Here is a 72,089-nt window from a genome sequence, read left to right as displayed (position 1 = left end):
TTATAGATTATCTGCAAAATCATTTCAAGTAAAAAGCAATACTTTTGTCAAACATTTAATTAATAATGCGCAGTATAATTCATATCGACATCTATTATCAATGAAACTGTGCTCGGAACCACTTTGTTTAATCAGTTATTTATAGACCGAGGTCGTAATCTATAACGAAGTGGTCGCTGGAATTCCGTTTCCATTTAAACGACATAAACATTATCTTAGTGTTTCATTCGATGTGTTGTATATTTTGTTAAATACGTTTTACATTTCGCATGATTTATCAGCTTTATCTCTGCGTATTACACAGTATGTGTCAATGAGTTTTACATTTCCAAAGACGAAAAAGTTCCATTCATACGGACATTTCATTCATAGGGGGCGAATTAATTTACCTTCATTATGTAATATATTTATGTTATTTAAAAAAAATAACAGAGAGATGCATGACATAATCATTTACAGAATCAATCAAATTGGATGAAAAAAAAAATGCTTTTATTAAACAGATGAGTTTAACAACCTTTTAACAAATCCGTGATAAAACTGATATACATGACGGAACTATTTGAATTGCGCAAGAAATGATTTATGTTTCAGTCTCAAAACCCGGTTGATCTTTGTGACTTTCGATTTGTGGTAATAATAGTCTGGCGAACGAATCCGCCAGCCTAATAAACCACACATCTACAGGTCACTGCCACATCATACAAACTGGCTGTTACTAGGTAATATTCGTACTTAAATATCAAAACTGGTAAAAGTTTGTTATTAAGAAATACAGGAAAGTTTTTAATAATAACTTTAACTGTAGGTTCCACCCTGTTGTTCAACAGCTTTCTATTTAATGTATCATGGAAGATTCCTGAAATTTCATGTTACACTAAGAATTAAAAAAACATTCTGGAAAAACCAAGAACAATCCAGACTTAAAGAATGATTGTTACAACTTGTTTATCAGTAATGTGGTAGAACATTTTTGAACACCATAGAATATAAAAGAATTTATTTACATGACGTCTCAAAACTAGGTTAATAAACACTGACTCGTCAATAAAATAGAGAAAAGTGGAAACTTCACAGGTCGCTCAACACGACAAAAACGAAAATGTTGCAAGCTCGGTTTGATTGAGCCTGTTCGTGGACGGTAGTGGAAATGCATGCTACCATCCACGCCCTCTAGCCCCGGGTTGAGCAGAACTCAACGTTTACACATGCTAAAAGTACAAAAAGCAATTTAGAGACATCTGCAGATGTAATCAAACGGCGATGAACATGGAACCTTCAATGATACACGTGTTGAGGCGTGTAATTCCATGAAGAGCGGCGTTTGGTCCCCAGATAAAGTAAAGGGTTTGCCCCAAACGAGAAAACAATGGGCAGAACTAAACCAACTGGACTTTAGGAAGGGGATCTGAGGTTATGGAGCCTGCGTATCACAGGAACTGTCAAAAGACAAAATTAAAAAGCAGGCACCATATCCAGTGGGATGATTAAACAATACCCAAGGCTACGAAAGCGGGAGTATCGGAACCACCCAGGCCGAAATGGTCATATTGAGAAACTAAACAGTACCAATAACACGACATAAAAGTCGTGCTGAACGATCTGAGAAGATCGAAATATAACAGCCCTGAAAGTAATATGGATCGATCGGCTACAGTGCTTCAACGAATCGTTTTGCTCGTATATTATAAATTTTTCAGTGAGTGTGTAATTCATAAATTTAAGCGAATGTGCGAAGAATTCATATGCCTTGAAGTGTATAATTCGTATATAACATACTCCCGCGTTTTGGCAAGTCGAATTCAACGAAGTGTATAATTAATAATGTTCGTATATTTCAAAAGATCCCCCAATTCAGCGAAGATTCAACGCGCTCATAACATTTTGAAGATTCAAAGGAACTAAAGTAATTCTTCTGGTTCGTTTACGTTCCCAATGTAAAGCATTGAAACAAGGGAAGTGTTGTTAGAAACACAATCCAGGAGCCAGAAAAAAAAGGCACTAATACCTTCGAGAGGTATTTTCCTATATTAGGCTTAAGACCACAGTTATTATTACTATATGATCTACATATTAAGCACTGTACAATATTGTCATTTAGCTGGCATTCCAAACCAAAAAATTACCTGTATTGAACAGAACAATTCGAGATGAGATAAAACAAAAGCTGTCTGTAAGACAGCACGCTCAACTTTTCTCAGTGCTTGACTCTGAATTAGAGCTTCGCCAGTAAAAGGGGCTTAACTCAATCAAATTCATATTTGACTTTATAAAACGTTTTAACAAATGCTATCCTGATGAGGGTTATGGTAAATAACCAAAACCGGTATAGTAAAATTACATAAACTTGACTCGTTGTTTGACGTGTTGTTCCTCACTTTTATTATTTCCAATTTTCAAAAAAAATCTAATTTAGAAAGAGGTATAACTCTGCTGTAAAATTCAAACAGAATTAGGGGGATTGTTTCTACTGGTGTTGATTTTGATAGTAAATAACTTTTCAGTTTCAAGTGAATAGCTTTGTAGTAGTAAACTAGTAACAGAGATATTTGACAGTATCAAAAAACTTTAACAAAAGAGCTAAAAATTCAAGCCACATCACATACATGGGGTTAACAGGCTCTTGTTTTCCGTCATCTTGAACCGAATCACACGTGTATGAAGAGAACGGAATCACATGCGTATGAAGAACAGCCTTTAAATTGCCTCAAACAGACAAACCTTGCCCAATCAAAAAGTCATGTTATACATATTTTAACATTCTCATTTTGTCAAATTGTGCATCTTTCCGCGTAACCACTTCCTTATAGCGGCCAACCTAGGGCAACTGCATGTGGTCTGCCTTCTTCAGGGTTCAAAATAAACATAACAAAGGAAGTGACGTCAACGTCAAACGACGTCGATGACGACAACGTCACAATTAAACAAAGAGTTTGGCGTAAAAATCATAAACAGGATCATAGTATGATACATAAATACTGGTGAAAAATTGCAGTATAAGTGCAATGATTAAGGAATGGCACCAGTAAAAACTGATTATGGAATACATACAAGTAATAAAATATACGTATATAACAAGTATTTCAGAAAGGCATTAATACAGAATTTTTGAATTCATTCCTTGTGAAGACACAGTGCCCAAACGATACATCCAGGAAGTCTCTTTTGAAAGCCTTTTCCAAGGATTAGTTACTTTATCAATGGGCATAAAAGAGAAATCCTGGATAGTATGTCCTTGAGAATTAAAATGTTCAAAATCATTAGTAGTAGTTTCTGGAAAATGATTGATATCAAATCTATGACTATTCATTCTTTGTGAACATTGCTGGTGCGTTTGTCCAACATACTGTTTAAGACATATATGTAAGACTGTTGCTATATATAACGCAATTTAAGTAATTTCAACAGCTTTCTTCAATTCAGAAATTTGATGACGGACCATGTAGTTTCACTTTGAAAATATTCATGAAAAATGGTTAAATATGTATATGAGAAGATCATAAGCCATTTATATTTCTGTGTGATATATATGTACTGACTTAAAATATAATGGCTCCTATAAACTCTGACATTTCTGGCTGCAAAATCATATCAAGATTTTGAAGTTCGCTAAAGTTCTGACTGTAAGTGTGATGGAGCTAGTCGCGTATCAGTTGTTAGCTACCTTTCGAAAAATAAAAAAATAATGGGGGTTGTGTTTGAAAGCATCTTAACCCTTACCCTGCTGAATTTCTATAATGAAATTGTTTATCTTTCAATTTGAACAGTACCACCAAAATGATACTGACTGAATGGCCAACAGTCCAGATCCTGATCGGACTGCACGGATGTGCATGCTGATTATGATCTACACTGGTCGCAAAGGCAGAATAAATCGTGTCCAGGATGTTACTTGTTCAGGAAAGTTATAATTATTGTCGAAAATCACAAGATATATGATATGTATGCAGTGTCAGTCAAGAATGGAAGAATATTATGGACCACTTAACTTGCAAACTAAGGAACAGCTATAAGATACAAATAAATTGTACATCTGTTAATTTCACCAACAATTTGAATTTGTTCTTCGTGCTACACATTTATCAGTTTATCATTTTCACAACAGGCGCCTTTAAGTTTCATGGTCTTCATTTCATGATTTTGTTAGGCCAAAACTTGGTCCTGGTTAACACAACAGGGAATATACGTTTCCTCCAATTTCTTTTAAACCCCCCACATTTTTCCACCTGGGATATACTGATATGTCTTGTAGAAGTGTATCACATGTTTGTACTGAAATGAAAATAAAGATTAATTATTGTCCAGAATATGTATTTGCTTAAAAAATTTGTTTGAAATAATTATAGTTTGTTACTGCGTTTTATCTTTTGAAAATTACAAACTGTTCTAGGAAAACAGTTCCTCTTGTCCTTAAAGTGCTGCAAAACATCACTCTCTGACGTCTCTGGCTCCAACGGGAGGTCCTGAATTTAAACAAGTGAAAACAAAAGTGAATATACAACAGGGATAGCTACGTCCAAAAAACTTTGGACAAGTAGTTATGAACAAATGATTTTTAATAAATAAGATGAATATACAACAGTGATAGCTACAGTTATGCACAATATGTGCAAATAAATAGGCCAACAAACAAAAGAGAGAATGAACCAAAGTTAATAAAACCCAAGAAAAAAAGACAAGTATATTGTTACAATATACTACAACATACTACATATTACTTTTCTATAAAAAAAATGGTTCTTCAAACTTCCTGTATAAAATACCATGACTGTTAAGTATGTAAGTAAACATGACAGATATATACATACATACTTGGGTAGAAAAAAGTTACCGTCCCTAGTTTTTTTAGCAGAAATAAGTATTTTCTGTTGTGCCTAAAGTATACTCTGGCACACATAAAAATGTTGTAAAACACAGATGATATTGTTAAGTGAAGCTTGATGCACTGAAGGTATTCAAATTTCAGTGCCTCAGCTGTATATATTCCTACATATGTTGTAAGGCACAGCGAAGAGAACATGTAAGAATTATTTCTATTTTCATCCTTCTTACTTTCTATTACGAAGTAAAATTTACCGATGTGCGTTTTTTCAATGTATACACTAGTTTTTTCATTCATTCTACACATTACACAGGCAAACTACAAAATGTAGAGCGGAGATTTTGGAGTGACCCTGGAGGAAAAACTGGAGTGAGATTTTGGCGTCAAAGTCAAATGTTTTGTAGGCTTTTTTCATATCGTATATATTGGTTACACGATGAAGGTAATAAAGAAGGCAAATGGTGGAATGAGAATGTTGTTGGAGATGTCTCTGCTGCTGTTTATGATGATGATCATATGTTGACAGATAATTCTTGCTGCATTATTTTATGATGATCCTAGGCCCAAGCTTTCTCCAGTTATCATCCGGAAACTGATTTGTCTACAGACCGACCAACATCCATCATCAAACATTAATATTTAAAACATACCCCTCCTCCTTCGAATGAGGGCAATTAAATTTCAAATAAAAAGATGCCCATGTCTCCCTAGTACCCCAATGCATAATCGTAATAGGCAAGAAGTCAATAGAGGATAGGAGCGTAAGACAAAGAGACACTAATGTTTGGCTGCAATAGAGATCATCTACTTGGCATGTCCAGTCACCCTATGAAGTTAAAAAATTCTGGGTCAAATGGTTCTCAAGTAAACCGTGTTCCATGTTCAGGTCCCTGTGACCTTGATCTTTGATCGAGTAAGTCCACAATCAACAGGGGTCATCTACTCTGCATGTTTCAACATTCTGGGTCAAGTGATTCTCAAGTTATTGATCCAGAAAGAGTTTTTCCATCTTCATGCCTCTGTGACCTTTCCCTTAAGTCAAGTAACCCCAGAACATTAAGGGTCGTCGACTTTGTAATTTCTATCATCGTGATTGAAGGTCCTTGGTCAAATGATTCTAAAGTTATTGGTTGGAAACTGTTTTCAAAGTTTTGGTTCCTGTGACCTTAACTTTTGATCAATTGATTCAAAAATCAATAGGGGTCATCTACTCAACATGTCCAGTCATCCTATGAAGTTTCAACATTCTGGGTCAAGTGGTCCTCATGTTATTGATCAGAAACGGGTTTCCATGTTCAGGCCCCTGTGACATTGACGGTTGATTTTTTATTTTTTATTTTTTTCAAATGAGATCTCATCTTGGTAATAGCAGGCTATGAATATATTATACATAAATTACACAGATAAAACACACTTCAGAATAGTTCTTAAACTAAAAGCAACCATAAAAGAATATTTACAATGAAATTAAGTGTTTCATTCAATTTTAAAACAACCAAAACAACTACTACTCTCTCCAATATCAGCACACATCATGATCTTCGGGTTGCATTCAGTCATTTTTCAGCTGTAGATTAATATAATATGCCTCATAATCATGACAATATGCATCTTTTAGTGCTGTTAAATTTCTGGTTCTTTGGGATCATTCAACATATGTGTAATAGAGTTCTGCTTAAGCCGGCGCTAGGGGGCACATTTCATTACCTCTCATGAACAGACTCGATCAAACAGAGTCTGCTATTATTCTTCTTGGCTGCATTCTATGCTTCCAAAGGATCTTTTCACGAATATTATTGTTCAAATTAAAATATTGAAAACTGAAATTTTTCTAACTGAGTTTGAATGATCTCAAACGATTTCATTGCAGTATTCCGAATCCCACTATTGTATAATTATCCGAGAAGAAATCGTACGCCGGAACGTAAATATTTGGGGACGAAAACACCGCATATCTACCGGCGATTAAAAGGCGAATTGAATTTGTTAAAAATAATGTTTCTTTCGGATTAATTATACCCTTTAATGATATGTCAATCACAAACACCAGCTGGAACGTAATATTAAATCAAATTGAAGTGCATACGTTCGTATTTTCGGGAAACAGGTACGAATAATTTTTCGCCCCCTCCGTTACGGCTGCAATTATTTTCCTAAGTCGTGCAAAAAAAAAATATTTACGTAAATATTATGAAAGGATCGTATCTTTCTCTATGAAAATTAAATAGGATAACACTTCTTCTGTTGATTTCATGTAATATATCTTTCCATAAACCTATTTCTATGCTACAAAGTTCAACGGATACACGGGCGCAATTTTATCCGAAAATAGGATGCACGCCGTGCTAGTTAGATGTTTTCTGATCATGTGACCAAAACAAGCTCTTTGGTGTTGTTATAATAATAAGATTTCGATTAACTTTTCTAGCAGGAACTTAGTTTTAATTTAAAACGTTTACAAAAGACGCAACTTGGTTTTAATACCGATTATAGATCTACGCGGATAGTGCTGAAGTACTATACTATTTTTGTAGATTATTTATAGTTTATTTTGGTCACGTGATAAACAATTGTTTTGGTCATGTGATCAAAGCAAGCATGCTCAATTTCATATGCGTTGTTTTTTGTTATAAATTATAGATTACGACAAATTTGTATTAAAGCAGTGCATTTTTGATAAAGTTGAATCTCAGAAGTTGTCGGAAAGTTAAACAGCCTTGAATTACGTAAAATTTATGGAGGACATGGAACTACTTGTTCTTCGGTTTCGGATAAGAATTTTGACCGTAAATTTGTGGTATGGTAAATCTGTGGTCACGCTTCGCTGCCCACAAAAATCATCTTGGTCTTTTAGTAAGCTTATTATAAGAACTTTTTTATTTTTTTTAGATTGTTTTAATTAAGAAATAATTTATAGCAAAAGAGTGCTTTAACACTATTTATGCACGATGGGCGGTTATTCGTCGGGCGTATTAATTGCACGAGGGCGCAGCCCGAGTGAAATTATTTGAACGACGTATTACCACCAGATTATATAAATAGTGTTAAAACACTCTTTTGCTATAAACTATTTCGATTCTAATGTCCTTAATCTAAAACAGTAGATAAAATATAGAAGCGTTCTTTCTTGGTCGTAGCAAAAACTTGACGTCACCGCACGTTAACGTGACGTCATTCTAGCGTAAGTTTGTTTTAACAGAGACAAGCATATTAGAACATCCAATGTGAAATTCTCAACAAAAACTTATGAGCCATATATGCAAACCTGCAGTTTTTAATTACAGTAGACTCATAAAACATTGGCTGTGTTTACATTATGCATCAAAAACATTGGGCTTATCCGTGCAAGTCCTGACATCATTCCACTGCATCATACTGGGGGACTCCTTTATCACCAATCTAATTACCTTGTCTTATGATCAGTAAAACTTCTTAAAAGTAATTGCCAAATACCCATGTTTGTTCAGTTTTACAACTTTTCTTCTAGGCAGCCATAAGGGTTTATTGGTTACTACTTAATTGAATGCTCTTCTTTTGATAAAATCAACCACTCTTGAGAGTTAATTTTATTTATCTAGGTACAATAGCTTCGTAAGATAGAAAGAACAATATTAAGAGGCAATACAAAACATATGTTTCTGAAATTAAAAACAAAGTAAATGTGTTCTGTTTAAAAGGTCGTTTTGGCTTTTGTCTGGATATTTGAGAACATTATGATAAACATATATCCATGTTTGATAAGTTTTACAAATTTTGTTATAGTCAGCAGGGTATATTGATAATTGTATAATTGACAGGTTTAATTCCAGAGGTCATGCACATACATTCAAATAATTACCCGATAAATTTCCTCTAACTTAAACTAAAAAACTGAAACTAAAACTGATTAATTTGATTAAACGACTATTTTCTATACAATGATATATTCAATGGCGTTGTACATTTAATTTAACAAACTTTAAAAATATAAATGATGAAATGTAAAAACTCACAAAAAATAAAAACTAACAATTGCTGTTACCTCATATAAAACAATTGTATCAAGTGATTTACTTTTGCGTAGTTCTAACGGTAGTCCATTCCAAACTTTTGGACCAATAGTCAGAAACTTCTTACATTAAATGTTTTGCACTTGTTGTATGGAACAACATAAAGACATTCAAAATTTTCTGACGATCTCAAACCTTTTTTGCACACATGTTTTGAATACGTTGCATCTTACGCACTCACCGTTAGCTACACCATACAGTATGACGATGTGAAATAGCTAGAGACAAAACTAAAATATCAGTAGCGGCTTTTTTTAAAAATATTTTCGGATGTTGTTAATTCAACATGGCTGTACGACATTTGCGATCTACATTTTTTTAAAGTTCAAGGTGTCGTCAAGACATGCACCAAGATGGCGGTCTGATGAATATGCATTGTTAATATTAGCCTTACATGTACGAGACCTTAAGTAGTCTACCAATTGAGGAGCTGTTTCACAGACATCATACTTTTCTTTGAGGACATCTAGTAGAATGTCGAGATCAACAGTGTCAATTGCCGCACTAAAGTCAATTGCAATAAGGGCCGTGACTTTCTAATTCCCCATACCACTTAGAAGATCATTAACCAACTGAAGTAGCGCATATTCACAGGCGTGATATTTCCTATAAGCAGACTGGTTCTTAGGCAAAATACTGTTTTGATTTACATGTTTGTTTAATCTGTAAAAACAGCTTTCTTAATAAGTTTTGACAGAAATTATAAATTACTCACAGGACGAAAGTTGGAAAGCTCTAGTTTAGCAAAGGTCTAACAACTGCTTGTTTGTATTTCACAGGAAAAAACCCTTGATGTAATAAGAGATTCACCAGTTTAGTGACAGTAGGGAGAAGTCCATATACATGTGATTTTAGAATACGTGTAAGCAAAATATCTAGCTCTGAAGACGTAGTATTCAATTCAATTCACTGATGAGTTTTTCACTTCATCTTGAGTCAATTCAGTAATATTTGTCTAATTTTTTTACATCCCTTACTTGAGGTTCAAAGTTGTGCAAAAGTCAGCAAAATTTTCGGCTAATGAATTATTAGACTCTCTTTGAGGCAATAGGTTTTCAGATACTAATACATCAGACTCTTGGAATCAACTTTAGCGTTTTCTATGTTTCCACTGAGTGTGTTTTTACTTTGACCTTTGATTTCAAAATTGTATTCGTTTCTTACTGCTTTATACGACTCAAACTGATCTGTTTTACTGTAACGCCCATGTACGCTCAGACTTACTAATTTATTGTTTTAGATGTTGCAAATTTTCATTGAACCAAACGCGTTTAAATCCCCAGTTTCCTTTATTTAGGTTACTAACCGTTCCAAGGCGGTGCCCCTATTTTCAACAGGTTGTTTTGTCTGTCTTGTATTGTGTGTTACATATGTTTTCTTGTTTGTTGTAAGCGTTTTTCCTCCGCTCCACTCCTCCTTTTGCCCTCTCATTTCCCTTGCATTTACGCTACTTTCTGCATCCCCTCTCCCTTTACTCTTAGTAAGTTTTCGTGGCTCCTCTTTGTTTTGGCAGCCGAATCCCAAGACGGTTCTTGATTGTTTTTTTTCCTACTTGTGTGGGTGCGTTTGTAAGCTTGTGAGTCTATAACGGTGCCCTGCTGTTTTCTTATGTGTTGCTTGTTATTTACATGAGTGTCTGTGCTATTGTGGTTTATGTTGTAGTGCGACTTTTTTTAAAGAACATGGCATTCCCTTGTATATTCGTCCTTGTTCAACTTTCCCCTTCGGATTCCTTCATCTACCCCGACCCCATTTCGTCCCTTACCAATTCCTTCCCCTTTATCAATATTTAGCTTATATTAATATGTAATTGTTGGATGTTTGAAGCAACCCATCTGAAATATTTTTCCATCATAGCTTCTTTTTGTTGTGGGCCTACTATGTAAATACGTGGCTCTGGGGCTGTGTTTTTGGTGTTCTGTGCTTCCGAGAAATCTACCCTTACCTATTATCTTTTGGGTGCTCTCTGAATTATAGTTTTCTCTTTTACAGGAGCGTGCTTATTCAGGACATGCTATATTTCCGATTCAAATTCACAATCTTGTTGTATCTGTGAATCAACGTTTATTGCACTTACTTCACTGGAAAATTCTGATTTGTTCAAATTTTTGAAGTTTTCAAATGATACGCTCCTGTTAGTAATAGTATCTTTTTAACTTCTAAGAAAACCTTAACAACACAGTGATCAGATTAAAATGGTCCAGGCTCACATTTCCCTACATGAACACAATAAAGTGACTCAGTTATAACTAGAAACAAGCTATGTCCTCCTGTATGAGTACTGAAATCAACATGTTGTCCCAGGCCCATTGCTACCAGGGAGTCCTTAAGTTAGTAGTATTACTCGTGTAAGTGCTGATATTCAAATTGAAATCGCCCATTATTAGTAAATTTTCATAATGTGGTATGTGGTAAAATGTTTTCGGTGAAGTCAAAGAATTCAACAACGAACTGGTTACCAGGCAGTAGAGCCGGAGGTCTATACACACCCACTACGTGTATGGTCAAAGTTCCAAACACCATATTCAAAGCTTCGAACAGTACCCAGAGTGAGTTACCCTTCGGATATTGATCGTGTTTCTACAAGTGATTGGGACAGCACCACCTTTTTTATTTCCCTATTAGTAACACTTAATTTATATCCATTCTGGTTCAAGTCAGAAGTTTCAAACTGATGTTGCTTCTCGTCCAAGTACCAAGTTTCAGTCCAAAGAGCGAAATTTATTTTCACATCTCTGAGGTATTGGCCCACAAAATCATCTTTGTTCGTGACAGATCTACAGTTCAGAGTTATTCAGGATACATGTTCGCTTATATTTTTGTACTGATTGCATTTCCTATTTTTTAAAGTTCATACCATTTTGTTTAGGAATTACTTTACTTTTACCACTTCGTTTACTTCTGTGCGTTTTCTTTTTATAGGCTATATTGTATAAGTTTATCATCCTATATACCACTAGTTTCCCTAATCCACTATTGTTCGATATCCAATAATTGATCTCTAGTGTAGGTATACTTTACAGGTGATACCCCAGTCACACAAACGACGCGGATATATACGTCTAGCCGCAGATAGAAATGAAGTAATCCGTGTCGATCCGTACCTGAGCTGTACCTCAAAGTAGTAATCCGTATCAATCCGTACCAACACTTGGTCAAAACGTATTCAAGACTTATCCCAAACTTGCAAGTCTTTCCAATTTTTGAACATGCACAAACGTTTGAGCGATCCGTAGCCATTTGAGCGTGACTTCAGTCCAACTTGGTTGAAACTTATTCAGCCGTAGTTAAACGTACTAAAACGTAGTTATCCGTTCTGAAATGTACCTTGCCGTATTGATCCGTAGCTGAACGTAGTTATCCGAGACTGCCCGTACTTAAGCGTAGTTCATCGTAGTTCACCGCAGACCCGTCCACGCGCTGGGCAAGTTGCCAGGCGCAATAAAATTGTTGTTCAACGTAGTATTTATTCGCGTCCTGTATTTTTTGTTCCACGTTTCTCACCATTTTTCCCGTACTAAGACGAAGTGTTCCGTACTTATCCGTGTCCGCACCCCCACAGACCAATCCCATCCGCACCGTACCTCAACACACGGACATATCCGTATGTGTGACTGTAGCTTAAGATTCAAGAGCAAAGAAATACACGTCTACCTCATACGGTGACAGTGTCAAAGAAAGAAAGAAACCGTGGAAAACCAGACAAACACAGCGGCCCTCTTGTAACTGAAAGCCAATAACCGTGGTAACCAGACAAATTAAATGTCGAGGACAAGTCGATGATAATTAAATCATGACAATTAATCTCAATTTTGCATTTCTTTTACAAGAAGATTGAAGTGCTTATACTGCTTGTCACGGTTTCGTGCATTTTGATTCTTGAGGGTTGCAATGTTTTTCTTGCTAGTCAGAGTTTCTTGCCTTGAAATATAGGGTTCTTGTAGTATTTGTCTTGGTATTAAAAATTTGGTACACTCTGTTACATGAAAGTTTGTGATGTTTGTCTTTGTTTTTGTGCAGTGTCGTGATTTCAGAAGTTTTTTTCATCGCTTCATACTTTCAGTTACAGGAGGGATGCAGCTTTGTCTGACTTTGCACACAAGAGGGCCGCAGCGTTCGTCTGACTTTTCACGGTTACTTACTTCCAGTTACGAGAGGGTCGAAGTGTTTGTCTGGCTTTCCACGGTTTCTTTTTTTCAGTTACAGGATATGACTTTTCACTGTTTTTAGCTTTCATTTACAAGACGGCTGCAGCTTTGCCTGACTTTTCACTGTTACTTTCAATTACAGTTTGTCTGGCCATTCATGGTTTCTTTCTTTCAGTTACACGAGCGCACAGTGTTTGTCTGGATTTTCATGGTTTCTTTCTTTCAGTTACAGGAGGGCAGCAGTGTTTTTCTGGTTTTTCGTGGTTTCTTGCTTTTAGTTACAGGAGAGCTGCAGCTTTGTCTGACTTTTCAGTGTTTCTTTCTTTCAGTTACAGGAGGGCTGCAGTTTTGTTTGTTTGTATGTTTTAGGGTTTAACGTTATGTAATGGCGGGCAGTTAACCTAACCAGTGTTCCTAGATTCTGTACCAGTACAAATCTGTTCTCCGCAAGTAACTACCAACTTCCCAACATGACACAATGTCTTTTATCTAATCGTCACGGAGAACACGACCCCGCGATCCGTAGATCAGCGCTCTCCCCGTTGAGCTAAGTGGGCGGGCAACTACAGCCTTTTTTTCAGTTACAGGAAGGCTGCCGATTTGTCTTGCTTTACACTGTTTCTTTCTTTCAGTTATAGGAGGGCGCAGTGTTTGTCTGGTTTTCCATGGTTTCTTGTTTTCATTTACAGGTTTTGTTGCAGTGTTTGTTCTGCTTTTCATGGTGTCATCAGTTCCTTTTGACGTAAGTTTTAACGTTTGTACTAATACTCACGATCCAATGCTTTCTTTTGAATCCGCCATTATGCGACTACCATTTTTTTCGCGCCATTTTTTTATTTAGTGTCTGTGTGCCTATAAGAAAAACTTTTTTCTCTGACACTGTGCAAGTTTCATTTGAAATGTACAACAAAAAAACCACATACTCGGGTCTCAATGTCATAGGTCTAGGTCACAGCTCCCAGATGATTAAAAAAACGCATAGACGGATCAAAACCTTGTAAATGACATTTTGAAGTAATTTTCACTGAAGATCCTGACGACGGTTTTCCCTTGTATTTTTGTTTAGATTGTTTATAGAGCATACATTTTCTGATTTGGTTCTTCATACTTACGTTATTTTTTTTTTTTAGATTCTTTGCCGAACGTCAATGCACGGCATGTTTTACAGGCATTTGAAAGTAAAATGTAATGGAATAACTCTTTTACACGTGATGATGAATCCAATTTCCCTCTGTTTCTGTGCTATATTTAAACCACTTTTCCATTATAAGAAAACAACTTACTTCGATTGATTTTTATACAGAGTGTACCAAATTTTTAATACCATTTGTCATTACTGTACATACATAGCAAGGTTGTCGGTATACATTTTGTATTCATTCTTAATAAACATTTTTCCCGACAGATTTCAAACTCCTTATCGTCATTTTGAAAAAGCGTGGTTTTCTTCTCATTTTTGTTTTCCTTTAATAGCACTACATTTTCTGCTTACCAAATATTTACAATGTCAGGGTCAGCTTGCAGGTTGTCATGAACTTGTTGTACTCTATAATCGGGGTTTGATAAGGCTGTGTCATCTTGGAACATGTCAGTAATTGAAGATTTTACATTCAGTGATAAATCATTTAATGTAATTAACAAAAAGAGGGGCTCCAGAACAGATCGCTGAGGTATGACTGGCAGTATTGAGATGTTTTCTCCAAAAAGACGAATATTGAATTTTGGTTTGTCACTGCTATGTCTGACTTCCAGATTATCCTTTAAAGTAGATTTTATTCTTTCAGATGAAGAGATGTTTTAGATTCTGCTTTTTTGAAGACTTATCCTGCAGAGAATGTATTACATCAATTTTAAATTATGGATGTGAAATATGGGGTTTTCATAGAGCACCTGATATAGAAAGAATACATCTAAAGTTTTTAAAACATATTTTAAAAGTTCGCCAACAGACAGCTAGCGCCACAATTTACGGAGAATTTGGAAGAGTTCCATTACATATAATTCGAAAAATAAGACTGATTAAATATTGGTTCAGGACTATTAAAACCCCAGACTCTTTAGTTTATAAGTTATTTGATCAACCTGATGATCACGGAAGTTTTGTTAATAAATGGGCCAAAAGTATTAAACAATTACTAGACAATTTAGGATTTTCTTATCTGTGGAATAATGCAGCAGTCTCGAATATACAAATTCAAAGTGTAATTAGAAGTATATATGATCAATATTTACAGCAGTGGTTTTCAGAAATTAGAGAACTCCAAACTTATTGTATATTTAAGAATAGCTTTGAGATATTATGCCAATACAGGTTGTATGCAAGTTTGATTAAATCTATTTCAAAATGTGGTCTCTACCATTTAACAAGCAAAATTAGCAAATTGTGGTCCTGTAAGGGGCAATAACTCTGGACCCCATGATGGGATCTGGCCAGTTTTTGAAAGGAACTGAGATATTATGCCAAAACAAGTTATGTGCAAGTTTGATTAAAATTGATTGTAAAATGTATTCTCTATCGTGTTCACACGGATGGATGACGTACGGACAGACGGATGAAGGGCGATCACAAAAACTCACCTTGTCACTACGTGACAAGTGAACTAAAACCTGTTCTTTTCAAAGAACAATGCACATTCAACAAGTCCTTTAACAAGTGCGTCCTACTACCCTGAATAATTGGAGTACAGATCTAAATTATACAAGATAAAATGGTTTCAGACCAAAATGTAGCTCGAAATATGCACACTATTCGCCTGAATAATTTGTTTAGGTCGAGGACAAGGGAAGTTTTGAAATTCTACGAAACAAAATGGCACATCTTCAACCATTTCAGACAAAAATATGAGTAAATCATGTTGAAACGTACACACTACATGCCTGAATAGTTGTAGTACAAGTAGAGAAGGGAGATTGGAGGTCCTCCCTGAGAATTTTTGAAACCAAGTGGTGCATTTTAAAGTTAGTTAGACACAAAATAGCACAAATTAAGGTGAATTATAAGCAAATGTATACACTTATAGTGAGTTTACTTGAAGTGCTTGGGGTGACTTTTACTAAGTTATCGTTGACTTTTCTAGTACACAACAAACAAAACTCAATGTAGTGTCTTCTGCAATGGATAGAAAAAAAAGGCCTGGTGTAATTTTCATGGAAATATGTATGACCTGTTTTGTAATAAGTTTTTAATATAATGGGATTACTTTTAATCGGGTGCTAAAAAGCTATTATAAAATATCAAGCATTGTCTTTCAAAACGATATCGGCAAATTCTGAACAATCATCAAATAGCCTTTAAGACATTAAACAATACCTACAATACGCAGCCGGATAGATGACAGATCAAAATCTGTAGTGTTCGATAGACCAAGGCAATGAACTTGTCATGAAGACCTACAAAATCAGTAAACTCACATATTCAAATTAGAAAATCAACCTGTTGAATATTCCGAAAACGAAAATTAAAGATAGGTATTCATGTTGATAATGGTCTCAAATGGAAAATACAAGTAGACAAAACACTAAAGAAATGCAATACACAATTATATTTACCGCTACGAATCAATCACCATCTTAGTTTAATTCAGGAAAACTACTTTACTATGCTTATATACTATCATACTCGGACTACTGCTGCACAATCCGGGGAAATTGCACTAACGATCAAATCTCAGAAATAATTAAATTCCAAAAACGAGCTCTACTCCAATAGTTTTGACACTCTGTCTGCAGCTTTATTCAAAGAACTTAACTGAATGAAATTTGATGACAGAATTAAGTACAAGGCAATCATTATGTACAAATCTGTAAATGATGAGTCGTCTCCTGGTTATTTCAGAGAAAATTTTCAAAATAAAAATCAAATTCAATACCACAACTTACTCTCAAGGAGTATTTAATAACGAAACGAACTAAAAGTGTCAAAACTTGTCTATTCTGGTCAAAAATTCTGGAATGAAATACCTCTTACCATCAGGAAATCAGAAACTCTAAAATAATTTCAAAGTTTATACATTAAATGGCATTTTTTGAAACAGTTAAAATAAACATATTGTCATCTCAAACATTTATTTAAAATCAAACAAGTACGTATTATATTTATTGTTTGTATGGGACTATTACTGCATTTTTTATTGTATCATTGCTGTTTCTGTGATATGTTAGTTCGATTAATCGTTTATATATTTTTCAGCTTGTTTGTTTGAATCTTGTAATTGTACATTTTGTATTAATGATATTTTATGTTTAATAATGTTTGTTTAATGTTTGTGTATATTTTTGGGGCCCTCGTGGTAGATTGGAAAGCTCAACTTATTTACTTACAATTTCGGTCAAAATTGTCCATGCTTGCTATTTTTGACGAAACGGAGAAATAGAACCTTGAGAGATCGCCGTGATGTCACGCATTAACATCTGTTTACTGGTGGTGGGCAAAACAAATGTTTTTACATCGTTTGTGTAAGGGATATGAATTTTCAAAATTTAATAACATTTTCGCTCATTTATGGATTTTCAAAATTCAAAAAGTTTTGAAATAATTAGAATTTTCATATTTTTGTATTCAAAAATCTTTTTAAAATGAATAATGGTTTTAAATGACATATAATTTAGATATCGGCGTTATGATGTTCAAAACTTTTAGAAAAACACTGTAAGTTAAGCGATCATGATTAATCCATTTTATTTCGAAATAATAATTAAAAATAATAAATAAACTGCTTGTTTTATAACCTTTCCATTGATCAAACAATTATTGATATAATTTGTGTTTTGAGAAAGTTTAAGGCCGTTAGAAAAACATCAATGTTTACAAAAAACATGGACGTTCGGCGTCTGCCCACCCAATTACAGTCCGTGTCTGATAACTTCGGAGTGACGTCACGTTTGCTTATGTTTTCTGGACTTATAAAACTAACAAAATAGGTAAAGCAGCTTACATAAACTATAATATTGGGTATATTTTATTGCAACCCGTCTGTCAGTCCCGGTAGCTCAGTGGTTAAGCATTGATGTTTGAAATGTCGAATTATGCGGGCCGTAGGTTCGAATCTAGCTAGGTGTTGCTTTTTTTCTCTTTCAGGGTAACCACCATAATCATTCATTTTTCCTGGAATATATTAATATATTTAGATAGAAGTATTATTAAATTAACTTCTGTTTAAAGGTGATCAGCCATCAGCTCTGTGTAAACACATCGTATTATGAATGCATAGTCACGAAAGCACTCGGAAACTTCATACAGGTAAAATTCCTCTCTGGTATATTGCCAGTATTAGTGTAGTCAACATGTCAGAGGCGTCCACGTCTGTTGTTGCAAAGAAAAACGTTGTTCAGTATAAGAATGATGATAAATACATATTACAAAATATTCTGAAGGTGAATAAAAAAACAACAAAGAATATTCAGTTCTTTCCAAAAACCGTTATACAAATGTACTATGATTCAACCAAATAGTTTCCTTTGTCTACCAGAAAGGAACAATTCTTACATCTTAATATTGAGATTTGGTACCTTTATAACAGACAATAAACTAAAACAATAGACATTCATATGTGACTTCTGTGAGCTCAACAAAGCAATTTCAAGCACAAATATTAACGTGGAATGTAAAGTAAGTTACACACTACAATATCCGACCAAGATACTTTCAAAAACAACGCATTTGCAGAATAGAGAGATAAAAATAATTTTGACAGCTCATGAAAACTAATGACAAATTTTGACAGGTATATGATGACTCATGACCTAATTAATTTTTTTCTGTTATTTCTAACTTCCAGTTTGATTTTCATAAAATGGGTATTCTATATTGTAGCTTACAACTCATACATTAAAACAATAAAAGAATATACTGTTACCTCACTGTCGTTTTGTCTATCCATGTCTCGTACGAATTCCTATTGTTTCAGTCATTTGTCAGTAATTAGAGCAACTCACAGTGTTGCAATCATACAAAACACATCCCTTATTTTCACATAGATATTGATGATTTATCTAATAAGCACATGTATTGGAAACACAATTTCAATAGCGACTGTGTATTGTAATAATGCTAAACCATCTCAACCATGATGTGTCTTTAAAAAAAGTATAAATCACAGTGGGATTCGAACCAACGCGACAATGGAAATAAAAGGAATCGCGCATGTAAGGCTAACGCTCTAAGACCGGTACAAATCTTCTACTTCAAAGTAAGCGTTCCAGTCAGTAGTATAATAAAAAAAGTATGTACTTAGATAATGATAATTATCGATGACCCGCCTGACTTGGACTCGTCCAAATAGTCACTCCGAAGTTATCAGTTATCAAAACTACGCTTTTCTACCTGGCCTTGGGCTTGGAAAGAACGTGCATTATTACTGGAGATGGATTAAAATTTACACAACATCAAGAATACCTCGGGAATATTGTGACATTGTCTGAGCAGACGAATTTTGGGAAGAAAAGTTGACAAAGTAACAGATGAGAAGCAAAAGCTATCTATACGTTATATATGTCTCTAAGCACACAGCAAATGTCTAGAAATTTAGAACAATTTGAAACCTGTTAAAAGTATACACTTTTCTATAGAACCGAAATCTCGTAGTTAGCAAACCCTTCACATTCTGTTGAAAAATATGAGATTTTGTTGTTTCCCTTTGTCCAATATTTGTTATTTCTGAATGTTGAACAGTCAAATCTCAATATGTCACTCCAGTTATTTCGTCGTTTTGATTTGAAAACAAGGAAAAATATCAAAACTTTCAAGTATTTTACCTTGCATTCTGTGTTGGCAAGCTGAGGACGGCTAACCTACCGCAGTAAGCCCAAAGAGACAGTTTTGCTTTTTTTGCAAAACAGTTATGAGGCCAGATATGTGAAAAAAATATATATGCAGGTTGTTTTCATTTATCGGGCTCAAAGTGTTATTTTCTTTTGGATTGTCTATATGTGACAATTTAATTGTTCAAAGTGAGGTCATAGCCACAATTATTTCAGTTTCCGTTGTTTTTAACAGTAGCATAATAAACGGGCCGCTGACAGCTAACCTATAATGCTAGATTAATTCATATTTGTACGAAAGGTGTTTACTCTACATTATTTAGGAGTTCTGGGGGCGGGTGTTAACGTCGCACTGACACAAATTTAGGTCATATGGAGACTTTCCACCTTTGATGTTGAAGGAATACCCCATGTGCCCCTCCGTGCATTGTTTTATCTGGGACAGGCACCTGGGTAGAACCGACAGTCTCCCGTAAGCCAGCTGAAAGGCTTCCACATAAAAAGAATTCAACGCCCGGAGTGAGGCACGAACCCATCACCATCAGTACTATCAACATCATCAATATATTTACAAAGGCAGTATCAGCATACTTTGCATAAACAACATCTTATAAATAACGCAGCAATAACTATCTTTCAATATAATGATGATCATCATCATTAACAGCGGCAGCAACATCTCCAACAGCCTTCTCGTGAGAGAAAGGGAGAGAAGGGGAGGGTGGGGGCTGCGATTTCATCTGCGTACGCGGACGTGTAGTTAACCTATATCATCATATGTATATCATAAACAATAAACTTCGGAGGAGTCGGTTATCAGAACATAGCAATCCATTCAGTAAATATAGCCCTTTACGTTCAATTGTGCATGAACGTACAAGTTTTTTTAATGTGTAGGAAGCAATTCGAGTACATTCGTCGAAAGTTTTAGCAGATGATTTTTGTTAAGTATCAGGGGGATTTATTATTATTGATAGCTCGATCCTGAATCGATTATTAGGCGTACAAAATAGTTCATACGACGCTTACATCCTCCTTACATATACCTTTTCCTGGTTTATTTAGAATGAGGGCAATGAACTAATAAAATTGCTCGACTTCAACGGAAATTTGCGGTGCGGCGGCGGCGACTTTATTGAATATTGCCCTCAACTGTAAACGTACATGCAAGATTGTTAATATTCTGTTTTTGACGAAGGCATATCGAAGAGAACATGTAAGGATTATTTCTATTTTGATCCTTCTTATTTTCTATTACAAAAGGAACTTTACCAATGGTAAATGTTAAGCGCGTTTTTCAATGTATTTACTAGTTTCTTCGTTTATTTTATACATTACACAGGCATACTACAAAATATGGAGCGGAGTCTTGGAGTGCAGTCTGGTGTGACCTTGTGATGATGATTACAGGATGTTTTTAATGATGATGTTGTAAAATTGTTGTTAAGCATTGAAGGTCTTTTCATGATAAAGTCGTCAGTGAAATAAGAAAGGCACTTGCTTGCACTTTATTGTTTTTAGCAAATTGTGTTTGTGATGAAAAGGGTATCTAAAACGTTTCTTTTTATGTTATACTTGATTAAATGCAGATATTGTATGTTTATGTTCATTTTAAAATCATTATCATCACCAACAACTGCATTGAAAATCATTTTGGTCGTTTGGCACTACTAAACTCGAAAGGTCTTTATAAGAACATTTTAAGTTTAAAAGTAAGAATAATTGATTACCAGATTTTAAAGGGTCTTAGTTTAAACTGTGGAGTTTTCACTTTTTCTATTTTAAAAGTATACATTTATACAAATATTTGATTAAAGCATGACTGAGAACGTATTAACGATCTGACAAACGAAATATCGGTTTGAAATATTTCTTGACAGAATGGTTTTCTTGTGATATGTGATGTACATTCCTGTAATCAAAATTATTATGTTACATTGTAAATCGTATAATGGTCAAAGGAAAAACGGATATATTGTTGGGTTTTTACACGTTATATCTAAATGTTCTTTGGGGTTTCTTTTTGTGAAAGTGAGGTTTTTCTGACTGTATTTTCGGGAAACAGGTATGGATTTTTCGCCTCCTCCGTTACGGCTGTAATTATTTTCCTAAGTCGTGCAAATAAAAATCATTTACGTAAATATTATGAAAGGATCGTATCTTTCTCTATGAGAAATAAGTAAGATAACATCTCTTCTGTTGATTTAATGCAATATAACAATCCATAATTACAAAGCTGGACGGATGTAACGGGTGCGGGATATTCGAACTAGAAAGCACGCCGTGCTAAGTTAGATGTTTTCTGATGAAAACAAGCTCTTTGGTGCTGTTATAACAATAAAATTTCGATTAACTTTTATAGCAGGAACTGAGTTTTAATTTAAAACGTTTACAAAATAGGCAACTTGGTTTTAATACCGATAATAAGATCTACGCGGATGGTGCTGAAGTTCACATACGATTTTTACAGGTCATTTATAGTTGATTTTGGTCACGTGATGAAGAATTGTTTGATCATGTGATCAAAGCTTAAGCAATGCATTTTTTGATAAAGTTGAATCTCAGAAGCTTTCTGAAAGTTAAACAGACTTGAATTACGTAAAATTTATTGAGGACATGGGACTACTTGTTCTTCGGTTTCGGATAAGCTTTTTGACCGTAAATTTGTGGTATGGTAAATCTGTGGTCGTGCTTCGCTGGCCACAAAAAAGGAATTAAGAGCAGCTCCTATGGGTTTCACTGAAAACATATTTTGTACAACTTTAGGATTTTTTTACAAATAAAAAAAAACTTAACGAATAAAATTAAATTATGATAAACAATTTGAAGAATTATACCCATGCCTAAATAAATGGAATAAATATAAATTGAGTTGTTATGAAAAATAACAGTAATAACACGGGTATGAAACGTTGCCTGCGGCACATAATGTGCCGCACTGAAATGAAGGCATCGCGCCTCCGACGGCGCAGGCATTGCGCAGGATGTTTACAAAAATAACGAGAAAGGAGAGTAAAATTGAATGTTTTTGGTTATTGTCTTTTTACAGTAAAAACTTTTTAGAAATCGGGGAATGCAGCGGGATGTAGTTGTGTCTTGCCGACAAATCCATGCCCAGTTTTTGAAGAAATATGTAATATTGTTATTTTGCGCGTGTTTTTCATCGGATACAGTTACATGAAAATTACAAAAGCAGTGAGTATTACGAGTCATTTCACCTCCTGCTGATAAAGGAAAGATGTATTTCTGTAGTTTATCATATAAAGACATGACATCTGATCGATTGAGATAAAATACATGCCTAGGAAAATGCATATCCCCTCGTTCTGCCGACTTTTCAGTCCAGTGCCGCAGGCATCTCGGTGGTGGCGCAGACATCATGAGAGGCGCAGTCATCTTGAATACTATTGTAGTCAGTAGTACGTGTAATTTCGACCTTCTAACATGTATTGAAGTACAAAAACACAATAACAATGTTGTTCATCCAGTCATTGTGTAAGATAAATCTGCTTAATCCGAACTTTGTAATATTAATAGCTATTTTAAGAAGTTTGCAATATTTTTTCTTGCTCTTCCAAGGTGCCTCCCAGTTGAGAAAATCACGTCATTTTGTACCGAATTTGGATTATTTTCTCCTAAAAAAACAATATTCAATTACCAAACATTCTCATTTGTAACAATTATTGATGCTTGGTTCAAAGCAAGGTATGAAAACCAGCATTGGAGCACAAAAACTGTCATAACTTTTGTCATTTTTCAACCAATTTTGATGTTTTTGTTTCAGCATCAAGTTTTGTTGTTGTTTTGTTTGTTTTTCTTTACAGTTTGGGCGTACTATTTTGATAAGCGATGAGCTGAATTTCACCCCACAACCCCCGAAAAAAAAAATGGCGAAAAATCACTGTTTTGGCTTTCCGAAGAAAAGAAACGCAAAAAAAGACACACACAAAAAAAAAAAACCCGTAAATTTAAAACATGAAACTTCCCTTAAAATGTTACCGTTTCCAAGTTTAGTGTGGAAAAGAAGCAATGAAGTTATTGATAGTTAAATATCTTGTTTATATTATATTTTCCGATGGATGTACATGCATTCAGTGTATATTAAAAATAAAAATAAAAAATCATTTCTCCTTATGATCAGACGAAAACTTTATGTGTACAGTCAGTGTACAGACCTAAATCATAGTTGAAGACAAAGAGTGAGTAAAATACGTTAACATTTTTGTAGAATTTCAGAAATAATTAGAACAAGTTAAGCCCCATTTTGGACAATTTTTTCATTAGTTCTTTTCTACAAAAACTTGGGAACGGTATCGTTTCTTCGTTCGTATCTAAATACCTTGACTTAACAGTGAAATTTGTGCTGATATACTGTTACAGAAAAACATGGCGCGAGCTGAGTGAGATAAGTTTTATGTTTTTGTGTGTGTGTGTGTGTGTGTGTGTGTGTGTGTGGTCTTAATGCGTTTTTTTTTCGGAACGCCAAAACTGCGAATCTCACAATTTATTTATTTATTCTTATTTTTTGGAGTGGGGAGGGTGGGAAGGAGTGGGGGGGGGGGGGGTGAAATTCAGCTCGCCGTTAATAAAAATAGTACGCCCAAACTGTAAAGAAAAAAAACTCGATGCTGAATCAAAAACATCAAAATTGGTTGAAAATGATAAAAGTTATGACAGTTTTTGTGCTCCAATGCTGGTTTTCATACCTTGCTTTGAACTATAAGCATCAATAATTGTTACAAATGGGTTGATTGAATATTGCTATTTTACGTTAGAGAAAATGAATCCCAGATCGATAAAAAAATGAAGTAATTTTCCCTGGCCCCGTTCCAAAAAACAGCAAGAATTAATACTGCAAACTTCTTAAAATAGCTATTTATATCATAACGTTCGGATTTGTGAGAAGATTTGTCTTACTACTACAATAACTGGAGGAACAATATTGTTATTGATATTTTTGTACTTCAATACATATTAGAAGGTCGAAATGACACGTACTTCTGACTACAATAGTATTCAAGATGACTGCGCCTCTCACGATGTCTGCGGCACCACCGAGATGCCTGCGGCACTGGACTGAAAAGTCGGCAGAACGAGGGGATATGCCTTTTCCTAGGCATGTATTTTATCTCAATCGATCAGATATCATGTCTTTATATGATATACTACAGAAACACATCATTCCTTTTTCAGCAGGAGGTGAAATGACTCGTAATATTCACTGCTTTTGTAATTTTCACGTTACTGTATCCGATGAAAAACACGCGCAAAATAACAATATTACATATTTCTTCACAAACTGGGCATGGGTTTGTCGGCAAGACACAACTTCATCCCGCTGCATTCCCCGATTTCTAAAAAGTTTTTACTGTAAAAAGACAATAACCAAAAACATTCAATTTTACTCACCTTGCTCGTTATTTTTGTAAACATCCTGCGCAATGCCTGCGCCGTCGGAGGTGCGATGCCTTCATTTCAGTGCGGCACATTTTGTGCTGCAGACAACGTTTCATACCCGTGAATAAAGACGTTTGTTTTCCCCAGAATTATTTTTCACTTAACTTTGTTAGTAAATCCACCAGATCATTATTTTTTTCAGAACAAACTAGACGTCTCTACTCATATCTTTGGAATGAAAATGCAGACAAAATATCTCGAAAAAACAATTACAAAAGATTATAAGGAATCGAAAATAATTATTATCTTTACTATTTCATTTTTTTTTTTTTTTTTTTTTTTTCTGATATTAGAAATCCCCACTGTCTGAATAGAAAATTAAAGTCAGAAAAGGTAAATGAAAAAATGAAAACATGGAAGAAACATACTATCTTATTAATAGAATAAAATCATTTAGTTGACAAAAACCTGACAAACTTTTGTACAACAAATACATTATAGAAAACAGTAAAAACAATAAAATCATAACAGCAGAACAAAAATGGAACGCATGTTTTGTAAATTTAAACTGGAACAGTATCTATAGACTACTGTCGAGGCTAAGTTGAGAGTATTTCAATAAAAATATTTTATGCGGATTATTTCTACCAAAAAAGGAGAAGGTCCACTTTTGCATCAAAATGGCCTAAAAACATAAAGTCTGTAAATAAAAATAACCATAAATTCTGTGAAATAAGGTGGACCAATGGTCAAAATATTTTTGTGGTCCTCGAGTGTGCTCACTACTAAAAACATTCCCATATGACCTAAATATGGTAAAAATTGCCAGTTTTCTCAAAATTCTGCGATTTCAGTAATATTCATTGACATGTTGTGAACAAAATAATATATTTATTTATAAAACCTAATTTCCTTATAGTAGATAGACATTTTGGTAACAATATATAGTTCTTGCAAATTACAGCCAATTTGAAAATTTTCAAAATTGCATAGGCCATATAAGGCTTAAGTGAACTTTGTCCTTTCTCCATAAATATAATATGTCTCAGTCCAGTCTCTGTGACTTTTGTAACATGCATGTAGGAACATTACAGCCCTTGTGCTTGGATTGTATATTTATTCAAAGTTTTTGGTCAATCTTATTAAGCTTTCTGTCGCAACATACTTTGAAAAGTCGATCTAAACTTCCGTAGTATTAGAAATGGTATTTTAAACAGCCCTGAAGCTCAGAAACATTGTTTGGCTACTTATATGATTATTGTAGTAAAATACTTCATTTTCAAAAATAAATTAATGTATTAGATCGAAGGACTTTAACATTCTTCAAAGAAGAAACGAGTTAGAAAAACACATTGCAACAGTAAAAGGAAAACTTTCTTCTCGTAACAAGAAATGGGATCATATAGATCTGTGAGAATAGATGTTGGTTTGTTGGCGAATTGATTTAAGAAACTTTTTAAACATATCTTCATTCACTTCATTCACTGTGAAACTCTTTTAAGAAGTGCTGCAACTTTGTCTGACTTTTCACTGTTTCTTTCTCTTTTCAATTGCAGTCGAGTCGCAATGTTTATCTGGCTTTTCATGGTTTCTTTCTTTCAGTTACAGGACAGCTGCTTCTTTGTTTGGCTTTTCACAGTTTCTTCCTTTCAATTACAGGAGGGCCGCAATGTTTGTCTGGCTTTTCATGGTTTCTTTCTTACAGTTACAGGAGGGCTGCTGCTTTGTCTGGCTTTTCAGTTTCTTTCTTTCAATTACATGAGGGTTGCAGTGTCTGTCTGACTTCTAACTGTTTCTTGCTTTCAGTAACTGAAGGGCCGCAGTATTTGTCCTGCTTTTCACAGTTTCTTTTTTTCAGTTACAGGAGGGCACAGTTTCTGTCTGGCTTCTCACAGTTTCTTTTTACAGTTACAGGATGGCACAGTGTGTCTGGCCTTTCACAGTTTCGTTCTTTCAATTACAGGACCGTTGCAGAGCATGACTGGCTTTTCTCTGTTTCTTGCTTTAAGTTACAGGAGATTTGCAGTTTCTGTCTGACTTCTAACTTTTTCTTGTTTTCAGTTACAGAAGGGCTGCAGTGTTTATCTGGCTTTTCAGTTTCTTTTTTGTTTTTCAAATACAGGAGGATGCAGTGTTTTTTCTGGCTTCCATGGTTTCTTGTTTTTAGTTACAGGTGCAGTGTTTTCTGTTATTCGAAGTATGAAGTGTTCGTCCTGCTTTTAACATAGATTTGCTCTCTTTTACAGGAGGTTTACAGTTTTTGTACTGCTAGTCTTTTTTGCTAGCTGTAGTGCGAATTTTGGCCAAAGATTTCTGTATGGCAACAATATATATCACCCGATATTTAGACAGCGTTATGGTTACCCCCCGGTTACGACGCCTACAAATCCTGGAACCACGCCGACGAAAATGAAACTCAGCGAAGACGATGATAGACAAGCTTCGGAGAAAGGTGTCAAAATTCCACCGGACGAATGCGTCATTTCCTGGGACCAGTTCAAAAGGCACGTAAGTTCTATATAAATAAACATAATGCAGGCATAATACAAAAATAAAATCTTTGAAATTATGAATTGTCACTCAAAGTGACCAAGTGAGGTCAGTCTTGCTTTGATATTGGCCAAAAATTGCCAGTATAACGGAATGAATTTTTCATGCCTTAGTCAAATAAAGATTGTTCCCTCAAGCCTTTTCAAATTTTACCTTTTAACCTTTAGCCTGCTCGTTGTAAGTGATTTTGCCTTTACGACCAGTGCAGACCAAGGTCAGTCTGCACGGATCACGGTCTGCACTGTTCGCTATCCGATCAGTAAATTTTCGATGAACACCCCTTTGAATAATAAATGGTACTGCCCAAATTGAATGATAGACCAGTCCATTTTAGAACTATAGCAGGGTAAAGGTTAGAAATTATTTCAGTACCTAGATACAAGAGACTGCTTAAAAAACTTAAACGTATGTAGTACATGATTGTTTATACTGCAATATGTAAACACACCAAGAAAGGACATGATAAAAGAAATTGGTCCAGCTATAATTTATGCTCTTTTGAAAATCGTGAAATACTTATTATTTAAGTGTACCTTTGTCTGTATTTATTTTATTTTCATTATTGTAAAATTTAAAAATGAGCATATGTTTCCAAATATCGTTAACAATGAATCACATGTCCCTAACCACTGGGATTGAGCCCAGTTCTAATCCTCATGTGAGGAATCCATCCAAATGGCTTACGGGAAGGCGGCGGTTCTGCCCAGGTGACGATAACGCGTGTCCTAAAAGTTTAAAAGTCGCTACACGACCTAAAGTGAGTCCGCTTTACTTAAACAAGACTATATGAATAGAATTCTTTTTTATATAAAAAAATTATAAAATTGATGCACGTTAGTTATAAATGATTATCAGATCGATGGCCGAGACTTGATAGACATGTACGGAATCAACAATGACGATTCATTCGTCCCTGGAGCATTCTTCAAATTGTCGGCAGTTTGGACGGTTACAAATGAGACAACTGCTCGAAGAAGAGGGAGTGTCTGGTAATATTACACCTAGATATTTTAGTACCTCATTATACAGTACATTTCTGTTTAAAATACAGCCTGTATCCTTTCCGCAGCCTTAACGTAATAAAACGTATTAGCGTCTGATGGCCCTTTCACGCTTCCGTAGAATCAACATTTATTACACGAAATTTATTTTGAAAATATTTCTGAAATGTCTAGGTCTGCAGCTCTCAAATACGGTTATATCTTACATCCGAGGTATACTGACAGCCTCGGTAGCCTAGTGGTAGAGCGTCCGCTTCGAGTGCGGGAGGTCGTGGGTTCGATCCCCGGCCGCGTCATACCAAAGACGTAAAAAATGGTACTAGTAGCTTCCTCGCTTGGCGCTCAGCATTAAGAGGCTAGTGCTAGGACTGGTCAGTCCGGTGTCAGTATAATGTGACTGGGTGGGGTATCATGCCACGTGTCTACGGCGTGATATTCCAGTGAGGCAACACTATAAAGTTGGGCATTGTACTCACTGCTACAAGTAGACACCGTCGTTTATATGACTGAAAAATTGTTGAAAAAGACGTTAAACCCGAACACACACACACACACACACACACACACACACACACACACACACACACACACTCAGACAACATCAAAAAAAGACCTTTTGAGCGATTTGATGAAGTTTCAAAATTATCGATGTGCCCTTGGTCCGTTACGAACCCCTGTGGGATTTGTGTTTATCCCGAGCTCAAATATCTTTTCGTAGATGAAAAGCTGACATGCCATACTAAAGCCCAGGTAATTTCAATTTGTTAGAAAGTGCTGAAAATTGACTCCCTAATAGGAAAAAAAAAAGAAGTCCACGCGCATACATTTAGAAAAAATGCGGCCTTCGTTTTCAAGTTTAGCATTTCTACTTTCATTTTCTTTAGCTGAAGGTCGAGTGACGTCATTTTCTGTGTTGTCAAAAACATATATATGCCTAGCGAGATTGCATAAATATGTGCTGGCCATCCTAAGGATATCAAGCAAGTGAATGCAACATTTTGTATTATCAGCTGCAACAGTGTTCACTTTTTGTCCTACCTCCGCATTCAAGGATTTTTATTGCGATATTAAAAGATGGCACACTTTTTACAAATAGGGTGATACCCACGGAGTTCCGTTTGGACCATTGATGGCTTTATTCCCTTAAAAGTCGAAATCACAAAGCATTCTATTGGTTGTAATTTAACCCCTTGTTTTCATATATCCGTTAATGTATGACATCAGTGAAATCATTTGCCTTATAAGCTATGCTGAATTTATGGTAGTTCCTTTGCAGTACTAATAAAGATTTTTGAGATAGAATTTCACATGCGAAACAGGAACTAATGAAAGTGTCATGAACTAAACAAACCATTTACCATTTTCAAGAGAAAAACAATTTAATAGTAAATCGACGGGAGTAGTGCGGTTATTTTTAGGAAACCGAGTATAAGGATAAAAGGGGTAATGATAAAATATAAAGCCATATCGAATTTCTTTGTGGCAAAATAAAGAAGTTATTATTTTTTATTATTAATATTACTAGAGGACATTTGTTTGATCGAACTATTTTTCACCGAGTGAACTAGATCTACATAATTAAATATATTCACGAGTTGTGCAGCCACGAGTGAATGTTCCCGAGTAAAATATATTTCGACCTTACATTGAAACAAACAACGTTTCTTTTGATTTTATGTATTTCCAATGGTTTTAAACAAATTATATCCATTTTACTCGGAAAGCGTAACGTGCATCACATCATGACGTCATACTTTCATGACGTCACGATATTTATGGTGTATAACTCAAATAGTTCTATAACGTTTCCAGACTTCTTTTAGATTCTGTAATGATGGAATGTATATCTTTATGGTCCTGTAAATATTTATGCACTATCTATATCTTAAATGAAGTATATATTTTGCATGGAATTTTCTGTTATTCATAATTCAAATTCTTAAGCATTTAAGTGTAGATATCTAGTTCCGTACCACTGTTTGAAACAGTGAAAATATCAATTTTATTTCACTGATAAATTCATATGTATTGCTGTGGCTTTTCAAACTTTGAGGTTGCAATACATTTTAAATTTTTATTAAAATCAAACTATGCAGTCATATGAATTTATTCATTTTACAACTCCAATGCAATTTTAAAGATACAAATATGCAGAATCTACTAAAATGTCGAGAATTTACGAACCAGCGAAAAACATTATAAGAAAATGATAACAAAATCGTCGAGAGTATCGAAAAGGGGCTTTTAAAATTTCTATTATAGCTGAAAAACCCGGAAAGATGATAAAATCGACCTCCTTGGAATTATTCGATTGCAATCGGTTATTCATATAACTAAACACACCGTCTAATAGCAACCACTTACAACACCAACTGGTGTAAACAAAAACAAAATTAGTAAATATTCTGTATACATAAATGACTAAGTTTTATCTGTATAAGATATTTATCAAAAATTACTGGGGAAAGGGATGTATTTTGTGCATGCTCACTGCCAACACAAAAGTTTCAACATAATACTATGAGGAAAATTTTGTAAATGACAAAGTGGTCGAATTTATCATCAGTCAACATTCGTACAGTCCCCATTTTACATACCCTTTTCAGGACCTCACTTTGTGTGAGTTTGCTTACTAAATATAAATTTGAAGTTAGTAAAGTTTTCAGCAAATGTTCAGCTTTATTTTGATACCAACCATTAAAGAAGTTACAGGTAAAAAACCTCATTTTCTGTCCGTGTTTATAATCAGTACCAGTAATATTAAAAATTCACTTGGCTTCTGAATACAATTTTATATGTATTTTGTGACTTTTTGAAAATTGGATGCGGTAGATCTAGTAAAATGAAAAATAAAATATACTTTTGGCTTTAGGCGTTAAATTAAAACTAACCACATAAATTATGTTGGTCTAAAAGTATATATAAATTAAAACAAGTACAACCAGTAGCTTTTAGAAGTTTGGCAAATTACCAACTTGCGTGTTAACTGTTTTGTTCAGTATATATTAATTTTTTTTAAGAAATAATATATCCTAAATAGTGATTTGTCATTGAATAAATTTATTTAATCATAAAATCAGCTAACAGAATTAGGTACACACTCGATACATGTACATCTATAACAAAACACATGTTTACTACCACTAAAAAAGATGGGGACTGCTACTGCATGACATTTATTTATGACTATGTATCTCTACTTGCATATTTAGTTTATAAAATTAATAAACATCACTACTATTGATGTTGATATTCTAAATTTGAAGCAGGTACATGTATCTAAAGTTAAAAAATGGCCATTGGATATCATAAAGACATCATTACCTTTTGCAATTTCAATAAAATTTGAATACGTCATTCCGAATGTATTTTCTAAACCCCTCACCACTGTGCATTCAAAACTTCGTCTCGTATGCAGAATTCTTTCACATGAGGAAACCATCCAGCTGACTTGAGGAAGGCTTGTTGTTCTAAACAGGTGCCTGGATGCTCGGTCAAGCACGTGGTTTAGGCTGGGGTTTCCTTCAATATGAAATGCTTGAAAGTCGCCATATTACCTATATTTATATCGGTGTGCCAAACACAGACGAACGAATTTTTCAACACTTCAACTGATCGAGTAACCACTTCATATGAAAATGTCAAACGGACTTTAGGCAATAAGCCTTTTAATGTTGTTTGTCTTGTTCTAATTGTATATCTCTATTTTGATAATCTTATTATCCGTTGTTGTTTATCTTCATTCATAATCCTTTGAAAATAGTTTTAGAATGTATTCTGTAAAAGCACTTTTGAATGTGTGAATATGTTTGGTTACCTAAAAAACGTGCTATTTTAAAATGTTGTGTATTTTATATATAATAATCAATGTTTAATGGAACCTCAATCAAATATCGAGTTTGTTTTTATTTTGCTTGGTTGCATTCTGTGCTTCTAAAGTAACTTTTTACAGATATTATTATCTATCACATCTAGCCGTGTGGCGGCGGTAAAAAGGTCATCCTTTACTTGGGCTCAATGTTGTTATATTTTTTAGTCTTTTGGAATCATTGAGTACGTTCATTTGTTCTAGCACAGAATTCCACTTAAGTCGGTTGTAGAGGACGCAAGGGTTGTTGTATATATCATTACCTCTCACGGACAGACACGATCAAAACAAACTTACTAATATTTTGCTTGACCGATTTTCTTGTGGATTTTATTATTAAGAGTTTTACTGGTAATCCAGCATCTGGTTTACAGAGATACCATTCAATATCCGTTTTTAGGAATACCGATTTGAACAAATGTATGTTCCTTGATGGTTTGTTCAAGCGTATAGACAATACACGTACGATATTTCAAGGCCCTCGGGGCGGTAAGTGTAATACTACGATAGTTATATCACTTCACAGTTGTTATATATTATAGATTGTAAGAACCGGAAAAATAAAGAAAAATAAATGATTGATCAGTTGTCACTTTATAGTATGATTTTAGATTTTATTAGTATATACAGCAGATGGATATAAATTTACTACATAATTATTATGGGGAGGATCGTCATCTGATGTTGTAAGAAACTGAGGCCCGGCCTATTAACTTACTTAATTTGTGTCTGTATACTTGATTCATATTTATGTAAATGAGTAATAAAACTTGATTTGACTAAATAATTATTACGTAGTACTGAACACACGTTTTAAGAAAAAATAAAGAAAATGTTTAATCATTCCTGTATCAAACGCTTTCTAATTTCAAATATTTTAGAATCACAGACAATCTACTTTGTGAGCTCTAACCCAGAGAAATACATCATCATTCATGTATGCTTTGAATCACAAAATATCCAAGATGGTCGGTGTCCGTCCACCTTAACTCATTTTATGACGAAGGTAGGTAAATCATCTGTTTCTAATGGCGATTTTAATAAACCGATACAAACATTTATACGAGTTATTGCGTTGAATAAAGACAAAAGTGCCTCCACACAATGATCCTTGTAATGACCAAGATGCGCTCTTGTTTGATCAGGATCAAAGAGATGGCCGAGTAAACAGTGCTGGTATTAGAGAGGGTCCTATCAAGCTAAATGATATTCCCTGGACTCAAATGGGAGATGACGCAAGAAAGTGTTTAGGACAGATGTTTGTAGATGATACAGATCCACAGATGTACTGGGCTTGGAAGAATCAAGGTATTTCTAGTTGCTCAAGCTGATATTTAAGAAAAAGCTTATGATATTTCCTCACGTAAATTTAGTAGGCCTAGATTAATTTAACTTAAATATCTTTCATTTTTAGGATGAAATGAATTACAGCAAAACAAATTTGCACTGGTGTATATGTAGTTTTAGCAGAAAACATGACAAATCTATTTTCGCTTTTAAGCATATTATAATTATAATATGTCAGGAATGTTGGTCTGGAACTATTCAAAATGTGTTCTTCCAAACAGAAATGTAAAATAGCAAGCAGTATTTTCAAAAATACGTGACTCGCTTTCGAAAACGCGAGGCAGAGTAAGTTATGGTATCAGAACTGTTTTGTTTTCTTTCTTGCAATGCGCACGACCAACATAGGTATTATGCTAATGATACCAGAACGTTTTAATATCAGGCAGACGAATGTGGTTGACGTGCTTTCAATAGGTCAGTTTTGCTTGATTCTGTATCGGAATTGTTGTGTTCTCTAGAATGGACTGTAAACTTCTTTAAGTATAACAGATAAATGCTCTTTTGATATCACAATATTAGTTGTATATTATTCTTTATCATGTGCTTGTTAACATTTTAAAAATAACTATTCCCATTTATTTGTTCAGCATGCCCAGTACCAGGAACAGACGGCTTTGATGCTGGACTCTCTCAGCAGCGCGGGTGATACTAAATAAACAGCGCCATCTATATTCAGGAATATTCTAAAAAGTGTAATTTTTATGCGTATATATCATCTTCAGGACCATACGCTAATTTTTGCTTCCGAAAATTAAAATACATGCCTCCAAAGGCGCTTTTTACAGCGTTCTTCTTCATACACCGAATTTCCATAATATTATTTCAATGATATAATAATATTTCATCTTTTAAAGGTAGAAGTATTTGAAAATAAAAACAAATGTCTTAAAATACTTTGATAGTTATATATTCAAACCTAATATGCCTTTGTCAACACACGCACCTGCTGTTTTCATTCATTTTTATGTAGAAATATTTCGACAAGTAGTACGTTGCCGAGTGGTTAAGGTCGCGACTTTAAATCACTTGCCCCACGCCGATATGGGTCCGAAACCTCGCTTCGGATGTAGCAATCTTCATGTATGTTAGCCATCCAGATAGCTTGCGGAAGGTCGATGTTGCTATCAAGGCCCTCCCTATTATTATAAAGCAATGCTCGGATGGGCACCAGGGGTCTTCCTCCACCATCAAAAGCTGGAAAAGTCACCCATTAAAACGAACAGAACTTGCATATACAGTTTCGACAACGTCTGAAAGTTAGATTAAGGCGTGTTGCACATTTCATTACCTGACATGAACAGACTCAATCAAATCGAGTGCTATTATTTGCATGATTGCGTTCTATGCTTTTTAGAGATCTTCTTTAACTATTAATTGAATATCATAAGAGCAGTCTTTCGATGCATTGTGGCGGCTGTCAAAATCTCTCCTTACTTCAACTCAGTTATATTTGTTTTCTGGTTCTATTGGATCTTGCAGTCCATTCGATTTTAATATTATGGAATTCCGCTTAACACGGAGTCAGAGGGCGTATGGGGTGTTGCACATTTCGTTACCTCTCGTGAACAGACTTGATCAAACCGAGTCTACTATTGCTTGGTTGCTTTCTTTGTTTTCAAAGAGGCCTTCTTATAGATTTTTTTCATATCCATTTACGAATCTTGCGTATATAATATTTCAAATAATATTAGCAAAATCGAGATAAAAAATAAAGAACATGCATTGAAATACTAACAGACATTCAAACGATGTCGCTTTCTTACCTCTAAACCAAGAAAAATAGCTTCAAAAGATTGTGATTTATTTAAACGATATCTATTATGTTTCCTTACATTTTCACATTTTAGAGTAATGGAATTGTCATCAGTTTTTACTAATCAATTTTTAGATTTCTTTTGATTATTAAGGGAGTTCCGTGTCCTTTTTTTTTTTAGACATTTGGTGACCTATGCTAACAGCCGCACCGGACGTATGTTGTATTGAGAGAAACTATCGAACCTACATTAATTATTATTTATCAGTTTAATACTATTGCACTCAATTCATATTCTTCTATTAGAAGCTGATCAAAAAAATTGCAATTCTTTTTCAACCTGTTACATAATTTGGGATATGGTTTATTAAAGCTATATAGATAAAATTTGTGTTTGTTACTTACATTTTCTCGCATAAAATGGCCCTAAAATTGTAATTTTAAATTATAAAAACCAATAACGAAAGCAGTGAGCTTCTTTGAAATATATAAACATTATACCTCCTTAAAGAATATCACTTCCTTTATCAGTATTTTTATTTAACATGGGTATTTATTTAATTTGCAAGAGTTAAGGCCGAGACGTAGGTTGAAAAATAATATTCTACACTCCTTCCTCTTTTTTAGTCCTTTGTATGTCTTGTTGTCCCTGTCCCGCTCATGCTACCGCCTAGATAGCCTACTGGTAGAGCGTCCGCTTCAAGTGCGGGAGGTCGTGGGTTCAATCCCTGGCGGCGTCCTACCCAAGACGTGAAAAATGGTACTAAAGTGTAGCTTGGCGCTCAGCATTAAGAAGATAGTACTAGGATTGGTCAGCCCGGTGTCAGTATAATGTGACTGGGTAGGGTATCATGTCACGTGCCTACGACGTGATATTCCAGTGAGGCAACACTATAAAGATGGGAATTGCGCTCACTGCTACAAGTAGACACCGTCGTTCATATGACTGAAAAATTAAAGAGACATACGCTAAACCCGAACACACACATGCGCTCGCACGCACACACGCACGCACACGAAACTGCAATAAGTCTGCAAGAGTGAGTGGCCACTGCTACCCTCTCCTAAACCCCCTCCAATACTCTACATGCCCTAATATACCTGAACGATGAAAAAAAACTTGTTCAGCTCATTTCATCACGGGGATGTGGTTTACAAACTAGGTCACTAGGTCATATCTTAGAAAAACTCCTATCACTGAAATTCTATTTTCTACCTGATCTATATAAAAATGTCAGAAAGTTTGTCTTTTTATAAAATCTGGCTCAAGGTTTAAGAAACAAGGGTAAATGTCCAACAGAGAAAGCCACATTCCAAAAGCGCAATCCACGACCTCCCGCACTCGAAGCGGGCGCTCTACCAGTAAGCTACCGAGGCGGTAGCTTAACAGGGGCTGTAGGGCGTGTGTGCGACCAGATAACCATATTTTAAATGTTTTCTACAATTTATAAGGAGAATTATTCTAAGTTGTATATCATATAGAAAATATGGCATCTAGGGTGTTAAGAATTTTTTCCTATGATTTAATTTACTGACCTACCTTTTAACGCTACATGAACAAGTTTCAAATTCTACCTATAATATCAGGTAAACAACTAAGCACACTATAGAGTGTTAACAAGGCTTACCCAGTGTGAAAAATTCTAACTAATAAAGTTTCATTACGATTAGACTAAAACTGTAACCTCTAGAGTGTTAACAGTGAAATTGTGACCTACGGACGAAGATGGACGACGGACACAGTGGTACCACAATAGCTGACTTTGATCACTTTGTGCCCAGATGTGCTAAACACCGGGTGCGCAACTCTAAATGTTGAATAACATTCTAACACAATTTCATGACGGTCGTTCAATACTTTTTGCTTGATGTGTATAACAAATTTTTCTCAGACGGACGGAAGAATAGACGAGGCCAAGTTTTTCATTCCCTAATATCCGTTTAATATATAATCAAATTATGTTGAGATGGCATGAAAAATAGGCCGTCATAGTTGTTCACACTTTTGACGACTCGTCTATATGAAGATACCCGCCCGCTTAGCTCAATAGGGAGAGCACATATCTACGGATCGCTGGGTCGTGAGTTCAGTCCCCGCACGGGGCGTATGTTCTCCGTGACATTTGATAAATGACGTTGTGTATGAAATCATTCGTCCACTACCCCTGATTCATGTGGGGAAGTTGGTAGTTACTTACGGAGAACAGGCTTGCACTGGTACAGAATCCAGGAACACTGGTTAGATTAACTTCCTGTCGTAACATAACTGAAATACTATTGAAAAATGGCGTTAAAACGTTTTCAAATTAAACTTCAATAAAACATTTCCTTATTGAATATTGCTTACGGAAGTACTGTAACGTACCGCAGGTTTGTGGTTATGTGCACCAACCGATAAGTTAATATGATTTAACCAATATGATAAAATTTCACACTTCCTAGCAGACTGTCAAATCTCACCGCCGACGTGTTCTGGGTTAAACGGTGAAACTTATGGCTATATGAAATATGTACAATGATAAAAATAATGAAAACACGCTATCTGTTTTGTGTGGGTAAGCCTCAGATATCTTGCTTAGGTACTGAGCAATAAGTAAAAATGATAGTTTGCAAAGTAGAGACGTATGGCACACTTAATCCGATGCGAAGGAGAGTGAAGGGTGTTGCAGTTTTCATTAACCTCTCATGAACAGACACGAAATCAAACCGAGTCTGCTAATATGTTACTTGGTTGTGTTCTATGCTACCAAAGGGTCCTTTCGCAGATTTCAGTTTTGTTATTCATAAACTCATATTAGCATGATAAAGATTCCGTATTGAGTAGTATGTTGAAGTACATGAAATAGCTAAATGCAAGCCTTGTGTCTTATACTTGTTCTATCAGATTTTTAAATAAGCAATGTCACACCCTATATAGCTCCCTTCGGATATAGCTCCCCGGGGAGCTATATTCCGAAGACGTTTTCGTATATAGCTCCGTGGGACAGGGGAGCTGTATACGAACGCAAGCATGTACAAACCCGAATATGACTCCCTATACATAGAAAAATTAAAATGCTATAGCAGTACTGTTCGAGTAATACAAAACATCATTATTTTGAGTGTCATTTGAATATACGATTTCCCAAACCATTTGGGAGACAGGTGGGGATTTATAAATTTGATTACTCGAACCATTCGTACGTATGAGCTGGAGAGCGAGAGTGCGTAGGTACACAGTCCCGAAAACGGATACAATTAGACCAAGAATCTGGCAGTTGAAGTAAGGAACATGGGTTTAATGTTTTGTATCTGGTCTAGCAGTTATGACCCTCGAGTCCAAATATATATTTGATCATACTGTGGCAGGCACTCATCTTCTGTACTATGTGACAGAAATATCAAACTTAGAACAAACGTTAACTATGTGTACCTTAAGTTTTTTTTTTTTTTTTTTTTTTTTTTTTTTTTTTTTTTTTTTTTTTTTTTTTTGTCGGAATTGACGGAATAAGGTAGTTGCCCCAAAGTCCCAAAACTGTCCAAAAATGTTGACTCGCAAATAGTGGTTTAGTACTAGTTATGACCCTTGCATTAGAGTTAAGACTTCATGTGTGAAATATTTTGACACTATCTGGTCCTTAAAAACGGGACATAACGAAATGTCCTAAATAAGCCACGTGGTCCATGTTGCATATAACACCGAGGAGATATATACGGAACAAAGCTACATGTGTTCCGTTTATAGCTCCAGTTTTAGCAAGGAAGCTATATACGGAGAATGAGCTATATACGAAAAGGTGTCCTGAATATAGCTCCCCGTGGAGCTATATCCGAAGGGAGCTATATAGGGTGTGACAAAGCAACAGTTTGACACAATGTTAGTTCTGTTATTATTGTATAAATATACCCTTGCAATGGAATATGTTTCAGTTAGTTGTTTTCAGAGCCGAATTATTTTATTTTATTCAATACAAAAAAAAAAACAGACAGTGCACTGCTGTCATGGGTTCCGTTTGGACGAGAAGAGAGTGTGTTGAAGCTTTTGAGTTCGGTATGAAAAGGGAAAGGCATTTATACTAACAGCAATCCTCATACTTTCAGCCAGCATATTTTACACGTGCAGGTAGAAAACTGGCCAAGAAACTTACAAAAACTATTACAAAATATCAAGCATTGTCTTTCATGATATCGGCTAGTTCTGGACAATCATCAAAAAGACTTTAAACAATACCTGTGATAGAAGACAGATTAAAATCTGTAGTGTTCGATAGGCAGTAAACACGTCAGCAATGGAAACAAAAATGAAAAAAAGCCACGCTTTTTTTCAAAATGATGATAAGTAGTTTGAAATATGTGGGAAACAGGTGGATTTAAACAAGATTGATATTAAGAATGAATACAAAATTTATACGGAAAACCTTGCTATTATGTTCAGTTATGGCAATGTATAATGTTTTATAAGTTTATAAGTGTTACAAAATGAATCACAGTAAATTGTTTTCATACAATGGAAAAGTGGTCTAAAATATCACAAAAACAGAGAGGAAATGTTGTTCGATTACATTTTACCTTCAAATGCCTTTAAAACATGCCGTACAATGACGTTCGGTCAAGAATCTCAAAATAATAATGTAGATATGAAGAACCAAATGAGAAAAGCTATGCTCCACAAAAAAAAAACAATGCTAAAAGTGATATTCTAAAAAAAAGGGACATCGAGGTCCATGGCCATCACCTGATCGACCCTTCGTCAAGATCTTCAGTGAAAATTACTTTAAAATGAAAAAAAAATCATAAATAACATAAATTACAAAGTTTTGACCCATCTGCGCGTTTTTTAAACAATTGGAAACTGTGGTCTGGACCAGATCATTGAGACCCGAGTATGTATTTTTTGCAAATTAGATTACCACTGGACTCGTTTGAGAATGCACCATTTTGTCTTGTAGAATTTTAAAAATACTCTAGGAGGACCCAATGTACTACCTGTACTCCAGTTATTGAGAGAAGTAGGACGTACTTATTAAAGAACTTGTTGTATGTGCATTGTTCTTTGAAAAACATAGTTTTTTGCTGTAAATATTCATGTACGTGTCAAATAATTAATGAAAGAAAATATAAATTATCTAAAACACAAAACTATGACACAAACTATATCAATGCTGACACTGGAAACCCAACATTAAACCCAAAAGTAACAGTAGAAACTTTTAATACATTCTGTACATAAGCCTTTAAAAAGCAGAATCTATAACATCTTCATCTGAAAGAATAAAATCTACTTTAGATGATAATCTGGAATTCAGACATAGCAGTGACACACCCAAATTCAAAATTCCTCTTACTGAAGAAACATTTGTAAAATTAAAACCTTAGATCCACTTGATGTAACTAAATCCTCATTAGTGCTAAATTTCTTAAAACTGCTTCACTTGTTATAAATAAACCCTTATGTACAATTATAAATTTAAGTATCAAATTTCCTTCAAAGCGAAATTCATCAAAGGTGACACCGGTAAACATCTACGAAGAACAACAATAGACAAATCTCAATACTGCCAGTCATACCTAAAATCTTTGAGAAACATGTTTCAGTTCATCTCAAATCTTTCTTAGAATTTTACGTGTTGATTTTCAAAACCCAGTATGGCTTTAGAACAAAGCAATCTTGTCAATCTGTCTTAATAAATGTAGTCAAGCAATAAAAGATATCAAACTTGTTGAAACCATTTTTCTTTATCTGTCTAAGGCTTTCGATTCAGTAAACCGCAAAATTCTACTTGAAAAGTTCAAATGCTACAACGTATCTCAAGAAACAATAGCTTGGATCTCGTCATATCTCTCAGGCAGATCTCAGAAAGTATGTGCTTCGGGTACTTTATCTGAGCCAGCAGAGGTTCTGTCTTGAGTACCTCAGCGATCCGTTCCGGGGTCCCTAGTTTTTGTTATTTTTTCATAAAATGATTTACCGCTAAATGTCAAATCTTCAATTACTGACATGTCCCCACTTGACACAGTCTTATCAAATTTAGATTATATAGTACAACAAGTCCACGACAACCTGCAAGCTGACCTTGACAGTGTAAACATTTGATGTACAGAAAATGCAATGCTATTAAATGCTCAAAGGACCAAGGTAATGAACTTGTCATGAAGACCTACAAAATCAGTAAATATACTCAGACTCTCACATTAGGAAATCAACCTATTGAATATACCGAAAACGAAAATTTGCTAGGTATTTATCTTGATAATGGTCTCTAATGGAAAATACAAGTAGGAAAAAACACACTAAAGACCTGCAATACACAATTATATTTACTGCTACGAATCAACCACCATCTTAGTATTAATACAAGAAAACTACTTTACAATGCTGATATACTTCCATACTTGGGCTACTGCTGCACAATCTGGGGAAATTGCACTAAAAACCGAGCTGCTCGAATAATTCTAGATAAAAGTTTTGACACTCTGTCTTCATCTTAATTCAAAGAACCTACTAGTAACTGAATGAATTTTGATGACAGAATTAAATATAAATGTGAGTCGTCTCCTGATTATTACAGAGAAATTTTTCAAAATGAAAATCAAATTTATAACCACAACCTACTCTCAAAGGGTACGTAATAACGAACTAAACGTGCAAAAGCTTGTCTATTCTGGTCAAAAAGTATTGAATGAAATACCGCTTACCATCCGAAATTCAGAAACTCTTAAACAAATCCAAAGTTGATGCATTAAGTGGCATTTTTCATGAAACAGTTAAAGTAAGCATGGCCATCTCAAACATTATTTAAAATCAAATAAGTACGCATTATATTTATTGTTTGTATGGGACTATTACAGCATTTTATTTTATTGTATCATTGCTGTTTCTGTGATATGTTAGTTCAATTTATCTTTTATATATTGTTCGACTTGTTTGTTTAAATCCTGTATTGTACATTATGTATTAATAATATTTTATGCTTAATGATGTTTGTTTAATGTTTGTGTATATACTGCATATATGTTGAGGCCCACATGGTATATGGGGAAACCCAATGTGTAGCCTCTAGAAAAAAATCGTTTCTTACTTATTTACTGACTTGTTCTTGCTTGCTATTTTGGACGAAACGGGGAAATAGAGACATTTCAGCCAAACCTTTATTGAAGGCTTAGGGGAATCATTTTAATCTCCTAAAAAAAACATGCGTTTTTACCTGACTCTGGGCGTGGAAAGAACGTGCATTATTACTAGAGATGGATTAGAATTTACACAACAGTCGGCATCAAATCAAGAAATGCCTCTGGGATATTGCCACATGGTTTGTCTGAGCAGACGAATTTTTCGGAAAAATGTTGACAAATTAACAGATGAAAAACAAAAACTGCTATCAATACATTAATATATGCCTCAAAGCACACAGCAAATGTCTAGAAATCTAGAACAATTTAAAGCCTGTTAAAATCACGTAGATTGGTAATAAATGCTTGTAGCAAACCTTTCACATTCTATTGAAAAATATGAGATTTTGTTGTTTCCCTTGGTCCAATATTTTCTATTTCTGAATGTTACAATCTTCCAAGTATTGACCTTGCTTTCTGTGTAGGCAAGCTGGGAACGGCTTACCTACAGCAGTTAGCCCAAAAAGACAGGGTTTTTTTTTTGCAAGTGTTGTTTTTGACATGTAATACAAATATGTGACAAAAATATACATGAAAGACACTAGAAAAACGTTGTTTCCATTTATTTGGCTCAGAATGTTATTTTCTTTTGGAGAGTGTCTATGTTTCAGTATTGGTAGCGTTTGACAGCAGCATAATAAACGGACCGCAGACAGCTAACCGTTTCCGTATAATGTAAGCCCACCCGCTTAGCTCAATAGTGAGAGCGCAGATCTATGAATCGCGGGGTCGTGAGTTCGACCCCCGGGTTGGGCGTATGTTGTCCGTGACAGCTTGATAAAAGACAATTCGTCCTCCACCTCTGATTCATGCGGGGAGTTAGCTGTTACTTGCGGAGAACAAATGTACTGTACAGAATCCAGGAACACCGATTAAGTTTACTGTCCGCGGTTACATAACTGAAATACTGTCGAAACTCGGCGTTAAACCCAAAACAAACAAAGATTTCATTTTACCTTTTAATTCACATTGTAGGCTACGAAAGGTCGAGAGCCCGAGCCTTTGTAACCTCGTTGCGTTTCGTTTTTTTTTTTTATCGTGTTAATTATTTTGTGCTTCAGTTGTTTTCATTGCATTGAAGTTTTCTTGTTCTTAATGTCTTAGTACATGTATTATATTACATATTAAAATGAAATGGTGTATACTCTACATTATTAACGATTATTTTGCTTTTGTTTTTGTTGGGTTTAACGACGCACCGACACAGTTTTAGGTCATATAGTGACTTTCCACCTTTGATGGTGGAGGAATACCCCAGGTGCTCCTCCGTGCATAATTTCATCAGGGGTGGGCATCTGGGTAGAACCACCGGCTTTCGTACGCCAGCTGGATGGCTTCACATGAAGAATTCAAGACCCGAGTAAGGCTCAAACCCACACTGGTAGGGGCAAGTGATTCTATATTTAGGAATAATACTATTTAAAAGGACAGCCCGCATCTTAATAACATGCGATGTCACTTGAAGTATCTTTAGTAGCTTTTTTCCGTTGGGCAATATAAGATGACCAGATTTCTGCCCGAAAGATAACCTTGTAAGAAAGAACGCTGTATGTACGGTTTAGACCTTACTGTTGACAAATAAAATCTACACAAAGATCCTTTGGAACATAGAACACAAATAAACAAAATATTTTGATTGAATCTGTTCACGATAATGAAATATGCAACATACCTTACGAACCCTAGCACCTGGTTAAGCTGAATTCTTTTATAGTAAAAAAAAAAAGGATGAATATCTAACAAACGCAACGGTTACAGAAGTTTTGGCAAGTAAAACACAAAATGCTCTTGTAAATTTATATAAAGAGCAAACGTTAAGACAAAGCATCCAGAGAAACATTCTTATGGGCACAACGAAACAGTCTCGATGGGATTTAAAAACTGCCCACCAGAATCCTCTGCCTGTTCCGTCAGTCACACTCAAATAAGAAAGCGTAGCGTACAACTGTAAAAGAGTTGAGCACTTAACATGCTGTTTGTCTCAAAACTTGTGATCCATAACATTTAAATGAAAACCAAGTACAGTATACTTACAAAACAGGATGATGACATCTTACGAAATTTGTAAACAAAATCGCTATAAAAATCGGGTTTTGGTATACCTTCTCGCAGAATTATCTTTACTTTATAAACAAATCTGAATTACGTTAGTAAAATGTAACAAACTATGTACGTAGTTTCTAATAACGGTAGTCCTACTGAAAAAAAAATATGTGTAATATATTGATTACATTAATTGAAATCCTCAACAAGACTACACAAGCTCTGGGGACCCAAATTAATTGAGAGATATATATCCCATTAAATGTTGCCTGGGGTACATCCCCACCCAAACATAGGAAACTTATAATTAACGATACCAAAATAAAAATCATTCCTCTTTTCATAAATTTTGGAATCTCTAATATAGTCATAAATTGAGAGATGTAAATCTAAAAATGAAGCAGAAGTATTCGAATTTATAGTTTTCTTTAACTGGAGGTCCCCGCCGATTGCGCAAAACGGAATAACAATATAGATAGCGTGATGTACTGTTAGATGCCCAACACTTGATTTTCTTAGAGGGGAGCGGAGTGGGGAGGTTGGGGCTTGCATTGTTTTGAAAACATTTTAAATGCAGTAATAACGTCTATACGCGCATCTGGTGTGTAAAGCTCAACATAGAATGTCTTCACTGTTTACTAATGTGTTTTCGCTTGATTAAGATGAAAGCATGAAGCTTATTTAAATCACCCTCAAGTCTTCGATGAAGCAGTACTTATGTCATATGAGAAGGTAAAATCTATTCTATAATAATATAAAAAACAAATCTGCGACAAGAAGTTACATTTTGTTCCCATGAGAATACCGATTACGTCGCCTAACTTGACGTAAATATTGATCAATACAAAGAAAAAGGTTTTAACAATTTCGACACAGAATAAATATTCTTCCCTCATTACGTTATGTGGTGAATTAGTAAACCAACAAGACAATTATATGTAAATATCAATTATTTAAGTTTCTTCGCTAGAACTTTTGGTTACCAATATTTGTTTTGCCAGAGTATTTTTATCGCTTTAAATTAACATGATAACGATTATGTTTTCGTTTCCCCGAATAAATATGGTACCGGTATGTCTAAGACCTTCTCGGTGCTTTTATTACGGCAGTAAACTTTCAAATCACTAACTTCAGTTGTCCATACCAACATCATGAAATGGATGAACAGTATACACGTAACAATACTTTGTTTCAGTAAACAAAAGAATATACAAAGACGAAGATCAATAGTCAGTCTTCATCATGTTACTGTGCACGTATTCATGTTGTAAAATGCCGTGCGCTTATGGCGCTGTCCATGATATGATTTTTCTTTACTAAAATCTCGGTTCGCATAATCAAGAACTTGTATTTGCAATAGTAAAGACATCAATTAAATGAACAGAGAAAATGGAAGTTATAATCAAACTATGACGTAGGTTCCTCAGTGAGTCGGAGAATATAATGTAAACAACATTCAGCATTCAATTTGTATGTAAGGATGTGTACACTATTAAAATATATCGGCAACGTAAATTCATTATCTACGAGGACAATACAAACATAAATAGGCACACAGTTTGGCACCACCACCATGGAACTGTCAAAGTCCACTGGAGAGTTTAAATCGCACCCTTTAGGAGAATTCCTTACACAAACGTAATAACACAATTTACTGAAAATGGAAATGCATTTTTACTTCCACGAAACTAAAACCCACAGCAGTGTATGTATGGTTGAGTTGATCAGTAATACTAAATATATACACAAATATACATTCACAAAGTGCAACTTAGACACCCAAAAATGCCGAAGATGGTCACCAAACCTCGCTTAGTCCCCACAAGTTACAGGACAATGTATACAAAAATAAATTATCACCGCCGAGTGATTTCCTAACATACACAACTGATACAAATGCAAGGTGTGTTTAACTATATACTGTTTGTTTTGGGTTTAATTTCAGTTATGTAACGGCGGACATTTAACCTAACCAGTGTTGTACCAGTACAAACCTGTTCTCCGCAAGTAACTGCTATCTTTCCCACGCGAATCAGAGGTGGAGGATACATGTACTCAACGCTTTTGGAGGAAGTAGTACAACGGCATAAACACCATTAAGTCAAGCCAGACACATGTGCTTGGGAAGGTGTTCTTAGCGGATGGATGGCAGTGGTAGCAGTGCTTATTTTTAATCAATAAATCTTTCGCTGGTGTAGTTGTTAGTCATGCTTGTCTAAACTGCACATTTTTTCAGTGATTATTAGTCTCCCCTTTAAGAACCCCTTATTCTGTAAGTTATAATATTATGCTGCTGCTCTATTATTCCGTTATAGTTTTGACCTTTTGCCGTTTAAACATTTCTCATAAAACTGGCGTATTCTGCATCGTTTTGCATCTTTTGCTCCTAAACTGTCAATGCGGTAAAAATATGATCTTTTTTGTAATATTTGATATTAAAGAATGATATTTTATTGTTTTCCTAAGACAAATTTATGTTATATTTGTGATAAAATTACATGTTAAGAATGCGTGCAACACTTTAATTTATTCAAAAAAAATCTCATAAAGACTATTTGCAAAGACTTTGGTATTGATATTGGAGATGAACAAAGCATTCCAAATTTGACGAACGTAAGCATAATAGTATTGACCTTTTTTTAGTAATATGATAGTGATAACGTTTGTTTTTCCCTTAGCCTGATAATGGCGTGTTGCTTATGGCAAATATTATTTTTGCAAGTATTACTTGCGATTTTCATTTTTCGTATATTGAAAATAAAACATCTCCAAAAAACATTCCGTATTGTCATATCTTGGTCTGTCTAAATGAAGTAAAAGAAATATTGTCTTTTTCGTTCTATATTTGTATCTATTTGTGCAGATCGCAGTCCTCCGTGGAATTTCAGGCTATGCAAAGCGATCATTATGACATGGATATAATGAGAATGTCAATAATCTGAGATAATGAATGCCGAGCTATTCAGTATGACTCACTCATTCGCTAGCAGACGATAATCTTGGAGGAAATCCTACATTTTGCCAATATTTTCGGTAGTGAGCTATTATGGTATTCTGCTAAAGAGATATGGTAAACGTATAGGGTGGTCAAGATACATGATTGCTCAGGAAACATTCCATCAGAAGCCACATTTTCTACCTAATCTTTATGAAATATTGTCAGAATGTATGTTTGTATGAATCTAAGACAAGTTAAAAACTGGGTTACCTGAGGTAAAAACTAGGTCACTGGGTCAAATCATAGAAACGCCTTGTTTAATTCTAGAGGCCACATTTTCTGTTTGATCTTCTCAAACCTTTATCAGAATGTTTGTCCCTATGCAATCTAGGAAAAGTTTTAAACTGACTTACATGAGGTCAGAAACAAGGTCACTAGGTCAAATCATAGAAAAACCTTGTTAACATTCTAGAGGCCATATTTTCTGTTTGATCTTCTTAAAACTTTATTCAGAATGTTTATCTCTATGCAATCTAGGAAAAGTTCAAAACTGACTTACATGAGGTCAGAAACAAGGTCACTAGGTCAAATCATAGAAAAACCTTGTTAACATTCTAGAGGCCACAATTTCTGTTTGATTTTCTTAAAACTTTATCAGAATGTTGTTCTGTGCAATCTAGAAAAAGTTCAAAACTGACTAATATTAGGTAGGAAACCAGGTTCAAAAGTCAAATCATAGAAAGACCTTGCTAATACTCTAGAGGCCACATTTTATACTTTACCATCATAACTCTTTATTAGCAACACAATGTTTCTTTGTCAGAATGTTTGTTAGTTCAAAATTGGATTACTTGGACAAATAGTAGGACACGAGCTTAAATCACAGAAAAACATTGTTTACACTCTAGTGGCCAATTTTTCTACCTAATTATCTATTATTTATAATTAATAATTAATAAAACTCTCAGAATCTTTGTTTTAGGTCATCTTCAAAACTGGATTATCTAGGTCTTAAACTATCATTTTCTACCTGATTTTCACGTGACGTGGTTGGAATGTTTGTATGTTTAGAATGTAGGACAAAATTGTAATTGGGTCACTTGGGGAAAAAGCTAGGCCATTAAGTCAAATCATAGAAAAACTGTGTTAACACTATATAGGCCACTTTTTCAACTTGATGTCAGAATATTTGTCTGTATGGAATCTAGGTCAGCTTTAAAAATGGGGTACCTTAGGTCACAAATTGTGGGATTATGTCAAATAGTTTTAAAAAACTTGATTACATTTCAACCTGATTTACATTAAACATTAACACAATGTTTTCGCATGAAATCTAAGCCAAATTACTTATTAAGTTATATGGGGCTTCAGGTGAGTAAGTCAGGTCCTTCAGGGCCCTCTTGTTTGTTTGTTTGTTTGTTTGTTTTGGGTTTAACGCCGTTTTTCAACAGTATTTCAGTCATGTAATGGCGGGCAGTTAACCTAACCAGTGTTCCTGGATTCTGTACCAGTACAAACCTGTTCTCGGCAAGTAACTGCCAACTTCCCCACATGAATCAGAGGTGGAGGACTAATGATTTCAGACACAATGTCGTTTATCAAATAGTCACGGAGAACATAAGCCCCGCCCGAGGATCGAACTCGCGACCCCGCGATCCGTAGACCAACGCTCTTACCTACTGAGCTAAGCGGGCGGGCTGGCCCTGTTGTTGATGACTGTGTTCAGTGGCATGACTATTAATGATCAAATGGTGTTTTTGTTAGTTTAGACAGGTATAAACTTGCGTATTTAGCAAGTATCAGAAAATCAAAAATAATTGTCAGGCTATTGATCTTTACAATATCAAGGCCTTAACACATTAAAGGTGAAGGTTGTTCGAAACCTATCATTTACACTTATTTGTGTTATCACTTAGTACTTATTAGTATTTACAACTAGGTTTTAGTATTTACAACTAGGTTTTCACTCAAGGTTTAGTCATTTTAACATAAGTATAAATTCGATAAATACTTTGCTAACTTACTGTATTTCATTTGTTGAAGATTTGCATTAACAAATGCATGTCTGAAAAATAATTTACCTCCCTTTGTCTATAGATTGGAGAAGCTGGACACCGATTGTTGAAATATACCGATAACTTCTAGATTGGAATATTTTACGATTCGCACCGAACTTCACTCTGTATCCCAACAAGTTCTAAAGTAAATAAAATTTATTTTTGCTAGGTGAATCCCTAAAACACGCGATTGTATTGAAACGTGCGTATATAGTAATTGAAATTAAACCGGAAAACCATACATACATACATACATACATGTACTCAATGCTTTTACAGACGACAGAGCAACTAAATAAACACCAACAAGGGTCCAACGAAACAAAACAGCAGACAGGTATCAAAGGCTAGTTATTTGACTGGCAAAAGGTTGTGATAACAAGAATAACAAGATGCCCAAATGAGCCTAATGCGCTCACCTGAAGAGGACCTCAACCCTAACCAAGTTTGGTGAACAGTTCATTAAAATAAAAGGTATTTAAACGCGTTATTTTTCCCCTGGATTTTGCTATGACAGCCCAAACATGCATAAACTTATTGACAAACTTGATAATAAGTTTGATTAAGATCCGTCAATAAGCTCCAGAGAAGAAGTTGTTTAAAGGTATTTTCATGATTAGCCCCATTTGAATAAGATTGGGAGAGGACCTAATAATGATGCTACAAACCAAGTTTGAAAATCCATCGAGCCGTTCATGAGAAGAAGTCGTTTAAAAATATTTTTATTTTTGGCTAAGTGACACTTTCGGAGAGAACCTTATAATGTTGCTACAGACCAAGGTTGATGAAGGTCCAGCAAGCGCTTCATGAGGAGAAGTAGTTTAAAGGTATTCCCATTATTAGAGCTAGTGACCCCTAAAAGGGGTCAAGTGCCTCATTTTGAACAAAATTGGGGGAGGACCTTATAATAATGCTACAAATTTGATGAAGTACCATCTAGCCATTCATGAGATATTATTTACAAGTATCATCATGTTAAGCCCTTTCAATCCCTAAAGGAGATCAAGTTCCCCATTTGAACAAAATTGGGAGAGGACCATATAACTATGCTACAGACCAAGCTTGATGAAGCTCCATTCATAAGAATGAATCCTTTAAATATCTATATTTTTACTTTTAGCTCCAGTTGCCCCTAAAAGGGCTGAAATGCCCCCATTTTAATATAATTTGGAAAGGACCTTATCTTGTTTGGTGAAAACCCATGCACTGGTTCATGAGTAGAAGTCGTTTAACCCTAGTGGCCTCTTAAAGGGACCAAGTGCCCACTTTGAACAAAATTGGGAGAGGATCTTATTAAAATGTTACAGGCCAAGTTTGATGAAGATCCATCAAGCGGTTCATGTGAAGAAATCGTGTATTTATGTTTTCTATGTTTACCTCTGGCGGAATCTAAAAGGGACCAAGGTAAACAATTTGAGCAAACTTGATAGAGGTCCATGCTAGGATTGTACTTACGAAATTACGTGTTATTCTTACCGGTAGTTTCTGAGTAGAGGATGTTTAAGTAAAAATGTTGACACAGGATACAGGACACATGACGAAAGACAACGGACGACGGACGTCGGACCATCCACCTACACTAATAGCTCACCCTGAACAAAGTTCAGGTTTTAAGCAAAAGGAGCTTTTCGCCAATCTAGTGGCGAAAGGGGATGCTTTAAGTTTTTTAAGTTTTTTTCGCTCTGTTATGGGTCTCGTTACTCCGTAATGGTTTTGATTAGCCTGATTTCTGATAAAAAAAAATACCGGTATAAATTCTGCAACAATTTAATAAGAGGCTTGCACATAAATAACCTATCAGACAAGATGTGTCCAAGAAGTACAGTCAGCCAGACTGTGTGTTACTGCATGGATACATTGACAATATAACCTACTTAGAGGTTACCAACCACTACTTTGTTTACTGTACCCTTTTGATGATATTGTAAGAAGCTGAATTAAATGTTTTACCGATTATATTTCGCTCGTTTTGTTAAGTTTTTAACACGTTAAATGAAAGTGAAGGATTTCAAGAATGCACAACCATGGTTACATTTACCTTCACATGTGTTATTCAAGGAATATTGGTTGTTCATATGCAATTAAGAATTAAATGCTATTTTTATGCGTTTATACGGGTAAAAACTATACTGGGACTTCTTGCAAATCTATGAATCGCGCTATCGATTCTTGGATAACTTGGTTGTTTATACAAATGCACACAAAAATAGCATTCAATTCTTTTACGGTAGTTTTAAGTTAGGTACAAAAATAAGTGGTTTGCTTCAGGCAATCAAAATAAATCTTTTCAACATCTAGATAGAACAATCAGAAAGACCCGCCCACGTTCTATTGCAATTCGCCCTCCGATATAAATACAGTTCTTGGTGTTTATTTAAGATATCGTTAAATCCAGAGAAAAATCATACAGTCGTGGCAGTTCGATATTGATCTTTACCGTCAGAAAAAAATAATTATAGCTGTAATTAAGTGTTCTTTTTGAATTTTTGGCGTCCTATTTTGAAAGAATTTTTGAATGACGCTATTTTATTTATGTTTTTTTTTGTGTGAAAGACGTCCGTTTGCGCGTGCAACTTCGCGGAAAGGGCGGTCCTTGATATTCTTTATACAAAAATTAACGTTTTTTTCTTTCCATGCAAAATATATAGTGAATGTATATACTATTATTTACACTTTGTGTACATGTAACGTATTTCTGCTCTCAAAATATTACGTCAATTAATGTTTTAGAGTTCGATCAGTCTCAAAACTTTAGTTAGCTAGAGTATTTGGGATGAATTGTGTACTTTTGTCTGGGGTATACCTAATTGCCCAAGTGCCCATTGTGATTCTACATTAATTTACCGGCTAAGCAAATCGATTGAATATAACATGAATGAAATAATTTTACTTATTTTCATGGTATGCCTTTTTAACATGTAAATGGATGTCCATTAATAGACAGCTATTCCCACCAGGGTAAAAGCATGGGAGTTATATTCAGTTGGTAACTTAACGTATGTTAAATTGGATTATCACGTTACATGGGATCATAGCAAAACAAAAATGATTTGAACGAATGTTGCTTGGTTTTAATACCATATCGTCATACAATGCATTCCTTTGCCCGACACGAGTACGTCAAAAGGCCTTCATGTGAGCCCTCTTACCTAGTGTAGGAAACTATTTTCTGCGATGCCAAATAGATGTCGAGATTTCCAAGCATTTATGCTAAGTACTTAGTGTATCCAATGTGTAAGTAAAAGCACCGAATCAGACAAGAATGAAACAGACTGGGCTTGATTTAATCTAAATGAACAAATATGCCTTAAGGTAAACACATTGTTGCCTATGGGCCATATTCATAGTCGTCACTCAAACTCACACTCGACTCAAACTTGGGTAAGTATCACTCAAGTGTGCCTCGAGTAAACCATGCGGGAGTGTGAGTGGAGTTCGAAAGTCATATTCATAAATCCCACTCAATCTTCACTTTCGGAAGGGCAACTCAAGTATTGGTTTCATTGTACACAATGGATTTAGCGGATTATAACGGTTTATAAGACAATAACATCAAATGTATATTAAAGTGCTGATCATTATTTTTGTAGTCTTATTGCTTTTCTGTATGTTTGTCGGTCCACCCGTCCATTTGTTTAATAATACGTCATTCATTCCCTTCGTCCGTCCGTCTGTCCGCCAGTCAGTCTACTCATCTGCATTAGTAGAATGAAAATTATACTTAAAAACACGTGAGTTTAATTTTCGCTGAAATTGAAATTTATTATTACAACTGAATTATACTTGTGCCATTAATTGTTGGTGTTTCCCGAAAGCCAGCCCGCGTAAATTTCAGTTGTTACAAACATATCATTTTTAAAAATAAACGTTTGCGGTGTAAATGAGATTTAATAAATATAGAAGCCTCGTTATGTTAGATTTTATAGATGTATATTTAATTTATTGTATCTATTTTAAATCGTTTGCATCAGTTTACTGTCTATTAATTTGTTGTTGTTGTATTTGCGTTTTCGTCGTTTTCAACAAAATTTATTGAAAAGAACATAATATTTTTTTCCAAAATACCTTACATAAATATGTACATTCGCTTTAAAAACATAGGCGACACTGTTATGTTACCTTCAAATTAATTAAATATTGTAAATTTATCATCCAAACTTGCATTATGACACATTGAGAAACACTCAAGTGTCCCCAGGACCTCCCTCAACATTCACTCACTCTCGGGAGTAGACTCGACTGTCACTCACCTTTATGAATACAAATCGAATCTTTCCTTAGTAAAGACGTGACCGTTAGGCAATTTATTTGAGTGTACTCAATGAGTGGAGTTGGAGTATTGTCTATGAATATAGCCCTAAGTGTCCATTGTGATCAGAGATTATCGTATAGGCGCATAAATTCACTGAGTAATAGTATGTTTGGGACTTAATGAAAGGAAAGCTTTATGTAATCTATGACACTTGTTAAGATGTAATTTATAAAAAATAATTTGGCTTATATCTCAAACGTTTCATTGGAATAGGAGACATATTGCATTCTTTTGCGTTTGGTCACTACGCTGTTTGATCGTGCGATGATGGGACATTTCATAGAATCTTAGCCAATTATTGAATTAACTCTTAAAACCCACCTAAGTGACGGACTTGTTTGAAATTTGTCCCCTAGCCTGTTTTGGTGTGAGTCTAACGGTGTTTCTCTTGGCGCTTTTACTTCAGTACTTACGTTCATTTTTTCATGGTTTTGATTTTTAAGTTTTAAAATGTGTTCGTTTCTTTTCGGTACGTATGTTTGGGATTCATCTGACACGTGCATTTATTGAAATTATGTATCTGATAATGGATCATAGTTTGTGACATAAACATTTTGCTTTTTATTGATGTATTGATATTTTCGTGAAAAAAATGCTAAATCTGATCTGATTTGGTTTTGTTTAAATAAAGTAAAAAATATCGTCTGGTAGGTTCTATATTTGTATCTATTTGTGCAGATTGCAGTCTCCCGTGGATTTTCAGGATTATGCAAGCGATCATTATGACATGGATATAATGAGAATGTCAATAATCTGGGAAAGGGAACGCTGAGCTATTTAGTATGACTCATTCCTTCGCTAGCAGACGATAATTTTGATTGTGCCAATATTTTGGGTAAAACTGCAAAACTTCTGCTAAAGAGATAAATGTGTAGGTGGTTCAAGATTATTAAGATTGCTCAGAATACATTCGAGTGCCCACGTATGCAAAAAGAAAAACAGCAGAACAAAACATCAATTGTTAAATCGATCTGTAAGATATCTCTAAAACATAGGCTTAACTTTACGTGATCAGAACAATTTTGATGATTGTATTTCATGACATAACTATTGATCATGGCTAATCTTGTTTAAAAGGGATATTAAAATGTCACCTTTTTGTGCTTGAAAATAAAGTTTAAATCTGCATTTAAGCGGCAGTTTGTTTTGCTTTTATGCTCTCAAACAGAACAATAATTAATTGCCTGCATTTTTTACAATTCGTATCGCTTTTATGCTCTTAAACTGAACAGAAATTATTGAACCAGTTTTTTTTATCATATTATCATGCGGTAACAAAATGAATTGTTATGGATAAGGACTGATAAATTGATATTTGAATATAACCGTGAGTCATGCATTGATTTTTTTGACGCAAAACTCATTTAAGCCCTTTTTGGTCACTTTTCCTTGTTTTCGGGGCTATAAAAAAGACTATGGAGACCAGTAAGAGCTAACTTTTAAGATTGTGCATACAAACGATCAATCGCATGAATCGGAAGTTTAAGTTTATAGACTGTTCTATAATATATGGTGGCTGATTTCTGCCATTTCGTGTGTTCGTCTCGGCGAAGCGAAATGTCGGAATAACGAAAACACGAAAGGTCGAAATAATGCTTATTTGCCGTGTGTTCGCCTTTCGACTTTCGAGGCGAATACATGAAATAACGAAACATTGAAGGCGAAATAACGAAATTTCAGAGGCGAAAACACGAACTTTTGTATTAATCACTTTTCGTATCGGCCGGTATTAAAACTTCGTTATTTCGCCTTCATTGTTTCGTTCCTTCGTGTATTCGCCTCGGAAGACGAAAGGCGAACACACGAAAATTGAGCTCATTTCGATTTTTCGTTACTTCGACCCGCCGACACGAACACAAGACAAATGTTTCGTGTAGGGTCTGCCTTAATTAATACACTATAATAATGGCGCAAAATGGGGAGTAATCTATATACGAATTCAATACTAGAACTGAAATACTTGAAGAGTGACATGTTTTATTGCATATGAGACATTTTCTATCATAAATTGAGGAGACTTTTTGTATAAACGTAAAACACATTATCTAGATAGCATTCAAAGTTCAGGTCGGCGTTATGATATGCCCCGTAAGACTGACAGAAGCTTAATGTATGTACACATTTAATACTAGTGATAAAATATCTACAAAATGACATCTTTTATGGAATATAAATCACTATCTTTCGTTTTAGGACAAATATTATTTTATAAATGGCAAAACACATTATTTAGATAGTACATTCATTTCTGCAGCATATGTGTAACTGTTACGCGCATGCCTACCGGAAGGCGAATACACGAAAGGACGAAATTGCACATTTGTCGTGTGTTCGTGTCGGCGGGTCGAAGTAACGAAAGGTCGAAAGATCGTAATCTGCTTATTTCTCGTGTTTTCGCCTTTCGACTTTCGAGGCGAATACACGATGACACGACAAAAGAAGGACGACAACACATGGAGATAAACATAAATAAAGGACATTGCACTAGTGTCTTTTCATATTGAATTTATTAAACGATTTGAATAAAGAAGTAAAACGCGAGGCTTTGCCGAGCACTGTCATTTTTTTATTCAATGACTTTGATAAATTTTATGTAAAAAAGACAGAATGTTAAATATTCTTTTAAACGCACATGTTAGCTTTTTACTGGAATATCGAAATTTATCATTCCTTTACTAATCACAGTGTATAGACTCTCTGTACGCCCGACCGGAAGTCGTCAAAAACTAGGCGTTCAGAAATCAAAACACAAATTTTTGCTGTCGCGGATGGCTTGGATTTTCGTTGTTTATTTCGTTGATATCGCATAAAGTAAGTGTATTTTTTATCTACATATTGTTTAAGAGCTACTGTTTACGTAGATACCAAACACGCCTATTAAAACTCTTAATATACTTCATTTAAAGTCGAATCAGGTGTGGGTATTTGTTCGATTTTGTAATAAAACTATCAATTCTTTGAAATACATGTATATTGAGCTTTTGCAAAGAATTGAAACCTTTGCTACTTCGTAGATAAATATCTTACGCATTAATAAATACTAGCATGGCTCTATGGTAACGAATGCGTTTTCAGGAAAATGTGTTTTTCTGAGACATATATGCCGATTACACTGTCCCACTAGTCGATACATTACTGGCCCACTAATCGCTATTTCTAAAATCCGGACTGAACGCTTAGTCGAAAAACTGAACGCCTATTCAAAACTTCTTTTCATTCATATATTTCCATAATTTGACTTTGTTTTATTACAACCGACATTTAAAAGGTAATAGTTATAATTTCTTTCGTTTTCGTAACAGTCACGGACCAGTTTATATGTTATTACTGCAGTTTCGAATCCACTTTTCGTAAAGGTTAGTGTTTATTAGTAAGTAATTATCAAATTAATTAGTCTAGCACGGCTCAGTCGCAGTAAATGCGTACTAATAAACTCTAACCTGCATTGTGTTTGAAATTATTTTTTTGTAATAATGACTAGATTCTTTACACTAACACATCATTCATATAATCGTTAAGTGGCCCAACTCAGTGCTTGATCCATTTCCGGCATCTCAGAGACTTGTTCGGACTTTATGACGTTGACTTTATCATAATTCACAGAAGAAACAGCTGCCGTCGGCGCGGCTATTTGTAATTTCTGTTTATTTTAATATCCGGCTCCAAATAACCGCTGATATCAGTCAAAATCAAGCAGATCGAAGCTAGTATCCAATTCTTTTTCGTTTGCATTAAAAATTATTTCAGTAATCGCTACAGAACAAGCGGAAAATGACCTGGCTCCTATATAGAGCGGATATAATCTGACCAACATGTTATGGGACTTGCTGCTATCAACCAGTTTTATAACCCCAAAGGCACTTGTGAAATTTCAATTCAATAACTGTATTAGTTTTGGAGATAGTAACTTGCATGTAAAACTTTAACCAGAATTTTCTAAGTCCTAAAGGGGGCATAATTTGCCCAAAATACACGCCAGAGTTATGGGACTTGACCCAGTGAGGTTGGTAATTGATCTAGAAAAAGAAAAAAATAAGTTTCAAAGCTATATGCCTTGAAATGATAGCTGTATGTACTTGCATGCAAAAACTTAACCAAGGTGTGACGCCGACGCCGACGCCAGGGTGAGTAGAATAGCTGACTATTCTTCGAATAGTCGAGCTGAAAAGGCTTTGTCTGCACAATGTTTATGTGAAATTACAGTAAGGTATAAGCAACAGTTAAAAAAAAGATGTGACAGAAAAAAAGGCTGCCAAAAAACTTAACTTTAATCAAAGCCGGGGCTAGTAGAAAAGCACCACTATTCCCCGAATTATCGAGCTAAAATACAAAGAAAAAAACAAAAACAGTGTCCTGTCAAGCTGAGCGGAATAAATACATATTTTTCTCGTATGTTAACGGAAACTCGTATACAGATTCTATTTCCTGTCCAAGACAAGGACATCGTTGGTGAAACAGACTAGTAAATACTGTTTCACTGTCACAAGTAAAATACAATACAAAACTTATATTTATAAATTCAGTAAGTACAGTGTATAGAGCATACAAGCCCAAACACTTCGTCATTTCGTTATTGAATAGGCGTACAGTGTTTTGGCGAATAGTGGGACAGTTTTTCTATAAAGATTTGCGACTAGGCGTTCAGTGTATAATTCATATGCATGTTGAATTTAACAATATTTAAACTATTCAGGATTGTAAATTCATATTTGTAGGTATAAACTCATTTGCATGAATTTATAATTTAACATTCAGAAGCGGTTCTGACACGTATTTCACTCGCAGTTCCTAAATAATGGGCATTTTAGCCTGAATACATCGTCTTTTGCTTCGACCTTCTAGGTTTTGAATGAAAATACGTTTTAATTTCATGTGTTAATGTCTGTTAAACGGCAGTTTGTTGTAGAGACATTTATCATACATTGAAAAATATATACAACAAGAATATTTATTTCAAATAGCCACAGAAAAACATGAAAATACACACTACCGACAGCTTCCAAAAATTTGAAAAACGAAAGTGAACGCCTAGTTATTGGCGACTTCCGTTTTGGCGTACAGAGAGTCTATACACTGTGCTAATTGAAGATCCAGCATTTTCTATAATAGACGTCAACATCAAAATGTTTTACGATAGGTTACAAACCACCAATTATTTTTTATTTTTATTTTATTATAACATTATGGCAGGTACGGCCTTCCATAAATCGAAAAATGTATATCTAATCACATACTTATTTCTTCAAGATCTATCTTATTTCAACCGAAATAACGGACGAAAAGCGTATGAATGGTGATATTGTATTTGAATATTTTCCACGTGAATGTTACAACATTGGCGGTGGGAGGGGAATAGTTTCACGTATAGCAAATTTTGTCATAGTATATAATAAAATACTGTAAACGCAGTGAAAAGATTCAAAAGTTTGAAGAAAAAAAGAAACACATCTTTTGTTTGACCAGTTAGAAGAGACTATGCATTACCATAATCCCATATCTTAGATTCCCTTATTCCCAGTAATTTTCTGGTTGAGAGGGCTAAAACGCCTTCCTATGGAGGTGAAGGCCGCTTGTTCGATTCCTGGCTACTCCCATTGTGGTGGACAAGATACTTTATAACGACTGTCTCAGTAAACCCAGCTGTAAAAGCAGGGAATACCTGAATTTACATTTGGCTATTACAAATGTCATGTAACCTGTACAAAATGTGACTTTATAAAACAAAAACAACAGATATTTTGCATGCAAATCAAAACAAAACTTCACTGTGAAATATAATCATTCTCCACCTTTACTTTACAAATTGGTTATTGTTAATATAGTTTTACTCTATTTGAAACAAAGTAAATGCCAAACTACTAAAATACAAACGCGCCTAAGATGAACTCACATGAAGTTATCTAAATGTCCAGCTGGAAAGGTAGGCTGGAATACATTATCATTCATAGATCTTATATAATGTAAATGGTGAGTGTGAATGAAGACAGGTTAATTAAATTAGAACTGTTTGATAATTGGCAATTCATCCGCAATTTTCATGATTAGAACTACATGTATTTTGTGTAGCGCCTGAACGCCTTTTTCATGTGATTAGAAATTAAATCAAGATTCTATGACTGTAAAACTTTGGTAGCGGGGTAAACCCACCCTCAACATTTTTGTCTTTCAGTATTGAATTTATAAAACGCGTTGAAACAGAATGATAAAATGCTCGACAGAGCCTTGTATTTTATTCTTTTGTTCGTCTTGTTTTATACATTGAATACGAAAAATCACTTGCGAAAGATCTGTGAAACTTATTACATAAACATAATTCTGAATCTATCAACATAATTATCCTTCGCCTTTTTCGAAGAAAAAAGGGGGATATAGAAATGGGCTGCGTCCTTCCGTCCGTCCGTCACACTTTGTGTACAGTCCATAACGCGAACATCCATAAATAGATTTTAAAATAACTTGGCACAAATGTTCTGACTACTGACCACTGAAAATATGAATATTGGACACTTGGAGACCCAGTAGTTCAGTTTTGTTGCCCTTCCAATTAGTGTATAGTCAGAACAACTTACCCGAAGGACATCGAGCAAAACTTTTGACTATATTGGCCGACAAACCGTTCTGTCAGTGTATATTTCAGCATGTATCATATATTGCAACATTTAGACCTTTACTGTTTGCTTCTGGTAATTTTCTCTACAAATAATTAAGAATAATTGCATTTTGAAAAACAACCATGAAACTGAGAGCAAGACGAATTTACCTAACTGTGAGAACTGACTTTTTGTCGCTTTGAATCCATGAAAGCAAAGCACTAAAAAGTCTTAAATATGGCCATCAGAGCTGTTATTTGGTGGTAGATAATGCTAACAGCATAATTCGGAGTCAGAATGACGCAATTAGTCCTAAGAACCACTGCCACATACAGGTAACCACAACAGACTGGTTGGCATTAACATGATAACATTGAATTGTGCAGCATTATTTTTTTCGGACTTTGTTTGGTTAGCTTTTGTGTCATTTCTTGAGCATCAAGTGAAGAATGTACTAATAAGTTTTCTTAAAAGATACAAGATAAAGAACCCGTTAGTATGCATCAGTTATACCAGAATGTTTGGAAATACCCGACGTTTGTGTTCAGTAGTGCCGATGTGTTCGGTAATGCCCGAATTGGTATTACAAGCTTAAATATCAATATATTAGTTTTGGTAGGGCGACAATTAGGCCATTCAAAAAGTTGAACCCGGACCCAATTTTTAACAAGGCAAGTTATATACCAAATTTTTCCTAAAGGTCTGAAGTTTATCAGGCGGCAGGCATAAATTGGCATAAATGGTGTCGATCTGAGAAATCAAAGATGGTATCCAAGATGGCAGCCACAAAAGTAATGATGATTACAATGTTTAAACACACCATCATGTCTACATTTTCATATAAATTTTAATTCTTTTTCTGTTTAATATTTTACTATGATATGTCAGATTTTATGAAAATCTTTTTAACATAAAATGCCTAAAATTATTATGCACATTAAATGTCAAAAGGTCAAATATTCATAAAACTCAAATATCGGATAGATAAAAGTATAATTATATTTAGCGTATGATTTCAGGACAATTTTCAGATTTCAAAAGTATATGTCCTTAAGTTCATTCTCGCTGAGCAGTACTCATAGTACCGTGAATGCTACACAGTGAGCAGTACTCACAGTACCGTGAACACTACTTAGTGAGCAGTACTCGCAGACCCGTGAATACTACTCAGTGAGCAGTACTCACTAATTTAAACGTTACTCAGTGAGCAGTACTCACGGTGCGGTGAACACTACTCAGTGAGCAGTACTCACGGTAATGTGAACACTACTCAGTGAGCAGTTCTCACGGAAATGTGAACACTACTAAGTGAGCAGTTCTCATAGTGATGTGATGACTACTCAGTGAGCAATACTTACAGTGCCGTGAACTCTATTCAGTGAGCAGAACTCACGGTACCATTAACACTGATAAATGAACAGTACTCACGTTACCGTGAATACTACTCAGTGAGCAGTACTCACGGTAATGTGAACACTACTCAGTGTGCAGTACTCACGGTGCCGTGAACACTACTCAGTGAACAGTACTCACGTTACCGTAAATACTACTCAGTGAGCATTGCTCACGGCAGTGTGAACACTACTCAGTGAGCAATACTCACGGTGCCGTTAACACTACTCAGTGAACAGTACTCACGTTACCGTAAATACTACTCAGTGAGCATTACTCACGGCAATGTGAACACTACTCAGTGTTCAGTACTCACGGTGCCGTGAACACTACTCAGTGAACAGTACTCACGTTACCGTAAGTACTACTCAGTGAGCATTACTCACGGCAATGTGAACACTACTCAGTTAGCAGTACTCACGGCAATGTGAACACTACTCAGTTAGCAGTACTCACGGTGCCGTGAACACTACTCAGTTAGCAGTACTCACGGTAATGTGAGCACTACTCAATGAGCAGTACTCACGGTAATGTGAACTCTACTCAGTTGGCAGTACTCGCAATGACCCGTGAAGACTATTCAGTGAGCAGTACTTACAGTGACGTGAACACTATTCAGTGAGCAGAACTCACAGTACCGTGATCACTACCCAGTGAGCAATAATCACAGTACAGTACCGTGAACACTACCCAGTAAGTAGTACTCACAGTGCCGTGAACACTACTAGATGATCAATGTTCTGTGAAAAGTACTTAGAGCTGTGATCACTCCATACTGATCATTAGTAATGATCACTGAGAAATTGTAACCCCAGCACACTTAGAGTCCTTCCCAATGAACATTTCTCAACACACTGAAAGGGGACACCTTTGTTAAAAAAAATGTGACCGTGCGACCACAAACCACAGGATCGATGCACCTTTCTCCCTTAACGAAATACAGGCGACATTTTTGGTGTATAACCATGATAATATATGCCTTGTTAAAAATTGGGTCCGGGGTTACCCCTAGAAATAGTGGACTTTATTAACCGAAGTCACCCTACCATTCGCAAATTTATAGCCCCAAATGAAAGGGTTTTATATTTGTGATAATCGCGGCCCATAAATATTTCCTAGGATCGCGTCAAATTAGTTGGAATAGATATAGATCTACTACTTTATATACTGTAAGTCACAGAGGCACAGACATACCACATGTTCCAGGGGCGGCTATAGGAATTTTTCCGGGGGAGCGGGGGTGAGTCCGAGCAGATGGGGGTAGATGCGAGAGTGGGTGGCCCCCTCCTGCTGGTGGGGGTACGGGAGGCCTCTCCCGGAAAAATTTTGTTTCTCGGGGTCAACGGAGAGCGAATTTCGAGCGTTTTAGAGTCAAAAATACAAGAATCTGAATCCTGTCAAAAATGTAATCATCACTTCGACAATTAGAAATCAAATATTATTTTTCAAATTTTCCCATGATATGAAAACAAGAATAGCGTGGGTACAGATGAACAAGGATGAAAAAATTCATTATTGGTCTTGACTAAGTTTAAGCCCCCTGCCAATGACTCGCAGACTTCTAAAGGGTTATTAAAGATATAATATAATCATGTATTTCCATTATCGATGTGGATGTTTGCCGTTTGATCTCAAACGTTACCAGTTCTAACCACGAGGAGGTCTCCACTTTCAGAACCTTTTCTTTATTTTATTTTTTTATTTATTTATTTCTTATTTATATATCACTGTGTCTAATATCAAGCGAATTTTTCAGATCCCGCCAACATCTCCTCATGCATTGTATTGCACATGTATTGTTTTTTTTTTTATTCACGGTGCCCGCAGCGGTGCCCGCAGCCGCAGCTAGTACGTTATAATATGATTTTTGTACTAGAACTTGTTCAACTGTGAGAGAGCAGCTTTTAAAAAAATTTCAGAAAAGACATTAAAGGGGATCCACGACGTCTAACCAAACTCAAGTTTCAAGTTTATTTTAAAGTCAAGGCCCTTATGGGCATCTGACATAAACATTACAAACAATGTAACATACAACATGGCATATGAAACAAGATGTCATTATTGTGAACTGTGTACAAGGAGGGTGAGAAATTTTATTAAGGTAGTGGACCCGGAATCACAATTGGTAAACTATAAACCCTCTAAACTCAGCTACGCTCTTGAATTAAGTGCTCTTCATATAAGGAGGAAATGTGCCGTGCACGTGCAGGTAGTGAAAGTCGTGCGTTTTAGACAACGGGCAAGGTAATTCAAGTAGACATCATCCCAAAACTTGATTTGTGTTATTTTTAGCTTTTCTTATGATCAAAATGTGACGTAACTAGGTTCCCTGACACACACTGATACAGTAGTAAATTTATGTCATTTTTAGTATGATTTTGGTAGGTCCCCCAGTTGCCCTCGGCGTGTGGCCTGGACCCCACCCCACCTCCTAAGCCCCCTCTGCAGTAAGTACTCTGGTATATAGGATATGATTTTTTCTCACAGAATTTTATTATTTTATGTAACTATGTGGTACAAGTTCCACGGTCGTAGCAGAGGGGGCTTATGGGGTGGGGTGGGGTCCATTTGTTTGTTTGTTTTGGGTTTAACGCCGTTTTTCAACAGTATTTCAGTCTTGTAACGCCGGGCAGTTAACCTTACCAGTGTTCCTGGATTCTGTACCAGTACAAACCTGTTCTCTGCAAGTAACTGCCAACTTCCCCATATGAATTAGAGATGGAGGATTTCAAACGCAGTCGTTTATCAAATAGTCATGAAGAACATACGCCCCGCCCGAAGATCAAACTCCCGACCCTGCAATTCGTAGACCAACGCTCTACCTACTGAGCTTTCGTAGACCAACGCTCTACCTACTGAGCTAAGCGGGCGGGCACCCGGGGGTTGGGTGGGTTGGGGTGATGTCCAGGCCACACGCGGAGTGCCTGTGATTTGGACCAAAAAATGTGAGTATATATTTTTCAATAAACAGTGGGCTCTGTTTTGTATTGGCTCAAGCGGTGTTTATTCTACAGAATTTTAAGCTATGACAGATTAGATTAATTCGTTCCAAGATCTCAATATATACTGTGAGTTTTGAATTTTTGTAAAATATTTTAGTCATCAAGTTTCTCAGAATGCTTTTGCCGGCCATATTTTTGAGTTGGGAGTTACTCCCCCTGTTGTACCAAAGTTACACATAGTTTATATATAGATGGTGATTCTGGTCAGTCTGCAGGATTACCCAAGGTTCCCCTTTTAGCAATATTTCTGGCACACACTGGTACCTTGGTAGCACCACTTGACCTGTAAGCCATCAGGAAGGCAAGCTTCTTCCCCAGGTCTCAGAAAAGTCAGTATAGTTAGAATTAACTATAAAACCATTAATAAATAATAACAATGCAAAATATGTCAAAATCAAATGCAAAACAATTATTATTGCATCCAAAAGGTTTAATTTATAAGATAAAAAACAATTACACAAAAATAACAAGATCTTTGCAGTCAAATGTTCAATAATTGAATAGTACAGAATGTTCTCTAAGTTTAAAAGCTACCAGATCATCTGGATTAGTTATTTATTTTTAGCTCGACTATTCCAAGAATAGGGGAGCTATCCTACTCACGTAGGCGTGAGCATGAGCGTCACACAAATGTTAAAGTTTGCGTACCACCCCAAATATTTTCAAATCCATTGAGATATTGCTTTCATATTTTGCATACTTGTTTACCATCATGACCCCAGTCTGTAAAAAGGAGGAGGCAACTCGATCAAGCATTTTGACTGAATTATGGCCCCTTTTCGACTTAGAATAAATGTTAAAGTTTGCGTACCACCCCAAATATTTTCAAAGTCCACTGAGATATTGCTTTCATATTTTGCATACTTGTTTACCATCATGACCCCAGTCTGTAAAAAGGAGGAGGCAACTCGATCAAGCATTTTGACTGAATTATGGCCCCTTTTCGACTTAGAATAAATGTTAAAGTTTGCGTACCACCCCAAATATTTTCAAAGTCCATTGAGATATTGCTTTCATACTTTGCATACTTGTTTACCATCATGACCCCAGTCTGTAAAAAGGAGGAGGCAACTCTATCAAGCATTTTGACTGAATTATGGCCCCATTTCGACTTAGAATAAATGTTAAAGTTTGCATACCACCCCAAATATCTTCAAAGTCCATTGAGATATTGCTTTCATATTTTGCATACTTGTTTACCATCATGACCCCAGTCTGTAAAAGGGAGGAGGCAACTCTATCAAGTATTTTGACTGAATTAAGGCCCCTTTTCGACTTAGAACAAATGTTAAAGTTTGCGTACCACCCCAAATATTTTCAAAGTCCATTGAGATATTGCTTTCATATTTTGCATACTTGCTTACCATCATGACCCCAGTCTGTAAAAAGGAGGAGGCAACTCTATCAATCATTTTGACTGAATTATGGCCCCTTTTCGACTTAGAATATGCTTATTGTAATGTTAAAGTTTCACTTATTGCTTATATTATACTATCAAGCACTGAGAATAGTCGAGCGCACTGTCCACTGACATCTCTTGTTAACAGTTACTGTTTTTTTTTAAACATGATACAAAACTCGAAGCGTCTTTGCTTATGTTAGTCTAAAATCATTAAACTTTCGCTTTCATTTTGACATAATTATTAATAATCCTTACAAATGTCTGTCTGGTAATGTATCTTTTCTAGCAAAATGGTTTTTCCTGCATATGATACCGAGACAAATAAAGGTGTGATATCGGAGAAGTATTTTATATTAGTCTATTTCCCAGTGGGTCAAAATTGTCTGGACTTTATCCTTCGAAGTAACTTTTTCTCCATATTATGAATTATGCAAATAGTGTGTTTATATTTTAGAGTAGCCAACAAGTGTGTGGAGTTAATATGTAAGGAAATCCCGAGAGAGGCTAGCTTCAGCTTTTGAATAATAGAGGAGAGACAGACTTTTAATGGAGAAAGATGCCATAATACAAGAAGGTAAATTGTAATGATTTACAATATTATTGTATTTTCAGGATTTTCATACAGACTCTATGTCTGCTGTGTAACTTAACCCTTGGCCTGCTTAGCAAATTTCTGAAATGGACTGGTCCATCATTCAATTTGGCCAATACCATTTAAATTATATTTGAAGGGGTGTTCACTGAGAATTTACTGACTGAATAGCGAACAGTGCAGACCATAATCAGTACGCACCGATTTAAGTAGTATGTTTATTTGGAAATATCAAAAAAAAAAAAAATTAGGAAATCAGGATCTTGCAGGTTCCACAAACAGACTATTTAGACCAGTATCTCCAGAGTTCATGCCCTTGAATTAGTGTGGAATGCAAGTAGTTTTTGTACAGCCATTTACCATAACAAGAAAACATGATAATTGCTTTTGTATATAGATTTTAGTTTTGTGTGCTTTGTTAGCAAATAAAACACGGTTTTGAGTTCAGATGTGAAGGCCAAAGGCCTGAGTGATTAATGATGAAAAATGTGTTTTATTTGCCAACAAAGCATGCAAAACTAAAATCTATTTCCAGTCTAACACGTTAATTACACTAGGAAGGGATACTAATCTGGAATCCTTTTTTAGGTGGAATTGTAAGCCAAGAGTAGGTCATTTTGAGAAACGTGTTTTTCGACAAGATTAAAACACGTAAAATCCTTCTTTGTTTATATAAAAGAAAATCTTAAAAGTGTTAGAATTATTCTTTGTGCTTGGATGTTGATAGAATAAAATTTGCACAACATTTACTGTAATAAGAGAATATTTCACATTCAATATTTTTTAGGTCAGAAGTCAAGGTCACATACAGTCCGAGGTCAAACAATTTAGGTGGGTTTTTTTCACATTTAGTCTGTATGTTCTTTTGAATATGGATGCATTAATGCATAAATGTTGCTACAAAAAGGTGACATGTTGCTTAAACGATTTACATCCTGGGTTCAAAGGTCAGGATCAAAATAGATAAAAAAAATTGATGTTTTTTTGTGTCTTGTCTGTAACTGTTTAATATTTGGATTGATATTCAATCAACTGTACACAAACATTTACAATAACAAGACAGCAAGTAACAGATACCTTAGATCTAGTCTGCATAAGGTTTTATTTCATTGTTATGCAACCAGTAGGTGATACTTATTCTCTCTGTTGTCTGTCACACATACCGGTAGTCAGTATGCCTATCAGTTCTTTTCCATGATCTATACCTGTGTCCATAATTTGTGCTTCTTTTCTATTTGCAAAACTTAGTTATTTCACTGGTTATTTAAAATAGATTGATTAAAATACCTTTAGCCTGCAGGCGGCAACTGATTCTGCCTTTGCAACCAGTGCAGTCTGATTATGATCTTCAGTGCTATTCAGTCAGTATATTTTTGGTAATTAGCACCCCTTTTAACAGTTAATGGTACTGTCCAAATTGAAAGATGAATGAGTTCATTATAGAAATTTAGAAGGGTAAGGGTTAATACAGATATTTATGACTGAAATGATACAACTTTAAATGGCTAAAATTTCGTTAAATGTGAAATAGGAGAGATCGTGTTTGTACACAAATCCATTGTATTTTCTATTTTTAGAACTGATAAGACCAAGATCGGGTGGGCAAATGCCGAGCGACCATGTTGTTTGTTAACAGTGATGTTTTTCTAACTGCTAAATTTTTCTTAAACATGAATAATATCAATATTTTTTTTGACCAATGGAAAAGATATAAAACAAGCAATTTATTGATAACTTTTAATTATTATTTCGAAATAAAATGGATTAATTATGAACGCTTAACTTACAGTGTTTTTTCTAAAAGTTTGGAGCATCGCTATGCCAATATTAAAATCACATGTCATTTAAAATGGCAACTCATTTTCAAAAGATATTTGAATAAGAAAATATGAAAATCGTAAGCATTTCAAAACTTTTTGAATTTTTAAAATCCATAGATAAACGAAAAAGTTATTAAAAATTAAAAATTCCGATCCCATACACAAACGATGTAAAAATATTTTGTTTTGCCCACCACCAGATAAATAGGTGTTGATGCGTGACGTCAAGGCGATCTCTCCTATAGAAAGAAAACTTTTTAATTTGTTTTACATTATATTCATATTTTTCACTCATCGAACACCATATTTTACATTTTAAGGTTTAGGGACAGGTTTACATAATACAAAAATGAAGTGAACCAAATTCTTTGAAAAATGTGTTTTGTTTTCTTTTTTGAACAGCAGATATAACATGTCTATTATGCTACTAAAGAAATATCATTCTACACACATAGAATCTGGATAAAAGACTCACAGGAAGAGAGCCACATTTCATTGTAGTTACGTTTTTAATACGCTACTATAATATACTCTTACACTGTCAAATGTATACATTTTGATGTATGCAATAATGTTTGAGTCCTGAAATCAAAAAAATAAGACAGTTTTTCCTTGATTTGATCATTTTTTTGCTATGAGTTTGCCATGTGCAATTTTTGACAAATTGTCATCTATTTTTAAATATAAGAGAAACAACAATTGTAAAGAAATGAATATAATGACTTTTAAGAAATTTACTTGATTCATCCATGAAAAAAAAGAGAATATAAGTTGTAAAATGAACTTCTCACAATTGTGGTACACAGGAAGAACATTTTACCCACAATTTATCTATCCAATGCATATTTTCACATACTTAAAATATTCACAAAAAGTTGTCCCCCTTTAAAAGAATTGCCATTTGTAATAATTTTCAGAATTGCTGAAAATGAGTAAATCATTAACTCTTGGCTGCAACACACCTGAAAACATTGCATCTGAGTGAAAGATATTTTGATCTTAAACTGAAACAAATATGGCTGTTTATGTATCACTTACATTTATCTTAGCAAATTTATTCATCTAAAATTTATTTGCCTTCTTCCTGCATATTTTAAGATTTTGTAATAGTATGAATTGGTAATAAAAGTCTGCCTTCAGAAGGAAAACCTCAGTTAATATTCTTGTACAATGTTAGTTTAGTTGAAGACAAAATTGCTGACTTTATTAACGTGCTGCACATAAATGGCATGCTACATGCTAAAATACCATAAAACTTTGCAATATAAATGAAATAGATTTCCCGAAAGCCAGCAATAACTATTGTTTTTTGTTTGCGTTGTCAAGGAAAGTGTAATGGAAAAAATAAAAAGATAGCTGTATTTTTTTGATGAATATAAATGTAATGTGTAATGTTGTACGTGTTGAATTCTTTAGCATATGAACTTGTATTCTAGTGCATTTCAGATACCGGAAAACTAACTTTCTGAATTTGATATTTTCCCTTTTTGTACATTATCCCTTTAAATTCATTGTATTCTCGAGATCAAGTTTACTTTCATATACTATAAGAGAGAATATAATTATTATAGCTTCTCTGATTTAAGATTAAAATTTTACTGCTGGTCCACCTACATCCCACAATAATGACCTGATTTAGTTCATAGTTACTCACACTCCATCTTGATGGCAAGACCTACAAACTGACCTGTAAATAGATGACCTTGAACCTATAATTGACTTCCACCTTTAAACCTTTAAAACCTTTTAAACAACATTTTTGATCAGTCAGCAAGACCTACAAACTGACCTATATATAGAAATGACCTTGACTTTCATATGATCTTCACCTTTGAACTTAAAACCTCAAAAAACAACATTTTTTGTCATACTACCAGGGACATGATTTTGCATTTTGAAAATGCAGCTTCTTGTTTGGAAAGTGATAATAGATGTAGTCTTTGATTATGTAATTGTATATTGTTCACAAAACCTAAACCACATGTATGCCAGTGAAATTAAGTAGAATGACTCACAGACACTTTTGGTCAGGGCCTAGCACTACCTATGAATCCCTGGTATAAATTGATGATTCTGTAACCATTCTATCCTGACACCTGACAATTGGGTGCTGACAAGAAATCAGTAACTATCAAATATTGATCAATTTTACTTGCACGGAACATGTCCCTGCTAATTAATCCCTGCTTTGTGCTGGACTTATCGTAGGTGGATACCAAAATTGGACTTAGGAAGTGATGATCCAGTTTAATATAGTCAAAACACTTACCTGTTTTAAGTACTAGTTGTGGCTTATTGGGAGATACGCAGTTAGTTTTTGTGCCATTCTAAATAAATCCAGCTGTAGATATAGTACTGGTAAGCAGAAAATTGTCAGGTAAATTGATAAATGAGTTGTGCCAATGAAAGAAGAAAGGCAAGCTAGAAAAACAATCTCTCCTGTCCATCAACATGTCTTGTTTTATATAAGAATGTACAAGTAAAAATGTAAGGAATGGGGGTAATCCATCTTGTTAACCTTCATCTTCTTCTGAAGGTTTTAAATCTCAGCATGTCAAATGGGTTTTCTAAACAAATTTTCTTGGGAAGTTATACGGTGAAGTCCTTAATATCTGTGGGGAACAAAATTTTGTGCATTTCGTGGTTGTTGAAGTCCATGAAATTAATTACCAACAAACAAACACAAGACACATTGATTTTATTTTCATAATTTGAAATCCACAAATCATATCCTCAGGAAAAAGCCGGTTTGGCTGTGAAACCATGAAATGTCATGCCAACAACATGATGTGATTTCATGGTTCAGAATCATGTCTGCCTCTAGTCATTAGTATTTCAATATTGTTCTTAAAATGACTGTTAAAAGAGATTCAAGAATGTCATAGGTTATACCCTGGAATTCAGATTATAATTTGAGTAGATGGCAAGGCTGTTGGTTGCAAGCATGAGCTGACCTCACTTGATTTGTGATCCAGGCACATTAGCCATTTTGTAGAACTAATTTCTTCTGTTGTACCATATTATGTCTGCCACCATTTAGACTACTACAAAGGTACCTTATTTCTCATTTATAGATGTGACTAGTAAAGAAAAGCATT

This window comes from Mercenaria mercenaria, chromosome 3, assembly GCF_021730395.1.
Source record: "Mercenaria mercenaria strain notata chromosome 3, MADL_Memer_1, whole genome shotgun sequence".
In the NCBI taxonomy this organism is placed as follows: domain Eukaryota; kingdom Metazoa; phylum Mollusca; class Bivalvia; order Venerida; family Veneridae; genus Mercenaria; species Mercenaria mercenaria.
Note: the sequence above shows the minus strand (reverse complement) of the source record.